Source organism: Gossypium raimondii, unplaced genomic scaffold, assembly GCF_025698545.1.
Source record: "Gossypium raimondii isolate GPD5lz unplaced genomic scaffold, ASM2569854v1 Contig00258, whole genome shotgun sequence".
Classification (NCBI taxonomy): Eukaryota; Viridiplantae; Streptophyta; class Magnoliopsida; order Malvales; family Malvaceae; genus Gossypium; species Gossypium raimondii.
Genome location: NW_026291358.1, coordinates 95,856 through 167,944, shown reverse-complemented (window position 1 = coordinate 167,944; position 72,089 = coordinate 95,856).

Below are 72,089 nucleotides of genomic sequence, written 5' to 3'. Positions count from 1 at the left end.
ACAAATTCATACAATCTCATAGCAACCCACACATTTCATTATTTCACAAATAACACCATGAATATTTTACATTTTATGATTAAATCCCTAATTGGCAAATTCATCAAAAATCACTTAACAAAAGTTGTTTTTCTAACAACAAGAGTTCATTTTCTACTATCAAACTTCACAAACAACATGTATTCATTCATGGAAAAACTTAAATCTTTTAACAACTTTACAAATTAGTCCATGGGCTAACTAGATTAAGTTACAACGACTCTAAAAACATAGAAATCATTAAAAATGGGATGAAAAAATGCTTACATGCACAAATAAAGGTTTGCCGAACCTGTAATCTCCTCCCATGGAGTTTTTAAGTCTAATTTTTGGAGGATAGATGCATTTAGGAAGATGAAAACTTGTTTTTCTTTATTTTACTTAGTTTATTTTATTAAATTACATTTTAAACCTTAATATAAAACCTTTAAAACAGTTAATAATGTGTCCATATATGTCCACTCACATTATGGATGGTTTATTACAACATAAACCTTCCAAAATTTTATAATCAAAGCTATTTAATCCCTTTATCTTATAGAACTCAAGTTTTGCACATATTGCAATTTACTCCTTTTTATCGAATTAAACATTCATGCGTAAAATTTTTAACGAAATTTTTATACGATACTACTAACATGCTATAGACATTAAAATACTAATATATTAAATGTTTTCTCGTCAAATTCGTGGTCCCAAAAGTATTGTTCCGATTTCACTAAAAATGGGCTGTTATAGTGATTTTTGTTCTATAAGTGATTTATTAAGTTCAAGTGGTAAGACCCTAAGGTCAAGTGGTTTTAGAAGATGAGGTATTAGGACATCATTTTTATAAATCGAAATGTAAATATTTTCATAAATATTTACAAAGTGTCATTAATGTAGTAGTAAAGTTTCGCTAAGAAATTTTAATGTTTCGATAGTTAATTATGCAAAAAGGAGTAAATCATAAAAGTTGAAAAAGTCAATTGCTATTAGTTTAAAGGTGTTAATTACTAAAATACATATAATTTGATGGTCTTAATGGGTAATTTAACCATACCTAAGATAGTGGGACAGTGGATGCTTTAATTTCTTTTAATTTTATATGTTTTATAAGTTATTTTATTATTAAAGTAATGAATAAAGGTTAAAATAGTAATAAAAATAAGAAAACATAAGTTTCTTCTTAATTTTGGCTTGTTCATCACCCAAATAAACCATAGGAAAAGCTTCAAGCTTCAGTTCTTCTTTGGATGATGCATGGTAAGCCGTTTTTATCCGTTTTTAATCATTTTTATATTTTTGATATCGTTGCAACTAGGTCTAGATAGCCTGTACCTTTGATTTTGAAACTGTTAAAGATTGTGAACGTTGCCATTGATGAATCTAGTGATTTTTTATGTTAAATAATTTTGATGAATTTTTTGATTAGGGACTAAATTGTTGAAATAATAAAAGTACAAGGATTTGATGCAAAATTGTTGTAAAAATGGGCTGAAATGGAGGCTATGAATATTTTGCTAGAGTGAAATTTCAATAAAATGGTTAATTTGTATGTTTTAGGCTTAAGGACTAAATTGAATAAAAGTAAAATGTTAAGGAAATTTTGTAAAAATATAAAATGACTAAATTGCATAAAATAAATTGTATATTTTCTAAATTAAAAATTGAATGAAATTATTAATTTAGATCAAGATTGAGTGGAAAATCGAGGAGAATGGAAAATTACCAAAATGCCCTTTATACTTTCTCATTTTTTCAATTTAGCAAGGTAAGTTCGTACGTTTAAATAGCATTTTAAATTGTTGTTTTAAATGCTATCACGTTATGTTATCATATCATGCCTTAACAGAAAAATCCAACAACGTATCAACGAGCATCGATTAATGAAAAGGGATGGTAAACCATCAAATATGAAAAGGGACGGTGATGACCATCGATTAATGAAAAAGAATGGTTTTGACCTTCAAATATGCAAAGCGATGGTGACGACCCTCGAATATGAAAAGGGATGGTGATGACCATCAAATATGAAAAGGGATAGTTTTGAGTATCGACTATGAAATGGGATGGTGATGACCATCAAATAAGAAAAGGGATGGTGATGACCATCAATTAATGAAAAGGGATGGTTTTGACCATCGAATATGAAAAGGGATCGTTTCAACCATCGTTTACCACACTTTGTGTAAGCTTTGGTAAGAGTTCGATGAAATTCACTTTGATATTATGGAAACGTATAAAGTGTGTATATTCATAATTATGGAAAGTATGAGTTCATATGAATTATGTTTATAAAATCTATCTTATCATGTGATGATATTGCTAAGTTATGTGTTTAATCACTAGCTTGTGGCTATGGTAAATGTTATGTTTATGTCTTATGTGTTATGCAAAGGAAATGGTAAGTGTTCAATATGAACCAAGACATGTATGTATGAAACTCATTAAAATGGTGATGCATGGAAAACATAATATGTTATGAAAAATGATAAATCCAATTGGATCATGCTCAGGTATAATGGTTATCTATGTTAAGTTCACATGAATTATGTTCAAGTTTGCTAACGTGTGTTGTTGATGTGCTTAGGCTTGTCCCAAGCTTATAATTGGATTATTTCATGCTTAGTCTTAATGAAATACTTCGAACCAGTAAGTGATCAATTGGTAATATGCTTATGTACATGAAAGGGTGGTATAAATTAGAGTATGTAATTTCTTATGAAATGGTTTATCGTGTAGTTGATTCCATAATAGCTATGTTTTAATGCACTAGTTGCTAGTCATGGTTGATATTATGCGTATATCTTGTGTGTTATGCATATGAAACGGGTGAAGAAAAGTAATGAAATGGTAAATTCATAATTGAAATGAAATTTTATGAAAAGGGAGTAATAAGTTTGAATTATGTACTATGGATGAATATACCTATATCATGGAGATATACACTAAGTCGGAATTGATATTGTTGTTTAGGCTTATGATAAGCATTGGGAATGGAATGAAAAGAAAGTAGATTGAAAAGTGTATAATCTTATAGAAAGGTTGATGATTATCTATTAAGTAGCATAAAATCCTATCATGTTATGAATGATAACTATATGCAATATTAATGAACTTACTCATTTGTGAGTTGATGATCATATCAATTTATGAATCTTAAAGCATTGGCATAGATTTATGTTTATTCTATAAATTTTATTATTGAACTGTTATATTAAGCTTAAAGTTTATACGAGCTTACTAAGAATACATTGCTTACATAGTTATTTTTCTTTTACCTTACAAATTATCAGAAGCTTGACCGGGTTGGAAGTGTAATACCCCTAACTCGAATTCATCTTTGGAATAGGGTTACGAAGCATTACCGAAGATTATGAATAAAACAGATAGAAATTTCAAACATTTAATAATATATCAATCAAAATCATACATAATGTACCTTATACAAGCCCTTGAGGCCCTACATATGTGTTAGAAACAAGTCGGGACTAAAACGAGAACTCAGAGAATTTTTTGGAAAGCATTGAAATTTTCAAAGCTGTAGGGGTTACACAGCAAAGAGACATGCTTGTGTCTTAGGCCATGTGGGCATTTGAAATAGGGACACACGGTCATGTCCCAGCCCGTGTCCTTACCCGTGTAACTCACTGACTTGGGTCACACGGCCAAGCCACACACCTGTGTGCTAGGTTATGTACCCTTTGAATTAGCCTCACACGCCCGTGTGTCCAGCCATGTACTAGGCCGTGTAACAACCTGACTTGCAATCCTATGAAAGTTATAGGGGACACACGGTTGTGTCACCTAGTCGTGTGTCACACATGGCTGAGACACATGCCCGTGTCTCTACACGTGTGGATGAAAATAGGCTATTTTACAAGCCATTTTTCTCACCCAATTTGGTACACACCTACAACCACAATTGCGTATGTTCGCAAGTTATATTAAGACATCCAAAACAAGCAAAATCAAGCCTTAATCATGTAGTATATTCATATACAACCAATATGCCCTTAAGCATCTCAAATTACAATATGCAAACATGTATAATCATGTACAACATTTAATCAAATAAGCTAATAATCTATCAAGCCATTTTGCATCATTTCATGCCACTTAGCCTACTTACCAAAACATACCAAAACTTCTTAAATGGTACCAATAAGCCATTCCAAACAACCATCAATATACATGTATGCTTTCCATAACAAAGCACCAAATCACACCAAATTATAAAACATATATCATAAGCATATTCAACTACCAATTTACCGTTCATCATCAACCATAAATCAAGCCACACATCAACCATATAAGGGAATTATACATAAAAAAAATGTGCCAAAACACAAGCCAAATAAGTGGCAAATCTCAACAAAACACATACAGGCTAACATTAGCCAAAATAACCTATGCATTCCATTATAACCAAAATTGAACAAACGAAAGTATTGAGTGAGAAGATGGATAGTGTGATATAGCTCCGACAAGCTTCCAACCCAAACGAGCTTCCAAATCACTATAAAACACGAAAAATATCATAGAGTAAGCATTTAAGCTTCGTAAGTTCCTATAATATAGAATTTAACTTACCATTTAATCACAATTAAGGTACGTAAACATATCATATCCGAACCAAATTGGCCAAAAGCCTAAACACATAACCACCAACATGTTAGCCATGTAAAGCATAAATAATATCCAATATTCGTGGATGAACTCAACAAATATTCAAATTTCATATACATGTATCATTCATTTCATATATCAATATATATCATGTAACATCATTTCCATGTATTTCATGTAATTACCTGTAATAGTTCATATTGAACTCATATAATCTTGTAACGGAATATTGCCTGTTGAACCATTTAGAATATCGTTGGATACACGGGTAGCACACACGAGGTGTACTGAACTGTAATCCGTCAATTTTTGTATATGTATGCTCATACGAGTTTTGAATCTGTATGCTCTTACGAGCTGTAATCGGTAAGCTCATACAAGTTGAGTAATGGTAAGCTCATGCGAGCTGAATAATGGTAAGCTCATACGAGTCGGTAAGCTCTCACGAGCTAAATTCGGTAACCCTAATGACATGTCATTTGTATCCTACGAATTCCTAAGGTTCAAACGGGGTTCGATAATCATCGTACATTGTCAGATATGCGATCGATATTTATACATGGAAATTATACAAATCACATATATATAATTCAATTAAAATATATAAATACTCAATTTAATTACTCAAACTTACCTCAACAAGTATTTGTAGATACGAAGGCAATTAATTTGAGACTTTCTCTCTGCCCCGATCTAACTCCCTACGAGGTCTAACTGGATCTATTCAGATAAATTGAATTCAATTTAATATATAATTCATTCAATTTAATCTAAAACATATTTTTGTAAAATTACCATTTTACCCCTATAGTTTTAATTTCTTTGCAATTTAGTTCCTAGGCTCGGAAAATGAAATTCATGCAATTTTTCCTTTACCCAAGACTAATCGATTTCTATGCATACTAATAGTAGCCCATATATTTCACAAATTTACAATTTTACCACACTATTTTTTATTTTTTAATTTAACCCCTAATTGATAATTTCATAAAAAATTCCTTTACAAAAGTTGTTTATCTAACAACAGCCATTCATTTTCTATCATAAAACTTCAAAAATAAAGCATATTCATCAATGGAAAACCCTAATAGTTTAACAATTTCACAAATTAGTCCCCAGGCTAGCTAGATTAAGCTACAACGATCCTAAAAATGTAAAAATCATTAAAAACGGACAAAAATTTCATACCTAATTGAGCTAGATAAGCTTGTTGAACCTAGGTCTCCAAAAATGACTTCTTCACTTGTGAAAATCGGTTGAAAGAGATGAAGAAAGATGATAGCATTTTTAATTTTATTTTAATTTATCATTTATTATTTAATTACTTAATTAACCTTTAAAATTATTAATATTTACACAAAATGCCAAGCCATTATCATCGATTAACATACTAATGGTCTAATTACCACATAAGGACCTCCAATTTCAAGTTCTATAGCTATTTAATACCTTTAGCTATTAGAACTCAATTTTTGCACTTTATATGGTAATACTATCATGCTATAGACCATAATAAAATAATTTTTTTTGACTTCAGATTTGTGGTCCCGAAACCACTATTTTAATTTCACTGAAAACGGGCTGTTACAAGAAGCTAGTAGGAGATCCATCACACTATCCATCGATTTTATTGGTAAATTTTGATGTTTTTGAGTCATGGTTATAATGGCATGTATAGGTGTTTGTGCTTGATGATATGACCATTATTTTTGGCTTGTAAATATGGTTTTATGATTGACGAAATTTTTGCATTTTTGGGCTTGATGGCTAATGTTGAAATGGTTTAGTGATGATATGTTTGGAATGGCAAAATTGGTATGCTTGTGAGTGATATTGGCATGAAATGTTGCTTTAAATTTTTGAAACTAATGTTGTTTTGATGCCTTGATGGTTGGTATTTATAAGATCAAATTGATGTATGATTTGTGGCCAAAGTGATAATTGTTGGCATGGTTGCAAAATTCTCACTGATGGCCTGTAAGGATATAGAATTTAAATCAAATGTATTTAGTTGAATTAGGACTATTTGGACATAAATTTGGTATGTACATATGTTGGTTGTTGGAACAATTTAGAAATGGCTAGATTGGTAAGATTTAAACTGTTTTGATGCATGTGAGAAGTGGTCTAAATGGTAAGGTCATTTTGATATGAGAACAAGCTAATGGATAAATGGTAAAATATGTACATGTTTAGGTATGTTTAATGTATGTGTTTGAGGTGCTTTTATGGCATATTGGTTGAATGGAATTTGGTCATTTGAAATTGGTCATTTTATGCATGGTTGAACATGTTTTGATACATTGGTTTTATGTGCAAATAGCTTCTAAAGATGTGCTTGAATTGAGTGAATAAAATGTCTTGAATTTAGCCTATTTCTTGTCCACATAGCCTAAGACATCAGCATGTGTCTCATCTATGTGAGACATATGGCCATGCCACACGACCGTGTGTCCCCTATGTAAAACCTCTAACACCTATCCGTCGCCGAAATAGAGTTGCAGAGCATTACCACAAAAATTTAACCCAAATCATTCATTTCCAACATTTCATAATCATTGCAAAATCCAATAAAACACATGTATAATGTCCCTTTTTCAAGCCCTCGAGACCTTAGAAACACTTTAAAAATGATTCGGGACGAAATCAGAAACATTCAAAACTTCATGGAAAAAGATAGAAAAATTCACACTACAAGGGTCACACGGCCATGTGACTCACACGGCTGTGTGCCAAGCCGTGTAACTTTCAAAATGCAACCAATAAAACCTATAAGGGATACACGACCATGTCGCATGGCCTCATGTGACACACGGCTGAGAGACATGCATGTGTCTTAGACCATGTGGACAGAAATAGGCCAAATTCAAGTCATTTCTTTCACCCAAATGAAGCACACCTAACTAGCCATTTTCACATATGACCAATGTATCAAAACCTGTTCAACCATGCATAAAATGACCAGTTTCCATTCAACCAATATGCCATAAAGGCACCTCAAACACATACATTAAACATACCTAAACATGGGCATATGTAACCATTTAGCAACTGACTTACCAAAAAGCACCACATTTGACACTTACCAGCCTTACCAATTTAGATCCATACCATAGCAAAATAATTTTAGCATTTGAACCACTTCTCTCATGTATCAAAACCATATAAATGACACTAAACTAGCCATTGCGAAAGGTTCCAACATCCAATATATATACAAACCAAATTTAGGTCCAAATAGTCATATTTCAACCAAACTGATGTGATCTTGGCCGCATCATGTAATGATACAATTCGACAACATCAGAATTGGCCCAAGCACGAGGGACCCAAGTGCAAAATGAATTTTTAACTTCTGTTTTTGTTAATTTGGTTGCTGGAAAAGTAAGGATGTTTATTCATTTTAGTTACTTTATTTTGAGTTTTAACTATGTCTTCATTTGAACATCACTAATATGTGACATTAATTATGTCTGAGTTTGAACATCATTAATATGTGTTTCAATTGTGTGTCTTAATTCTGACATTATTAATGTTTATCAAAGTTCATACACATTAAAGCATGTTTAATTTCTTCTCATAATATTGCATTAAAATGTGGTCTTAATATTGTACCAGGTTGTTCACATTGGTTGCTACTCGAAAGCTTCTATTTAAGCTAATGCATGCATCATTGAAGTTCAATGTATAGTATTTAAGGAGCTTCATGCACTAGGACGTTCATGCATGTGAAAGGTGCTGAACACAATCTTCCAAGCACCTATTCGTGAAAAGCCATGGCATCAAGTGTGTCCACACTTGACCAATCGGTTGGCTGCCAAGTTCACACCCAAGGGTCCATTAAACTTTTTTTTTCACACTTGAAGACTCTTCATGCGATACCAACAGTAATAATGACTTACATGCACATTCAGTTTTCAAAGAAGCATTAATTCATGTCTACATGTGTAACCGATTAGTGTACCAAGAATTAGCCTTCATTATGGGTTCATTGTGACTGATCGTATGGTACTCAAATACACGTCTCATCCAATACTTAAGGTAGAAGGAATCTTGGCACTCAATGGAGACGTATGAACTGTGGCAAGGAGAGGACTATGTGGTTGATCAATTACTTCATGCATGGGAGAATTCATGTACATTATTTAAGGGAGTCAAGCCTCATTAATTTTAGCCAATGTACCAGCACATACATGCATCGAAAGTAGGGGATGAATCAATTAGAAGCAAACTATCCATTCATGTGTTCAAGACACATTAGGCTTCAATTGAAGGAGATGTAAGCTCCATGCATCCATCATTTGGCCAAAGGGGGTTGAAGGGTAATTAAAGGTTGATTATTCATGAAACTTAAGGATTTCTTCATGGCTAGGCATGCATGCACGCACCAAGGGGGAAGAAAGTGACCATTCGGCTAATGCATGAATTTGCCAAATTCAAGAACTAGTTTTAATGTTTTAAGTGTGAACATTTTAATTGTTGTGTGAACAAATATATGCTGAATTTAAGTGGTCATTCTTAGTGCTTATATATATAGCTTGTAATACCACATTTGAAGGTTACTTGACTTTGATATTTTATGAAATATAACACTTTGTGAGTTGTTCACTCTCAATGTTCTTCGAGATTCAATTTGACTTATCTAGTTAGCTAGTGGCGCCAAACTTGTTTCTTTCATGAACTTATCACTTACCGAGTGTGGCGTTTATCCTATATACCAACTGGTTTCTATCTTGCTAGATAGTGGGTCACGGTTCTATCTAGCTATCCATCAGACCCTTAAAACTTTTAAGAATCGGGTCCTTAATCTCTATTACAGGTTCATTCTTGTTTTAAATCATTCCATCATTTTATATTTTTTATCATTCGTTGTTTTTAACTATCTTCTTCCTTTGAATTAGCCTATTTGTTAAATCGAAACGAAACTACTTAATTTATCGATTGAGAATTTAACGACTCAATTACACCATGTAAACAAGTTCGTATCATTTGGTATCAGAGCTAGTGAAATTAAGTAAGTTTATGTATTTTTCATACTCCCAAAATTAAAGAGAAGTTGTTTTAAAAAATAGATTTCGGGTATAAAAAAATCTGTGCAAAAATACAAAGTAATAAAAAATATACAAAAGTGGGAGTTCGAGTTTTGAGCTATATCAATCAAAAAGGAAAAGCTAGATTAAAAAAGTGTTTAATTTTCTGATCGAGACTTCATTTGATCTTAAAAATTGTTTTCCGGCCACATTCTTCAAAATTGTTTTCTTCCAAGCCTACCTATTTACCTAGCATCAATCCTTTTGTTTTAGCCCCTTAAAGCCGATCTACAAGCTTTCTAATAGGTCTAAGGTAATCTCTTAGAACTTCGAGAGGTGAACTTTAGCGGTAAAAGGCATAGAGTGGAGATTTCAATCATTAAGAGGTAAAAGCCTATATTCGAGTGTAAACACAAGTGGTGTGTTATCTTTAATTTTCTTTGTGAAAGATTTAAGTGAGGTTTGTGGTGAGGTTTTTTTTAAACATCATGTCAAGGAATCCTGAATGAAACATTACTGTTAATGGTGAGGTGCTAGTAATTAAGCAAAGCTTCAATCTTCAAAGCGTAGGGAATGAGCAGCAAAGGGAGAATATCTTCCATTCTCACTGCCATGTGCAAGGACAAGTATGTAGCCTCATCATTGACGGTGGGAGTTGCACCAATGTGGCTAGCACAATGATGGTGGAGAAGCTTGGCCTAACGACTACCTCCACACCCTTATAAGTTGTAATTGCTTAATGATGGTGGTGAACTCATGGTGACCAAACAAGTTATTGTTTCCTTTTCCGTAGGAAAATATAAAGATGAAGTCCTATGTGATGTGGTGCCTATGCATGTCAGAAACTTACTGCTTGGATGGCCTTGGCAATTTGACCAGAGGGTCATGCATGATGGCTACACTATCCGCTACACTTTTAAGCATCTTGGAAAGACGATGATTTTAGCCCCTTTAATTCTGAAACAAGTCTACAAAGATTAACTCAAGTTGAAGGCTTCTGTAGAGAGTGCGAGAATGAATGAGCGAGAAAAGAAACTTGAAAAAGAATTTGAGAATGAAAAAGAGGAAAAAGAGAGCGAAAGAAAAGACAATATGAAAAATGAGTGTTTCATTGAGATTAAGGAAATAAATGAAAGTGTGAATGAAACGAGTGTCGTTGTTGAAAAAGAAAGTGAAATGAAGAGTGAGAATGAGTTTTCAAAAATAGAAGAGAGTACTGAAAAAGAAAAAGAGACTAAAAAAGAAATGAGTGAAAAGGAAAGAGAGACTAAAACAGAAGATAATATTCAAACAAAGGTGAGGAATATTTTTGCTAACCCACATTCGAGTTTGCCTTTTGATTTCTCTTCATTTTAGGTTTATAAAATTTCATCCAAGAACGAGTTCCAACTTCATTACCTTACCGACGAGAGACGTTTCCAATTGATCAAAAAAGGTAAGTTAGGGAGTAAAATTATTCTTCAAACCTCCGAAGGTAAGCAAGGTAAGGAACTTCTTGAGAATCAATCCAGTTGTTATTCTTTGACTTTCACTGACAAGTTTGCCCATGTTGTTTATCCTAAAAAATTCTTTATAATGACTTGTTTCATTGTTATACATTGAATAGAGTTGCTGAATTTGTCTCGATTAGTGCCTTGAAATATTTATTTCATCATTTGTTTCATGCTGGTTCAAATAACATCAAGTTGTAAGATGATTTGGACGTCGATGACATTGTCCCAACTATATGTCATCAAAACTTGATTGTCATATGTGATAAAGAATTTTCTTGTAACAAACTTAATCTGTTTGATTTCGATTGCTACGTGAATTCTTTGAATTAAAGTGAGAAAATTTTGTGGTTATCTTTGTCTGTTCAAAGAAATTTTGAAAGCTTTAGTTTTTTGATCATACTCATGTGTTCAAACAAAATTTTCTATTGCAATCGAAAAAAGTGATCACAACCATGTGTTCCAACGTGGAACCAGTTTTCCTAAGTTATTGTTGAAAGAAGGTGAGCATCTTAGTTCTATTTTGTATAAACATATTGGCCACTTTCATTTCCTTTATGATTTATCATTATTCTCGAAAATAAAATATGTGAACTTTGATGATGTGCTAATTTAAAATCAACTTTTTGATTTCGGGGATTATTGTTCTACATTGCGGTTAAGAGAATTTAAGCATGTTTTGCATGTTTATAACTCTCAATTGCTTCATGTTCCTTCTATGTTGTCGGCCATGAAACTTTCGAGTCAGATTGAAATGGTAAGAGAAAACTTTGTTTTTGATCCCGGAGATTATTGTTCTATATTATTGTTCAAGGGGTTTGAGCTTGGGAATTTTGTTTTCCAAGATTATAACTTTCGAATTCTTTGTGATTCTGGTTTGTTACCGCTGGTGAAGTTTTTGTTTCATTCTGGAAAGGTAAGACCAATTTATAACTTCTATCTCGGCATTGGTTTATGCAATCCATTTTTGAATAGGATACCAAAAAGTTATTTTGTGCCTAAAAATTATAATGTCACTAATTTGTTTTATTTTTGTGTAGGTGAAAATTTGAAATGGCACCCTTCTAAAAAGGGAAGGCATGCAAAAAACCTTCCTTCTTTTCGAACCATTTATGATTCTGACGTTTTTGGAAGCAACTTTGTCAGGTTCATAAACAAAGGGATTCGCGAGCAAATGGCCTGATTTGAGGACAAATCATTTTCAAGAGGGAGGGTATGATGCGATCTCGACTGCATCATATAATGATACAATTCGACGCTGTCAGAATTGGTCCAAGCACGAGGGGCTCAGGTGCAAAATGAAGTTTTAACTTCAGTTTGTTAATTTGGTTGCTGGAAAAATAAAGTTCTTTATTCATTTTAGTTACTTTAGTTTGAGTTTTAATTATTTCTTCGTTTGAACATCACTAATATGTGACTTTAATTATGTCTGAGTTTGAACATCATTAATACGTGTTTTAATTGTGTATCTTAATTCTGACATTATTAATGTTTGTCAAAGTTCATACACATTAAAGCATGTTTAATTTCTTGTCATAATATTGCCTTTAAACATGGTCTTAATGTTGTAGCATGTTGTTCACAATGGTTACTGCTAGAAAGCTTCTATTCAAGCTAATGCATGCATCATTAAAGTTCAATGTATCGTATTTAAGGAGCTTCATGCACTAGAACGTTCATGCATGTGGAAGGTGCTGATCACAATCTTCCAAGCACCTATTCGTGAAGAGCCATGGCATCAAGTGTGTCCACACTTGACCAATCGGTTGGCTGCCAAGTTCACACCCAAGGGACCATTCAACTTTTGTTGTTCACACTTGATGACTCTTCATGCGACACCAACAGCAATAATGAGTTACATGCATATTCGGTTTTCAAAGAAGCATCAATTCATGTCTACATGTGTAACCGATTGGTGTACCAAGAATCAACCTTCATTGAGGGTTCATTGTGATCAATCGTATGGTACTCAAACACATGTCTCATGCAATACTTAAGGTGGAAGGAATCTTGGCACTCAATGGAGACCCATGAATTGTGGCAAGGAGAGAAGTATGTGGTTGATCAATTACTTCATGTATGAGAGAATTCATGTACAATATTTAAGGGAGTCAAGCCTCATGAATTCAGCCAATGTACCAGCACATACATTCATCGAAAGTAGGGGATGAATCAGTTAGAAGCAAACTGCCCATTAATATGTTCAAAATGCATTAAAGCTTCAATTAAAGGAGATGCAAGTTCCATGCATCCATCATTCAACCAAAGGGGGTTGAAGGGTAATTAAAGGTTGATTATTCATGGAACTTAAAGAATTCTTCATGGCTAAGCATGCATGCACGCACGAAGGGGGCAGAAAGTGACCATTCGGCTAGTGCATGAATTTGCCAAATTCAAGAACCGGTTTTAATGTTTTAAGTGTGAACCTTTTAATTATTGTGTAAACACATAGATGTCAAATTTAAGTGGTCACTCTTAATGCCTATATATATAGCTTGTAATAGGACATTTGAAGGTTACTTCACTTTGATATTTTATGAAATATAGCAGACTTTGTGAGTTGTTTACTCTCATTGTTCTTTGAGATTTAATTTGGCTTATCTAGTTAGCTAGTGGCGTCAAACTTGTTTCTTTCTTAAACTTACCACTCATTGAGTGTGGTCTTCATCCCATATACCGTCTGGTTCCTAACTTGCTAGATAGTGGGTCACGGTTCTATCCAGCTTTCCATCAGCCCCCTTAAAACTCATAAGAATCGGGTCCTTAATCTCTATTATGGGTTCATTCTTGTTTTTAAGTTCACTATACCATCATTCCGTCATTTTATCTTCATTATCATTCATTTTTTAACTATATTCTTCCTTTTAATTAGCCTATTTGTTAAACCGAAACGAAACTACTTAATTTATCGATCGAGCATTCAACGATTCAATTACACCTCGTAAGCAAGTTTGTATCACAAACATATTTGATTAAATTCTGTATCAAAACATGCCCTAAATGATCACTTTGCAAACATGCCAACACAAACCACTTTGGCCATAAAACCATGCATCAATTTGATCATATAACACCAACCATTAAGCATCAAAGTGCCAAAAGCATGCCAACCATCAAGGCATCAAAATAACTTAAGTTGCACAAATTCAAAGCAACATTACATGCCAATATCCTTAACTAAACATTAGACATAGTCCACCTATACATGCCATTAAAACCACTAGCAAAACATGAAAATCTTTCATGAACTAGGTATATTCATCCATGACATACGTAAACTTCTCACATACAAGTACATCTTTCAACTCATCATTCCCTTTTGTTTCATTAAATTTCTTTCAACTATGAACTTACCAATTTTATTAGCTTTTCATACCTGTTTCCTTTGTATAATACAATACAAAAGCATAACATCAACCATGACTACAACTAATGCATTTAACATAGCACTTTTGAAATCAACTACATGATAAACCATTTCATAAGAAATTACATACTTTTAATTTATACCACCTTTTCATGTACATAAGTATCTTACTAATCGAACACTTACCGTTTCAATCACAATAGAATCTCATACTAACAGTCAATTTAATCAACATTATACAGAATTCAGTTCATACGAACTTACCTAGCTAAATTGCAGAAATGTCACAGTATTGAGGCATTTTGGTAATTTTCCATTCTCCTCGATTTTCCAATTGATCTTGATATAAAATAATAATTTTATTCAATATATTAATTTAGATAGTAAAACAATATCTTTTATGCGTTTTAGTAATTTTTCACATTTTACAAAATTACCCCTAACATTTTACTATTATTCAATTTAGTCCCTAAGCATAAACATGCAAATTAACCATTTTATTGCAATTTCACACTAGTTGAGTATTCATAGCCTCCATTTCAGCCTATTTTTGCAACAATTTCACAAAAACCTTATACTTTTATTATTTTAACAATTTAGTCCCTAATCGATAAATTCATCAAAATCACTTAACAAAATACTTTTAATTAACAACTAATATTTCAAATTCATAATTTAACAACTAAAACCACATAGATTCATCAATGAAAACTTTCAAAATCTTTAACATTTTTTCAATCGAAGGTATGGGCTAGCTAGACCTAGTTGCAACGATATCAAAAACATAAAAATTATTAAAAACGAGGCTAAAATGAACTTAAATGCATTTTCAAAGACAAAGACGAGGCTTCGAAGCCTTCCATGGAGTTTTTTCTTCTTTCAATGTCAGTGACGAAGACATAAAATTGATGAGAAAACATTTTGGTTTATTTTATTTAATTAAATTATCAAATTACTATTTTGTTCATTTAATTAATCCAATTTTCATGCTTTTAGTTGCCCAAAACCATCCACTAAAATTTTTAAATGGTCTAATTACCATTTAAGCCCCTTTTCCTTTATTCAATAAACCATTTAACCACTCAAATCAAATATTGATCAAAACTATCGAAATGTTAAAATTGTTCAACAAAACATTAATACCACTTTAATGACACTCTGTAAATATTTTTATAGAAACGAGGTCCCGATACCTTATTTTCTAAAACCACTTGACCTTAGCGTCTTCCACTTGAACTTAATAAATCCCTTAAATAACATAAACTATCAAATAAAAAACCTTTTTAAATTCACATTTGACTCGTAAATATTAAATAATAATATTTATGAACTTACTCATTGGATTTGGTGGCCTTAAAACCATTGAAAAATTGGTTGTTACAACTCTTCCCCCTTACGAAAATTTTGTCCTCAAAATTTCTCACCTGATAAAAGTCATCACATCAGAAATTGCATCTTGATTTAGAACTTGTATTAGAACTCATATTAAAACTTGATACTATATCTGAACTTAACTAAGTAGCTATGATGTTCTCTTGTCATCACTTTATCATTAGTAGTATAACTACCGAGAAATTCCCAGTAATAGTCTGTAAAAACATAACCGAGAAACTAGGATTATAAAACTTTGACTGATGCTTTAACATGTTTTCATTTGTAACTTTCAACTTATATTTGTTTCCCTTTCATGGAAAGTATTAAGCAATATCATTGAACACAAGCGCAACAACTTCAACTATCGAGAAAATTTAAACCCATAATGACATTTCTTCATTACAATTGATCTAATATATATAATTATGTATCATGTCTTCTAGACTTTGAATCCCTAATTTTTCTATCCCTCTATTTATCATGAATCCGTAAAAAATTTTATTTTCGAATCGAGAAATAAGCTCGAATATAAAAAACTTACTTAACTTTTCAAATGAATAACCCGTTTTTGAATAACATAGTTAAGTCGATCTATCAATCGAATAATAACATTTCAGAATAATCCCTTCTTCTTGTTGTCAAAACAACTTAGACATACAATCTATCATAATTTCCTCAGAATACCAATCAAAGATCTTTATAAACTGCACTAACTCAAAAAAAAAAACATAACATACCGTTTTCAATCGTTGGCATAAATTGAGATTACCCGAGGAATGAGAACCAATATACAAGTTTAAGATCGATCTTTCACTGTCTATACTTTTACCATTACCTATCCCTTTCATGAAAGCTAGAAATGGATATATATAATAAAACTATTTTAATTAATAATATCGAAACTTTGAACTATACTGAAGCCATAACCAATAAATGAATTAAAAGGATAGTGCTATAATGAAATCGACGTTACAACCGTATAGATAAAACAATACCTCCAATATCAAGAGGGTACTCCAAAATAAAAGAGGAATACCGAACATAGTCCTAATAACAACTAGTGCAGTAATACAACCTTTATAATCTGAGATCTATATCACCTTGCTCCCATGATCAAACCAGGAATTATAACTGTAATAGGTGTAATTATCTCCGACCAATGAATATCCCTTATAGATGAACCATGTTTAATAGATTAAACTGTAGGAACAAGAAGAAAACCGAGAAAATGAAATCCAAGATATGGAGCTTTATAGAATTTCTGAAAATACAACCCATATTAAATGATAAAGAGATTAATGATACCCTAGAGAAAATCCAGAAGAAGAATATCGCTCATACACATTGGAATCAGTTTTGACAGAGATAACATAAATTGCGTATATAATTCAGATCATCAATCAGTGAAAGAAATAAAATAACATCATATGAGTCTTACCGTTGAATCTTCTACCAGACATAATAGAATAGAATGCCAAAGAAAGATAGAGTAATGCCGATCATAAATCAACCAGACTAACAATACTTCTGTCTAACATTTTGGTTAGCTAGAATTTTCCTATGATAAGAATCACATCTGAAAATGAACAATTGCATATACCTCTAAGGATAAAAGAACATATAGAATACCTAGAAGAGATCGTCATAAGCTATTGGACTATTACCGTTGCATTCAGATATCTTTACAATTAAAACATTATTCCACTAACTACTAAAGTTGTCGATGATCTCACAATATCCCGTTTCACTAAGGAAATCAATTCACACGAAATCTCGATTAACTCGTTCTTTAGATACCATACCTTAATAAGCCGATTACCCAAGAATAACTTCTTTAACAGTAATGTTGCGTATCCCGAATGATCTTCAATAAAATCTAATATCTCTTCTAGAAATCTCTTTACTTGCTAACCCATTCTCAGCTCTGACCGTATTATTATTCATTCAGCCACTGAACTCTTTAATTTTGTACTTCTGGGCTTATCAACATAAATCGTGTGAATTCCATTGTATAAGACTATGAGGGTGGGGGTGGAGATCGTAAAGCCTCTAGATCTAACTCTTATATATATAACATAAAATTCATCATTAGCATAATATTATAAACTTTTATTTTTAACTTTATGAGTTTCGACTCATCATAAGCAGCTTTTTACTTATATACCTGAATATCGCTTCCAACATTATCAGAATTAGCTCAGTTGGAAAATATCTCTGTCTATAGTTAAAACAACTCTCATCCGAGTCAGGAGTCATCACACTATTACAGGTTATATAATGGCATGTATTTATAGATTTAATACATTCTACGTTCGTTAGAGAACTGACTAAACTGTAGCTCTGATACCATTAAATATAACACCACTAACTCGTATTCGTCACTAAAATAGAGTTACGGAGCATTACCATAAAAACGTAACTCAAATAATTCATTTCCAACATTTCATAATCATTGCAAAATCCAATTAAACACATGCATAGCGTCCCTTTTTCGAGCCCTCGAGCCCTTAGAAACACTTTAGAAACGATTCGGGACTAAATAAAAAACATTCAAAACTTCATGGAAAAATATGGAAAAATTCACACTATAGGGGTCACACGGGCGTGTGACTCTCTGACTTGGTTCACATGGCCAAGTCACACGCCCGTGTGCTAGGCTGTGTAACTTTCAAAATGCAACCTATAAAACCTACAGGGGACACATGGCCATGTCTCATGTCACACGGTCGTGTGTCACACACGGCTGAGACACACGCCCGTGTCTTAGACCATGTGGACAAGAAATAGGCCAAATTCAAGCCATTTCCTTCACCCAAATCAAGCACACCTAACAAGCCATTTGCACATATGACCAAGGTATCAAAACATGTTCAACCATCCATAAAATGAGCAATTTTCATTCAACCAATATGTCATAAAGGCACCTTAAATACATACATTAAACATACCTAAACATGTGCATATTTAATCATTTAGCAACTAACTTGTTTCTATATCAAAACATACCACATTTGACACATTCCAAACTTACCAATTTAGATTCTTACCATAGCAAAATAATTTTACCTTTTGAACCATTTCTCTCATGTATCAAAACCATATAAATGACACTACACTAGCCATTACAAAAGGTTCCAACATCCACTATATATACAAACCAAATTTAGGTCCAAATGGTCATAATTCAACCAAACATATTTGATTATATTCTATATCAAAACATGCCCTAAATAATCACTTTGCAAACATGCCAACACATACCACTTTGGCCATAAAACCATGCACCAATTTGATCATATAACACCAACCATTAAACATCAAAGTGCCAAAAACATGCCAACCATCAAGGCATCAAAATAACTTAAGCTTCACAAATTCAAAGCAACATTACATGCCCATATCCTTAACTAAACATTAGACATAATCCACCTATACATGCCATTATAACCACTAACAAAACATTAAAATATAGTGATAAAAATGATGGATAGTGTGATGGATCTCCGACTAGCTTCCAACCTGATCGAGCTTCTGATAATTTGTAAAATGAAGTAAAAATAACTACGTAAGTAATTAATGCTTAGTAAGCTCGTATAAACATAAACATAGCATTCTATATCAATAATGAAAATTATAGGTTAAATATACACCTATACCAATGCCTCGATATTTATCGAACCATAAACATCAACCCACATTGGAATAAGCCTATCAACACCATATATATACTTATCATTCCTAGCATAGTACAATTTCATAAGACTTTGAACCCTTCCATTTACTTACTTTCCATTACATTTACTTACTTTAGCTTAAATAACAACATCAATTCATTAATTAGCATATTTGTTCATGAACTAGGTATATTCATCCATAATATACGTAAATTTCTCACATACAGGTACATCTTTCAACTCATCATTCCCTTTTGTTTCATCATATTTCATTTCAACTATGAACTTACCAATTTCATTACCTTTTCATACCCGTTTCCTTTGTATACTACAATACATAAGCATAACATCAACCATGACTACAAGCTAGTACATTTAACATAGCTCTTTTGAAATCAACTACATGATAAACCATTTCATAAGATATTACATACTTTTAATTTATACTACCTTTTCATGTGCGCAAGCATATTACTGATTGAACACTTATAGTTTGAATGTATTTCATTAATACTAAGCATGATATAATCCAATCATAAGCTTGGCACAAGCCTAAGCACATCAACAACACATGTTATCATACTTAAACATAATTCATGTGAACTTAACATAGATAACCACTATAGTTAAGCATGATCAACTTGGATTTATCATCCTTCATAACATATCATGTTTTCCATGTATCACCATTTCAATGAGTTTCATACATACATGTCTTGGTTCATATTGAACACTTACTATTTCATTTTCATAACATATAAAACATAAACATAGCATTTACCGTAGTCACAAGCTAGTGATTAAACACATAACTTAGCTATATCATTGTTGGAATGCCGACACCCCCACAGTGCAGCAAAAATTAATTCATCCCACGATCCAAACCATGGATTCATGTGTGAGGAACGAATCGGGGTGAAATAAAGGTTTCAAAATTACCGAATCTTTAAACTGAGTAGACAATGACACTTCGACAATGAGTATTCTGATCTACTATCGAACCAAGCCACCACCTTTGATGACTCCGGCCTCTACTTAATCCACCCAGTTGACAATAAACAGAATAAATCCCAAAAATTATTTTTGAGAAGACATTGCTTGACGGCTGCTAGACCCTTTTTTTAAGCAAAGGAAAAATAGGATTTTTAATTTTTTTAGGGTTTTTCAAAATACACTCTTTTTTTTAATCCTCTTATAATTGATTTTATATAATGAATCATAATTCATTAAATATTTATTCGAACATAATAATCAAACTTGAAATTAAATAAATATAACAATGTTTTAAACTGAAAATTATAATTACATTAATTATAATAATGATTTGATCAACTATATTTATTTGAATTTATATACTGAACCAAATTCATATATTAATAGAACTATGTTCTCATTATGTGTACAACAACCTTGTACATATAATATGTTCGATATTTGATTACCCAATTAAATTAATTATACAATTCATTTAATTCATGTGACAACCAAACACAATACCAACTATGTTTTATTCCGTTCATTTCAACCATAGGTTTGACTCGGTAGGTTTCTATAACATTAGCAGTAATACTAGAACGATTCTAATGTTACAAACAATGAGTGGCATCTAGCAATGCATCATTGCTACCTAAGTTACAAGAAATCATGATTCGACATAACCTTTTTACGATTAACCTTTCATGCATTAATCCTTAGGTCCTTTATCTCCGGGTTTGATACAGGTCATGGAATAGTCACACTTGACTAGTCCATCCCATGTTCCTTGATATCTTGAGTACACTATGATATACAAATAAGTATGACATCTCATATCAGCTTATTTGAGCATGGTCATGCATTTCTAGTCATACTCAGTGGCCCAAGATATTACTCCCATTATGTAGGAGGGACTTATCCTGTATTGATCAACCATATCCTTCTACATAGATCATGGTATATCCAACATCAGCCTTTATTGAACAACCAGTTACGGTGTACGTTTGACTGTATCAAAATATACAACTCACGATGTAGGGATAATGATGATCTTAAGTCAGAGGATCATAAACGTATTAATCACTATGAGTAATGTTGTGACAATTACATAATAATCCAAAAAACATACTCATAACAGTTCAGTACAATATGTTGTTGTCTAACATACATATTCATGCATTGATTTTGACACTCCATATCAATGACAACTCTTTATCATCAATCAACTACATGTTAGTCTTAATGCATTATTGTTGTCCTAGCCAACAATAATACTTGACTAAGAACCTTTTAAGAATAATCATATTACTCTTAGGACATTATTATAAAACAATTTATTTATACATACAAAAAAGAAACGAAAATAATAATGGTAACGCGTTATGTTAATAAACATGGTAAATCAAGTATGTTATTACAACCATCTCATGATTGATCTTTTGGGCATACTCTAACAATGTCCCACCTGCACTATGACCAATCACTCATTATCTAATACCAAGCGACTTAGTGTGACGATCATGCTTCTGCTGTGTCAGAGGCTTGGTCAGGGGATTAGCAATGTTATCTTCTGTAGGTACTCTGCATATCTCTACATCCCCTCGATCAATAATCTCTCGAATAAGATGGTAGCGCCTAAGTATATGTTTGGATTGCTGGTGAGATCTAGGTCTTTAGCTTGTGCAATGGCTCCATTGTTATCACATCGGAGTTCTATAGCATCAGATATGCTAGGCACAACCCCTAGTTCAGTAATGAACTTCTTGATCCAAACTGCTTCCTTTGCTACCTCACTGGTTGTAATATACTCAGCCTCTATTGTAGAATCGGCTACTGTACTTTGCTTTGAACTCTTCTAGCTTACAGTACCACCATTAAGGTAAAACACAAAACCTGATTGTGATCGAGAATCGTCCTTGTCCGTTTGGAAGCTGGCATCAGTGTAACCTTTTACACTTAACTCTTCCTCACCTCTATATATTAGGAACGTATCCTTAGTTATTCTTAAGTACTTAAGGATATTCTTGACTGTGGTCCTGTGACCTTCACCAAGATCTACTTGGTACCTGCTCGTCATACTTAAGGCATATGAGACATCTGGGCGGGTACATAACATGGCATACATGATAGATCCAATAGCAGAAACATATGAAATTTTACTCATGCTTTCTCTCTCTTGTGAGTTGAAGAACACATTTCCTTGAGAGTGAAATACCATGTCTCATAGGTAGGAATCCTCTCTTAGATTCTCCCATCTTGGACCTTTTCAAGACTTTATCTATGTATGTACTTTGGCTTAGACCTAGTAGTCGTCTTGATCTATCTCTATAGATCTTGACTCCTAAGATGTAAGTGGCTTCGCCCAAGTTTTTCATAGAAAAATAGCTTCCTAACCAAGTCTTAATAGATTGCAAGGTAGGTATGTCATTTCTTATGATAAGTATGTCATCCACATACAGTACCAAGAATGTTATAGTGCTCCCACTAACTTTCTTGTAAACACATGGCTCATCTTCATTTTTGATGAAAACAAACTCTTTGATTGCATAGTGAAAATAAAGATTCCAACTTCGAGAAGCTTGCTTTAATCCATAAATGGATCTTTGTAGCTTGCATATCTTTCTAGCATCCTTTGGAATGACAAAACCTTCAGGTTGTGTTATGTACACATCCTCTTCAAGTTTCCTGTTAAGGAAAGTTGTTTTGATGTCCATCTGCTATATCTCATACTCATGAAATGCAGCTATGGCGAGCAAGATCCTGATGGATTTGAACATAGCTACAGGAGAAAAGGTTTCATCATAGTCAACACCATAAACTTGGAGAAAACCTTTAGCGACTAATCACCCCTTGTATGTTCGTATATTACCATCCATGTTGGTTTTCTTTTGAAAACCCACTTGCACCCTATAGGTTTAACCCTTCGGTGGGTCAACCAAAGTTCATACTTGGTTTTCATCGTGGAATCAATTTGAGATCTCATGGCTTCAAGCCACTTTTCAGAGTTTTGGGCTCGTCACCACTTCTTGAAAAGTCCTAGGCTCATCTTGATCTATAAGAAGAACGTCACCATGCATTGTAATGAGAAATCCGTATCTCTCAGGTGCTTGGCATTCTCTTAAAGATCTATGCGGTGGTTGTGTTTCTACAGCAGTTACTTGTTCCTCAATTTCTTGTGGAATTTGCTATTGTTCTATCTCTGGTTCAGTGGTATTTTGTGATTCTCGAACTTCTTCAAGTTCAGTCTTTCTCCTGCTTCCTTTTTCTAGAAACAAATTCTCTCTCTAGGAAGACACCAGTCCGAGCAACAAATATTTTGTTCTCAGTGGGATTAAAGAAATAATATCCTTTTGTTTCTTTTGGATACCCTATAAAAATACATCTTTCAGATTTGGCTTCAAGCTTAGCAGATGTCTGACGTTTAACATAAGCTTCGCAGCCCCAAATTTTCATAAAAGACATACTGGAACATTTCCCAGTCCACATCTCATATGGCGTCTTTTGAACCATTTAGATGGGACACGATTTAATGTGAAAGCAGTTGTCTCAAGTACATGTCCCTAAAAGGAAGTCGATATATCAGCATGACTCATCATGGATCGAACCATGTCTAACAGAGTTCGATTTCTTCTCTCAAAAACTCCATTCCATTGAGGAGTACCAGGAGGAGTAAGTTGTGAGACAATCCCACATTCCTTCAAAAGATCATCAAACTCTAGGCTCAAATACTCTCCACCTCGATCAGGTTGAAGTGTCTTGATAGTTTTGCCTAGTTGATTTTGTACTTCATTTTTTAATTCCTTGAACTTTTTAAGGGACTCAGACTTGTGGCGCACAAGATAGACATACCCATATCTATTGAAATCATCAGTGAAAGTAATAAAGTAGTGAAATCCACCTCTAGCCTGTGTATTTATTGGTCCACATACATCAGAATTTATTAGGCCCAGTAAATCACTAGCTCGTTCACTTTTACCAGTAAAAGTAGATTTAGTCATTTTTCCCAATAAGCAAGATTCACATACTTCAAATTGTTCAAAAACAAATGAATCCAAGAGACCACCTTTATGAAGTTTGGATATGCGTTTGATTTGGGTTATTTATTTTTGATCTTTTTGTATTTATGTTGTAAATGGGATTCATTTGATCTAAAATATAAAGGCCATTAATCAATTGTATCGATCCATAGAAAACATTATTGAGATAAAAGGAACAACAATTATTCTTAATAATTATCTCAAAACCAATTTTGTCTAAACAAGAAATTGAAATAATGTTTTTAGTCAAACTGGGCACAAAATAACAATCCTCTAAACATAAATCAAGTCCACTAGGCAAAGATAAAGTACATGTTCCCACACTAATGCAACAACTTTTGCTCCATTTCCAACTCATGAGTCCACATCTCCTCTAGCCAAAGTCCTACTCCTTTGTAGTCCCCAGCATGTACAGAAGTAAAAATATGAGAACCACAACCAGTATCTAATACCCATGAAGTAGTAGTTGATAAATTAATATCAATAACATAAATACTTGAAGCAGACATTTCGCTTGTTTTGGCCTTCTTGACTTCCTCAAGATAGATAGGACAGTTTCGCTTCCAATGTCCAGTCACACTACAATGAAAACAGTTTCCTTCTTTAGACACCTACCTTTAGGTTTCAATGCAGCTTTTCCTTTTCGAGGCTTGGGCCTACCTTTGCTCTTGGGCTTTGTCTGAACTCTAGCCTTTCCCTTGCCCTTGTTATTACGGACCATCAGTATGGGCTTGGGTCCAACCTTTTTCATGTTACCTTCAGATTCAGTAACATCTTGAGCAATCAGATGTGAGTCTTGTCAATTTCATTCATATTGAAATTAAGGACAAACTAGCTGTAGCTATCCGGCAACGATTGCAAAATAAAATCAGTGGCCAACTCTTGGCTGAATGGAAACCCAAGCTTAGACAGGCTTTCAATATAGCCAATCATCTTAAGGATATGAGGTCCTACTGGGTTCCTTCAGCCAGCTTACATTGGAATAAGGCCTTAGAGATATCGAACCTCTCTTGTCGTGCTTGCCCCTAATAAACTTTTTTCAGGTGCTCGATCATTTCATAAGCAACCATGTCCTCATGTTGCTTCTGAAGCTCAGGATTGATAGTGGCAAGCATAAGACATCCAACGTCTACCATGTCATCAAGATGCTTCTTGTAAGCATGTCTATCAGCCCTCGACGCATTAGCGGGTGGTTCATTAGGAAACGATTGTTCAATGACATATAATTTTCGTTCTTGTTTAAGGACAATCCTCAAGTTACAGAACCGGTCAAGAAAATTCAAAGCATTCAATTTGTCCTTCTCAAGGACCGATCGCAATGAGAGTGTATTAGTGTTTGCAACTATAATATATCTACAACAATAAAATATATGTGTGTAAATTTACCAAGTTTATATCAATCATTAAAAGGACTTTATTAAAAGATATTCACACTATTTTATTATAAAATTAATAACCCTCATATATTAGTTTCGGAAAGACTTTCTCAAAAAGTATTTCAAGTGGGTTAAGGATCCATATTTCACCTCCTCTTAAGTCAGCTTTGGCTTTACTCCCAAGATTATGGTTATTTAGGTAAGCAAAACTTGCTAATTACATCATATGTAACTCCTAATGTTTGGTGAACAACTCTTGTTCTAATCATCTTATGACTTATCCAAATTACTTGCCTCTACGTTTCTAATCCTATTAGAGTAACCTAGTTAAGTCATTAACCAATTTTAACTAGGAATATCACTTGTTTATTCTTCGCGTTTAACCAAGATAAATACTAGTACTTCGCTTTAGCAAAACCTACACAAGATTGATCGAGGCCTTAACGAGGGCAAAATTGGAAGGCTATGTTAACTTAATATTTTATTTGAGGATTTTATTAAGGTTGTTCCATCTCACCAATTATGGTCTACTTTAGTCCATTTAGCCTTTTAATTGATCTCATCAATTAATAAGGTTCATTATTATCAAATTTTAATATATTTAAAATTTGGCATGCTTTAGACATCCATAACATCTCATACATGAATAAATAAAGCAATAAATAAATGCAATAGTTATAGCCCCTGCGGTAAGAGCAAGGAGTGAGGGGGCGAAGCCCGTGATAGACCAGAGGTGTGGGGCGAGCCCACAGTACAAATCATGCATACTCCAGTCTAAAGAAACCTCACGATTTGATAAATTTTATCAACAGAATCATGTTTTCAGGATTTTCATCCTTGAGGTTTCATGCCAGAACAACCCTAGTTCCACTAACCAGTTAACTCTTACTGGAAACTGTAAAAACCACCGTCGCACCATTACAGATTTGTTAACACTAAACAATAATAACATAAAACCGAATAGGCCACAACACCATGACTAACATTTAATCAATTATCGAAAGGAACGGTTATTAGGTTATGCTTAAACGATTTAAATAGTAAAAAACGTAATAAAATTCAAGCATGCATCTCATACAATTGCATCACCCAAGTATTTAAACCGGAGTCTATATCACATAAATGACTCTGATACCACTGTTGGAACGCCGGCACCCCCACAGCGCAGCAAAAATTAATTCATCCGGTGATCCAAACCATGGATCCATGTGCGAGGAACGAATCGGGGTGAAATAAAGGTTTCGAAATTACTGAATCTTTAAACTGAGTAGACAGTGACGCTTCGGCAACGAGTACTTTGATCTACTATCGAACCAAGCCGCAACCTTTAATGACTCCGGCCTCTACGTCATCCACCCACTTGACAATGAATAGAATAAATCCCTAAAACTATTTTTAAGAAGACTTTGCCTGACGACTACTAGACCCTTTTTTTAAGCAAACAAAAATAACATTTTTAATTTTTTTAGGGTTTTTCAAAACACACTCTTTTTTTAACCCTCTTATAATTGATATATATAATGAATCATAATTCATTAAATATTTATTCGAACATAATAATCATAATTGAAATTAAATAAATATAACAATGTTTTAAACCAAAATTATAATTACATTAATTATAATAATGATTTGATCAACTATATTTATTTGAATTAATATACGAACCAAATTCATATATTAATAGAACTATGTTCTCATTATGTGTACAAAACCTTGTACATATAATATGTTCGATATTTGATTACCCAATTAAATTAATTCTACAATTCATTTAATTCATGTGACAACCAAACACAATACCAACTATGTTTTATTCCGTTCATTTCAACCATAGATTTGACTCGGTTGGTTTCTGTAAAATTAGCAGTAATACTAGAACGATTCTAATGTTACAAACAATGAGTGGCATCTAGCAATGCATAATTACTACCTAAGTTACAAGAAATCATGATTCGACATAACGTTTTTACGATTAATCTTTCGTGCATTACTCCTTAAGTCCTTTATCTCGGGTTGGACACAAGTCATGGAATAGTCACACTTGTATAGTCGATCCCATGTTCTTTGATATCTTGAGTAGACTATGATAAACAAATACGTATGACATCTCATATCACTTATTTGAGCATGGCCATGCATTTCTAGTCTCACTCAATCAAGTGGCCTAAGATATTACTCCCTTTATGTAGGAGGGACTTATCCTATATCGATCAACCATATCCTTGTACATAGATCGTGGTATATCCAACATCAGCCTTTATAGAACAACCAGTTATGGTGTACGTTTGACTATATCAAAATATACAACTCACGATGTTGGGATAATGATGATCTCAAGTCAGAGGATCATATACATATTAATCACTATAAGTAATGTTGTGACAATTACATAATAATCCAAAAAACATACTCATAACAGGTCAGTCCAATATGTTGTTCTCTAACATACATATTCATGCATTGATTTTGACACTCCATATCAATGACAACTCTTTATCATCAATCAATTACATGTTAGTCTTAATGCATTATTGTTGTCCTAGCCAACAATAATACTTGACTAAGAATCTTTTAAGAATAATCATATTATTCTCGGGACATTATTGTAAAACAATTTATTTATATACACGTAAAAGAAACTGAAATAATAATTGTAACGCCTTATATTAATAAACATGATAAATCAAATATGTTATTACAACCATCTCATGATTGATCTTTTGGGTTATTACAACCATCTCATGATTGATCTTTTGGGCATACTCTAATAATAATTGCATGGTAAGATATGGTACATAAACATAGCATCACTTAAATCATACCTTTCATAATCATGAATATTCATACTTTGATCATTGATACATCATACCTTTCCATATTTTTTGTACTGAAATCAATTGGAACCCTTATCGATTCATCCTTTTTCATGCCCATTGAACCTATCAGAATAATATCAAATATGTGGGAAGCTCACACGAAGTGTGCTAAACATATAGTCGTAGCTCACACGAGTCAAAATGGGCTCGCTCACACAAGCTATTGGTCGAATGTAAGCTACACAATGTTACTCACACAAGTCGTCGAGTATCCGTAACTAATACCGGACCTCAACCATCGGTAGGACATTCATAACCATACACAAAACATGGAAACACAGGTATGCTCACACAAGCTATCGGTCAAAATGTTGCTACACGTCTTTGTTCACACAAGTCATCAAGTATCCACAAGACGTTCAAACTCACCACCCAGTAGGACATTCAAGACCAACACCCAAAACATAGTAACCCTAATGACATGTCATTTATATCCTATATATTCCTAAGGTTCAAACGGGCTCGATAGTTGTTATATCGTCGTTGAATTTCAATCGTTTTGTGACACTATAAATTACATAATAACACATATATATAATGTTTCAATCACAACAGAATCACATGCTAACATTCAATTTAATCAACATTGTATGTAATTAAGTTCATACGAACTTACAGGCTAAATTGCGAAATGTCAAAATGCAGGGCATTTTGGTAATTTTCTATTCTTCTTGATTTTCCACTCGATCTTGATCTAAATTAATAATTTTATTCAACCTATTAATTTAGAAAATAGAAAATGTAATTTATACAATTTAGTCATTTTACATTTTACAAAATTGCCCTAATATTTTACTTTTATTCAATTTAGTCCCTAGGCATAAAACATTCAAATTAACCATTTTATTGCAATTTCACACTAGCCAAAAATTCATAGCCTCTATTTCAGCCCATTTTTCAACAAATTGACAACAAATCCTTGTACTTTTATTATTTTAACAATTTAGTCCCTAATTGATAAATTCATCAAAATCACTTAACAAAATACTTTTAATTAACAACTAATATTTCAAATTCATCATTTAACAACTAAAATCACATAGATTCATCAAATGAAAACATTCACAATCTTTACATAGATTCATCAAATGAAAACATTCACAATCTTTAACGGTTTCAAAATTGAAGGTACGGGATAGTTGGACCTAGTAGCAACGATCTCAAAAACATAAAAATTATCAACAGCGGGGCTAAAATGGAATTACATGCATCTTCAAAGACAAAGCCGAAGCTTCAAAGCCTTCCATGGAGTTTTTTCTTCTTTCAATTTCAGTGAAGAAGACATGAAACTGATGATAAAACATTTTGGTTTTATTTTATTTAATTAAATTATCAAATTACTGTTTTGTTCATTTAACAATCATCCAATTTTCATGCTTTTTGACATGACCACACCCCATTGCTCAACAAGTCCTAGCTTCGATCCATTCGAGCTCCCAAAGGACCCATTACTCGAGCTCGATCTAAGCGCATTCAAGAAGCTATTTCACTTTCGTCTTCAACTTTGGAAGGAGAATCAGCTCATTGATGATGATGAAGCTCGAGCTAACACCTTGAAGAATCCTTGCACCTTAGTGCAAGCTGACTTTAGCTCACTTTCAGCTCCTCAGGTTCCATTCAGCTCCAATCAGTTCACTTGAGCTTAAATCACCTTGTTTAAGCTCAATTTAGATTATTTTCAGCTTGTTTCTTTTATCATTCACAATAACTAAGTATTAGCTTTATTTTATTAAGCTTGATACAGCTCATGACCGAATTCCCTAGCTCAAATCATTTTAATCATTAATTCACATCTTTTGAGCTAGCCGAATTTAATTTTTCGCTATGTCTTTATTTAAGTGTTTTTAATTTATTATTTACTATGTCTTGATGAATATTTAGTCTATTTCAGCCAAATATATCTTGAGCATTAATGTGTTTATGCTTCATGTAGGTTCAGCTGAATGTGGAGGTTCATTTAATGCAAGGTGCATGCATGGCTAGATTCATTGCAAGGAGGAATCATGCATGGTTATTTTCAATGAATTGTGGTTGATCTATTCGCATTCAAGGTGTTTATTCGACCAAGAGTTAGCTCTTAATTTAATTCTCAAAGTTGGCTAAATGTCTCTCCAAAGCTCCTTTATTTCGTTCACACTTGGTGTTCACAGCTAGTGGCTATTCGGTTGGAGTTGTTCACACACAAAAGGCTGTTCAAGGATCATCTTTAATGCTCATCAATATTCGCCCAAACACCACAACTTCAATGCCCATTATGCCTTTGGCCGAATCTAGACAAGGCTAATTGGCTTCCATTCATTCATCAGCATTCAAACTTATATTTGCTTAATCAAGAAGCTGACCATTGAAGCTCCATTTAGCCGAACATAGACATGGATATTAAGGAATATTTTTTCTAGATTATGTTAACTCATTTATAGCCGAATTTCTTAGTTCCTAAGCTTGTTTATTTTGTCTATTCGACTATCCTTAGTAGACTATAAATAGTTTACTCCTTTCTTGTAAAAACAAATATTGCCAAATTATTAATCGAACTTTTGTTCTTGTGAGGTTTATTCCTCTCTATTTCGTTTGAGTCTCGAATTGACTTATCTAGCTTGCTAACGGCGTCAACCCGAACTCTTCTTTGAACTTATCACCAACCTTGGTGTGGCATTCTCCCATTTTTTTATACCTTTGGTTCCTACTTCTTTATAAGTAACGGGTCAAGGTCCATCTTCTACCTTTCATTTATCCACGTTAAGCAATATAAGTTTTCGGGCAATTCTCCTTATAGTATTGAGTCAATCTTAAAGCTTGAGTTCACATACCGTTCCATCCTATCTATCTGCTATTTACTTTATTTTTCTATTAAACCGAACCTATCAAATATTAAGCCTAGCCTATCTTTGAATCCCTTTTATCTACTTTCGCTCATACTTAACTAAATTAATTCTTTATACACAATTTCGAACGAACTTCTCGTCGACGATCGGGCAACTTAAGTGAACTCGACTCAACCTATCGAGCCGGATCACGTCACTTTTAGTTTCCCAAAACCATCCACTAAATTTTTTAAATCTTCTAATTACCATTTAAGTCCCTTTTCCTTTATTTAATAAACCACTTAATCACTCAAATCAAATATTGATCAAATTTTACATCTTTTACGATTTAATCCTTTTAATTAATTAACTATTGAACGTTAAAATTTTTCATTTAATACCACTTTAATGACACTCCATAAATATTTATAAAAATATTTAAGGCTTAATTTATAGAAACGAGGTCCCGATACCTTATTTTCTAAAACCACTTGACCTTAGGCTCTTACCACTTGAACTTAATAAATCACTTAAACAACATAAATTATCAAATCAAAACCTTTTACAATCACATTTGACTCATAAATATTAAAAATAAAATCTATGAACTAACTAGTTGGATTTGGTGGCCTTAAAACCATTGAAAAATGGGTTGTTGCAACTCTTCCCCTTACGAAAATTTTGTCCTCAAAATTTCTCACGATAAAAGTCATCACATCGAAATTGCATCTTGATTTAGAACTTGTATTAGAACTCATATTAAAACTTGATACTATATCCTTAACTAAGTAGCTATGATGTTCTCTTGTCATCACTTTATCATTAGTAGTATAACTACCAAGAAATTCCTAGTAATAGTCTGTAAAAACATAACCGAGAAACTAGGATTATAAAACTTTGACTTATGCTTCTAACATGTTTTCATTTGTAACTTTCAACTTATATTTGTTTCCTTTCATGGAAAGTATTAAGCAATATCATTTAACACAAGCGCAACAACTTCAACTATCGAGAAAATTTAAACCCATAATGACATTTCTTCATTACAATTGATCTAATATATATAATTATGTATCATGTCTTCTAGACTTTGAATCACTAATTCTTACTATCCATCTATTTACCCATGAATCCATAAAATAATTATTTTGAATCAAGAAATAAGCTCGAATATAAACAACTTACCTAACTTTTCAAATGAATAACCCGTTTTTGAATAACATAGTTAAGTTGATTTGTCAATCGAATAATAACATCTCAAAATAATCCCTTCTTCTTGTTGTCAAAACAACTTAGACATACAATCTATAATAATTTCCTCGAATACCAATCAAAGATCTTTATAAACCGCACTAACTCAAAAAAAAACATAACATCCCATTTTCACTCATCGACATAAATCGAGAATACCTAAGGAATGAGAACCCATATACAAGTTTAAGCTCAATCTTTCCACCGCCTATACTTTTACCATTACCTATCCTTTTCATGAAAGCTAGAAATGGATATATATAATAAAACTATTTTAATTAATAATATCAAAACTTTGAACTATCTGAAGCCATAACCAATAAATGAATTAAAAGGATAGTGCTATAATGAAATCGGAAATACAACCATATAGATAAAACAATACCTCCAATATCAATAGGGTACTCCAAAATAAAAGAGGAATTGAACATAGTCCTAATAACAACTAGTGCGATAATACAACCTTTATAATCGAGATCTATATCACCTTGCTCCCATGATCAAACCAGGAATTATAACGGTAATAGGTGTAATTATCTCCGGTCAATGAATATCCCTTATAGATGAACCATGTTTAATAGATTAAACAATAAGAACAAGAAGAAAATTGAGAAAATGAAATCTAAGATATGGAGCTTTATAAAATTTCCAAGTGTACAACCCATATTAAATGATAAAGAGATTAATGATACCTAGAGAAAATCTAGAAGAAGAATATCGCTCATACACATTGGAATCAGTTTTGACAGAGATAACATAAATTGCGTATATAATTCAGATCATCAATCAGTGAAAGAAATAAAATAACATCATATGAGTCTTACCGTTGAATCTTCTACCAGACATAATAGAATAGAATGCCAAAGAAAGATAGAGTAATGCCGATCATAAATCAACCAGACTAACAATACTTCATCTAACATTTTGGTTAGCTAGAATTTTCCTATGATAAGAATCACATCGAAAATGAACAATTGCATATACCTCTAAGGATAAAGAACATATAGAATACCTAGAAGAGATCGTCATAAGCTATTGGACTATTACCGTTGCATTGAGATATCTTTACAATTAAAACATTATTCCACTAACTACTAAAGTTGTCGATGATCTCACAATATCCCGTTTCACTAAGGAAATCAATTCACACGAAATCTCGATTAACTCGTTCTTTAGATACCATACCTTAATAAGCCGATTACCCAAGAATAACTTCTTTAACAGTAATGTTGCGTATCCCGAATGATCTTCAATAAAATCTAATATCTCTTCTAGAAATCTCTTTACTTGCTAACCCATTCTCAGCTCTGACCGTATTATTATTCATTCAGCCACTGAACTCTTTAATTTTGTACTTCTGGGCTTATCAACATAAATCGTGTGAATTCCATTGTATAAGACTATGAGGGTGGGGGTGGAGATCGTAAAGCCTCTAGATCTAACTCTTATATATATAACATAAAATTCATCATTAGCATAATATTATAAACTTTTATTTTTAACTTTATGAGTTTCGACTCATCATAAGCGACTTTTACTTATATACACGAATATCGCTTCCAACATTATCGAATTAGCTCGGTTGGAAAATATCTCTCATCTATAGTTAAAACAACTCTCATCCGAGTCGAGTCATCACACTATTACAGGTTATATAATGGCATGTATTTATAGATTTAATACATTCTACGTTAGTTAGAAAACCGACTAAAGCTGTAGCTCGATACCATTAAATATAACACCACTAACTCAGTATTCGTCACTAAAATAGAGTTACGAAGCATTACCATAAAAGCGTAACTCAAATAATTCATTTCCAACATTTCATAATCATTGCAAAATCCAATTAAACACATGCATAGCGTCCCTTTTTGAGCCCTCGAGCCCTTAGAAACACTTTAGAAGCGATTAGGGACTAAATAAAAACATTCAAAACTTCATGGAAAAATATGGAAAAATTCACACTATAGGGGTCACACGGGCGTGTGACTCTCTGACTTGGTTCACATGGCCAAGTCACACGCCCGTGTGCTAGGCTGTGTAACTTTCAAAATGCAACCTATAAAACCTACAGGGGACACATGGCCATGTCTCATGTCACTGCAGTTGAGTGTGTCACACACTACCGAGACACTGCCTGTCTTAGACCATGTGGACAAGAAATAGGCCAAATTCAAGCCATTTCCTTCACCCAAATCAAGCACACCTAACAAGCCATTTGCACATATGACCAAGGTATCAAAACATGTTCAACCATCCATAAAATGAGCAATTTTCATTCAACCAATATGTCATAAAGGCACCTTAAATACATACATTAAACATACCTAAACATGTGCATATTTAATCATTTAGCAACTAACTTGTTTCTATATCAAAACATACCACATTTGACACATTCCAAACTTACCAATTTAGATTCTTACCATAGCAAAATAATTTTACCTTTTGAACCATTTCTCTCATGTATCAAAACCATATAAATGACACTACACTAGCCATTACAAAAGGTTCCAACATCCACTATATATACAAACCAAATTTAGGTCCAAATGGTCATAATTCAACCAAACATATTTGATTATATTCTATATCAAAACATGCCCTAAATAATCACTTTGCAAACATGCCAACACATACCACTTTGGCCATAAAACCATGCACCAATTTGATCATATAACACCAACCATTAAACATCAAAGTGCCAAAAACATGCCAACCATCAAGGCATCAAAATAACTTAAGCTTCACAAATTCAAAGCAACATTACATGCCCATATCCTTAACTAAACATTAGACATAATCCACCTATACATGCCATTATAACCACTAACAAAACATTAAAATATAGTGATAAAAATGATGGATAGTGTGATGGATCTCAAACTAACTTCCAACTTTGATCGAGCTTCGATAATTTGTAAAATGAAGTAAAAATAACTACGTAAGTAATTAATGCTTAGTAAGCTCGTATAAACATAAACATAGCATTCTATATCAATAATGAAAATTATAGGTTAAATATACACCTATACCAATGCCTCGATATTTATCGAACCATAAACATCAACCCACATTGGAATAAGCCTATCAACACCATATATATACTTATCATTCCTAGCATAGTACAATTTCATAAGACTTTGAACCCTTCCATTTACTTACTTTCCATTACATTTACTTACTTTAGCTTAAATAACAACATCAATTCATTAATTAGCATATTTGTTCATGAACTAGGTATATTCATCCATAATATCGTAAATTTCTCACATCTGGTACATCTTTCAACTCATCATTCCTTTTGTTTCATCATATTTCATTTCAACTATGAACTTACCAATTTCATTACCTTTTCATACCGTTTCCTTTGTATACTACAATACATAAGCATAACATCAACCATGACTACAAGCTAGTACATTTAACATAGCTCTTTTGAAATCAACTACATGATAAACCATTTCATAAGATATTACATACTTTTAATTTATACTACCTTTTCATATGCGCAAGCATATTACGATTGAACACTTATAGTTTGAATGTATTTCATTAATACTAAGCATGATATAATCCAATCATAAGCTTGGCACAAGCCTAAGCACATCAACAACACATGTTATCATACTTAAACATAATTCATGTGAACTTAACATAGATAACCACTATAGTTAAGCATGATCAACTTGGATTTATCATCCTTCATAACATATCATGTTTTCCATGTATCACCATTTCAATGAGTTTCATACATACATGTCTTGGTTCATATTGAACACTTACTATTTCATTTTCATAACATATAAAACATAAACATAGCATTTACTGTAGTCACAAGCTAGTGATTAAACACATAACTTAGCTATATCATTGTTGGAATCTGACACCCCACGGTCTGACAAAATTAATTCATCCCACGATCCAAACCATGGATTCATGTGTGAGAGCGAATCGGGGTGAAATAAAGGTTTCAAAATTACCGAATCTTTAAACCGAGTAGACAATGACACTTGACAATGAGTATTACGATCTACTATCGAACCAAGCCACCACCTTTGATGACTCGGCCTCTACTTAATCCACCAGTTGACAATAAAGAATAAATCCCAAAATTATTTTTGAGAAGACATTGCTTGACTATTGCTAGACCCTTTTTTAAGCAAAGGAAAAATAGGATTTTTAATTTTTTAGGGTTTTCAAAATACACTCTTTTTTAATCCTCTTATAATTGATTTTATATAATGAATCATAATTCATTAAATATTTATTCGAACATAATAATCAAACTTGAAATTAAATAAATATAACAATGTTTTAAACTGAAAATTATAATTACATTAATTATAATAATGATTTGATCAACTATATTTATTTGAATTTATATCTGAACCAAATTCATATATTAATAGAACTATGTTCTCATTATGTACAACAACCTTGTACATATAATATGTTCGATATTTGATTACCCAATTAAATTAATTATACAATTCATTTAATTCATGTGACAACCAAACACAATACCAACTATGTTTTATTCGTTCATTTCAACCATAGGTTTGACTCGGTAGGTTTCTATAACATTAGCGTAATACTAGAACGATTCTAATGTTACAAACAATGAGTGGCATCTAGCAATGCATCATTGCTACCTAAGTTACAAGAAATCATGATTCGACATAACCTTTTTACGATTAACCTTTCATGCATTAATCCTTAGGTCCTTTATCTCGGGTTTGATACGGTCATGGAATAGTCACACTTGACTAGTCCATCCCATGTTCCTTGATATCTTGAGTACACTATGATATACAAATAAGTATGACATCTCATATCGACTTATTTGAGCATGGTCATGCATTTCTAGTCATACTCGATGGCCCAAGATATTACTCCCATTATGTAGGAGGGACTTATCACGTATTGATCAACCATATCCTTCTACATAGATCATGGTATATCCAACATCGCCTTTATTGAACAACCGATTCGGTTATGCGTTTGATCAGTATCAAAATATACAACTCACGATGTAGGGATAATGATGATCTTAAGTCGGAGGATCATAAGCGTATTAATCACTATGAGTAATGTTGTGACAATTACATAATAATCCAAAAACATACTCATAATGATTCGATTACAATATGTTGTTGTCTAACATACATATTCATGCATTGATTTTGACACTCCATATCAATGACAACTCTTTATCATCAATCAACTACATGTTAGTCTTAATGCATTATTGTTGTCCTAGCCAACAATAATACTTGACTAAGAACCTTTTAAGAATAATCATATTACTCTTAGGACATTATTATAAAACAATTTATTTATACATACAAAAAAGAAACGAAAATAATAATGGTAGCGCGTTATGTTAATAAACATGGTAAATCAAGTATGTTATTACAACCATCTCATGATTGATCTTTTGGGCATACTCTAACAATGTCCCACCTTTATGACCAATCACTCATTATCTAATACCAAGCGACTTAGTGTGACGATCATGCTTCATTGTCGGAGGCTTGGTCAGGGGATTAGCAATGTTATCTTCTGTAGGTACTCTGCATATCTCTACATCCCCTCGATCAATAATCTCTCGAATAAGATGGTAGCGCCTAAGTATATGTTTGGATTGCTGGTGAGATCTAGGTCTTTAGCTTGTGCAATGGCTCCATTGTTATCACATCGGAGTTCTATAGCATCAGATATGCTAGGCACAACCCCTAGTTCAGTAATGAACTTCTTGATCCAAATTGCTTCCTTTGCTACCTCACTTGGTTGTAATATACTCAAATCTATTGTAGAATCGGCTACTGTACTTTGCTTTGAACTCTTCTAGCTTACAGTACCACCATTAAGGTAAAACACAAAACCTGATTGTGATCGAGAATCGTCCTTGTCCGTTTGGAAGCTGGCATCAGTGTAACCTTTTACACTTAACTCTTCCTCACCTCTATATATTAGGAACGTATCCTTAGTTATTCTTAAGTACTTAAGGATATTCTTGACTGTGGTCCTGTGACCTTCACCAAGATCTACTTGGTACCTGCTCGTCATACTTAAGGCATATGAGACATCTGGACGGGTACATAACATGGCATACATGATAGATCCAATAGCAGAAACATATGAAATTTTACTCATGCTTTCTCTCTCTTGTGAGTTGAAGAACACATTTCCTTCGAGAGTGAAATACCATGTCTCATAGGTAGGAATCCTCTCTTAGATTCTCCCATACTGGACCTTTTCAGTACTTTATCTATGTATGTACTTTGGCTTAGACCTAGTAGTCGTCTTGATCTATCTCTATAGATCTTGACTCCTAAGATGTAAGTGGCTTCGCCCAAGTTTTTCATAGAAAAATAGCTTCCTAACCAAGTCTTAATAGATTGCAAGGTAGGTATGTCATTTCTTATGATAAGTATGTCATCCACATACAGTACCAAGAATGTTATAGTGCTCCCACTAACTTTCTTGTAAACACATGGCTCATCTTCATTTTTGATGAAAACAAACTCTTTGATTGCATAGTGAAAATAAAGATTCCAACTTGAAGCTTGCTTTAATCCATAAATGGATCTTTGTAGCTTGCATATCTTTCTAGCATCCTTTGGAATGACAAAACCTTGAGTTGTGTTATGTACACATCCTCTTCAAGTTTCTGTTAAGGAAAGTTGTTTTGATATCCATCTGCTATATCTCATACTCATGAAATGCATTATGGCGAGCAAGATCCTGATGGATTTGAACATAGCTACAGGAGAAAAGGTTTCATCATAGTCAACACCATAAACTTGGAGAAAACCTTTAGCGACTAATCACCCCTTGTATGTTCGTATATTACCATCCATGTTGGTTTTCTTTTTGAAAACCCACTTGCACCCTATAGGTTTAACCCCTTCGGGTGGGTCAACCAAAGTTCATACTTGGTTTTCATACGTGGAATCAATTTGAGATCTCATGGCTTCAAGCCACTTTTCAGAGTTTTGGGCTCGTCACCACTTCTTGAAAAGTCCTAGGCTCATCTTGATCTATAAGAAGAACGTCACCATGCATTGTAATGAGAAATCCGTATCTCTCAGGTGCTTGGCATTCTCTTAAAGATCTATGCGGTGGTTGTGTTTCTACTGGCGATACTTGTTCCTCAATTTCTTGTGGAATTTGCTATTGTTCTATCTCCGGTTCAGTGGTATTTTGTGATTCTCGAACTTCTTCAAGTTCAGTCTTTCTCCTGCTTCCTTTTTCTAGAAACAAATTCTCTCTCTAGGAAGACACCGGTCAGAGCAACAAATATTTTGTTCTCGGTGGGATTAAAGAAATAATATCCTTTTGTTTCTTTTGGATACCTATAAAATACATCTTTGATTTGGCTTCAAGCTTAGCGGATGTCGGCGTTTAACATAAGCTTGACCCCAAATTTTCATAAAAGACATCTTGGAACATTTCCAGTCCACATCTCATATGGCGTCTTTTGAACCATTTAGATGGGACACGATTTAATGTGAAAGCGTTGTCTCAAGTACATGTCCCTAAAAGGAAGTCGATATATCAAGATGACTCATCATGGATCGAACCATGTCTAACGAGTTCGATTTCTTCTCTCAAAACTCCATTCCATTGAGGAGTACCGGGAGGAGTAAGTTGTGAGACAATCCCACATTCCTTCAAAAGATCATCAAACTCTAGGCTCAAATACTCTCCACCTCGATCGAGGTTGAAGTGTCTTGATAGTTTTGCCTAGTTGATTTTGTACTTCATTTTTAATTCCTTGAACTTTTAAGGGACTCGGACTTGTGGCGCACAAGATAGACATACCCATATCTATTGAAATCATCGATGAAAGTAATAAAGTAGTGAAATCCACCTCTAGCTGTGTATTTATTGGTCCACATACATCGAATTTATTAGGCCCAGTAAATCACTAGCTCGTTCACTTTTACCAGTAAAAGTAGATTTAGTCATTTTTCCCAATAAGCAAGATTCACATACTTCAAATTGTTCAAAACAAATGAATCCAAGAGACCACCTTTATGAAGTTTGGATATGCGTTTGATTTGGGTTATTTATTTTGATCTTTTGTATTTATGTTGTAAATGGGATTCATTTGATCTAAAATATAAAGGCCATTAATCAATTGTATCGATCCATAGAAAACATTATTGAGATAAAAGGAACAACAATTATTCTTAATAATTATCTCAAAACCAATTTTGTCTAAACAAGAAATTGAAATAATGTTTTTAGTCAAACTGGGCACAAAATAACAATCCTCTAAACATAAATCAAGTCCACTAGGCAAAGATAAAGTACATGTTCCCACAGCTAATGCAACAACTTTTGCTCCATTTCCAACTCGCAGGTCCACATCTCCTCTAGCCAAAGTCCTACTCCTTTGTAGTCCCTGTACAGAAGTAAAAATATGAGAACCACAACCAGTATCTAATACCCATGAAGTAGTAGTTGATAAATTAATATCAATAACATAAATACTTGAAGCAGACATTTCGCTTGTTTTGGCCTTCTTGACTTCCTCAAGATAGATAGGACAGTTTCGCTTCCAATGTCCAGTCACACTACAATGAAAACAGTTTCCTTCTTTAGACACCTACCTTTAGGTTTCAATGCAGCTTTTCCTTTTCCAGGCTTGGGCCTACCTTTGCTCTTGGGCTTTGTCTGAACTCTAGCCTTTCCCTTGCCCTTGTTATTACGGACCATCAGTATGGGCTTGGGTCCAACCTTTTTCATGTTACCTTCAGCAGTTCGTAACATACTGAGCAACTGTAGCAGAGTCTTGTCAATTTCATTCATATTGAAATTAAGGACAAACTAGCTGTAGCTATCCGGCAACGATTGCAAAATAAAATCGATGGCCAACTCTTGGTGAATGGAAACCCAAGCTTAGACAGGGCTTTCAATATAGCCAATCATCTTAAGGATATGAGGTCCTCTTGGGTTCCTTGACCGACTTACATTGGAATAAGGCCTTAGAGATATCGAACCTCTCTTGTCGTGCTTGCCCTAATAAACTTTTTCAGTGCTCGATCATTTCATAAGCAACCATGTCCTCATGTTGCTTCAAGCTCGAGATTGATAGTGGCAAGCATAAGACATCCAACGTCTACCATGTCATCAAGATGCTTCTTGTAAGCATGTCTATCAGCCCTCGACGCATTAGCGGGTGGTTCATTAGGAAACGATTGTTCAATGACATATAATTTTCGTTCTTGTTTAAGGACAATCCTCAAGTTACAGAACCGGTCAAGAAAATTCAAAGCATTCAATTTGTCCTTCTCAAGGACCGATCGCAATGAGAGTGTATTAGTGTTTGCAACTATAATATATCTACAACAATAAAATATATGTGTGTAAATTTACCAAGTTTATATCAATCATTAAAAGGACTTTATTAAAAGATATTCACACTATTTTATTATAAAATTAATAACCCTCATATATTAGTTTCGGAAAGACTTTCTCAAAAAGTATTTCAAGTGGGTTAAGGATCCATATTTCACCTCCTCTTAAGTCAGCTTTGGCTTTACTCCCAAGATTATGGTTATTTAGGTAAGCAAAACTTGCTAATTACATCATATGTAACTCCTAATGTTTGGTGAACAACTCTTGTTCTAATCATCTTATGACTTATCCAAATTACTTGCCTCTACGTTTCTAATCCTATTAGAGTAACCTAGTTAAGTCATTAACCAATTTTAACTAGGGAATATCACTTGTTTATTCTTCGCGTTTAACCAAGATAAATACTAGTACTTCGCTTTAGCAAAACCTACACAGTATTGATCGAGGCCTTAACGAGGGCAAAATTGGAAGGCTATGTTAACTTAATATTTTATTTGAGGGATTTTATTAAGGTTGTTCCATCTCACCAATTATGGTCTACTTTAGTCCATTTAGCCTTTTAATTGATCTCATCAATTAATAAGGTTCATTATTATCAAATTTTAATATATTTAAAATTTGGCATGCTTTAGACATCCATAACATCTCATACATGAATAAATAAAGCAATAAATAAATGCAATAGTTATAGCCCCTGCGGTAAGAGCAAGGAGTGAGGGGGCGAAGCCCCCGCGGTATAGACCAGAGGTGTGGGGGCAGAGCCCCGCGGTACAAACTGCATACTCCAGTCTAAAGAAACCTCACGATTTGATAAATTTTATCAACAGAATCATGTTTTCAGGATTTTCATCCTTGAGGTTTCATGCGTAACAACCTAGTTCCACTAACCGTTAACTCTTCTCGAAACCTGAAAACCACCGTCGCACCATTACGATTTGTTAACACTAAACAATAATAACATAAAACCGAATAGGCCACAACACCATGACTAACATTTAATCAATTATCGAAAGGAACGGTTATTAGGTTATGCTTAAGCGATTTAAATAGTAAAAACGTAATAAAATTCAAGCATGCATCTCATACAATTGCATCACCCAAGTATTTAAACCGAGTCTATATCACATAAATGACTCGATACCCTTGTTGGAACGCAAAGCACCCCACAGTAAGACAAAAATTAATTCATCCGGTGATCCAAACCATGGATCCATGTCGAGAACGAATCGGGTGAAATAAAGGTTTGAAATTATGAATCTTTAAAGCGAGTAGACGGTGGCGCTTGACACGAGTACTTTGATCTACTATCGAACCAAGCCGCAACCTTTAATGACTCCGGCCTCTACGTCATCCACCCACTTGACAATGAATAGAATAAATCCTAAAACTATTTTTAAGAAGACTTTGCTGACGACTACTAGACCCTTTTTTAAGCAAACAAAATAACATTTTAATTTTTTAGGGTTTTCAAAACACACTCTTTTTAACCCTCTTATAATTGATATATATAATGAATCATAATTCATTAAATATTTATTCGAACATAATAATCATAATTGAAATTAAATAAATATAACAATGTTTTAAACCAAAATTATAATTACATTAATTATAATAATGATTTGATCAACTATATTTATTTGAATTAATATACGAACCAAATTCATATATTAATAGAACTATGTTCTCATTATGTGTACAAAAACCTTGTACATATAATATGTTCGATATTTGATTACCCAATTAAATTAATTCTACAATTCATTTAATTCATGTGACAACCAAACACAATACCAACTATGTTTTATTCCGTTCATTTCAACCATAGATTTGACTCGGTTGGTTTCTGTAAAATTAGCAGTAATACTAGAACGATTCTAATGTTACAAACAATGAGTGGCATCTAGCAATGCATAATTACTACCTAAGTTACAAGAAATCATGATTCGACATAACGTTTTTACGATTAATCTTTCGTGCATTACTCCTTAAGTCCTTTATCTCTGGGTTGGACACAAGTCATGGAATAGTCACACTTGTATAGTCGATCCCATGTTCTTTGATATCTTGAGTAGACTATGATAAACAAATACGTATGACATCTCATATCAGCTTATTTGAGCATGGCCATGCATTTCTAGTCTCACTCAATCAAGTGGCCTAAGATATTACTCCCTTTATGTAGGAGGGACTTATCCTATATCGATCAACCATATCCTTGTACATAGATCGTGGTATATCCAACATCAGCCTTTATAGAACAACCAGTTATGGTGTACGTTTGACTATATCAAAATATACAACTCACGATGTTGGGATAATGATGATCTCAAGTCAGAGGATCATATACATATTAATCACTATAAGTAATGTTGTGACAATTACATAATAATCCAAAAACATACTCATAACAGTCAGGTCCAATATGTTGTTCTCTAACATACATATTCATGCATTGATTTTGACACTCCATATCAATGACAACTCTTTATCATCAATCAATTACATGTTAGTCTTAATGCATTATTGTTGTCCTAGCCAACAATAATACTTGACTAAGAATCTTTTAAGAATAATCATATTATTCTCGGGACATTATTGTAAAACAATTTATTTATATACACGAGAAAAGAAACTGAAATAATAATTGTAACGCCTTATATTAATAAACATGATAAATCAAATATGTTATTACAACCATCTCATGATTGATCTTTTGGGTTATTACAACCATCTCATGATTGATCTTTTGGGCATACTCTAATAATAATTGCATGGTAAGATATGGTACATAAACATAGCATCACTTAAATCATACCTTTCATAATCATGAATATTCATACTTTGATCATTGATACATCATACCTTTCCATATTTTTGTCTTTGAAATCAATTGGAACCCTTATCGATTCATCCTTTTTCATGCCCATTGAACCTATCAGAATAATATCAAATATGTGGGAAGCTCACACGAAGTGTGCTAAACATATAGTCGTAGCTCACACGAGCTGTAAAATGGGCCTGCTCACACAAGCTATTGGTCAGAATGTAAGCTACACAATGTTACTCACACAAGCTGTCGAGTATCCGTAACTAATACCAGACCTCAACCATCGGTAGGACATTCATAACCAGTACACAAAACATGGAAACCTGGGTATGCTCACACAAGCTATCGGTCAAAATGTTGCTACACGGTGCTGTTCACACAAGCTGTCAAGTATCCACAGCACGTTCCGAAACTCAGCCACCGGTAGGACATTCAAGACCAACACCCAAAACATAGTAACCCTAATGACATGTCATTTATATCCTATATATTCCTAAGGTTCAAACGGGGCTCGATAGTTGTTATACGTCGTTGAATTTCAATCGTTTTGTGACACTATAAATTACATAATAACACATATATATAATGTTTCAATCACAACAGAATCACATGCTAACATTCAATTTAATCAACATTGTACAGAATTAAGTTCATACGAACTTACCTGGCTAAATTGCAGAAATGTCAAAGTACAGGGGCATTTTGGTAATTTTCTATTCTTCTTGATTTTCCACTCGATCTTGATCTAAATTAATAATTTTATTCAACCTATTAATTTAGAAAATAGAAAAATGTAATTTATACAATTTAGTCATTTTTACATTTTTACAAAATTGCCCCTAATATTTTACTTTTATTCAATTTAGTCCCTAGGCATAAAACATTCAAATTAACCATTTTATTGCAATTTCACACTAGCCAAAATTCATAGCCTCTATTTCAGCCCATTTTTCAACAAATTGACAACAAATCCTTGTACTTTTATTATTTTAACAATTTAGTCCCTAATTGATAAATTCATCAAAATCACTTAACAAAATACTTTTAATTAACAACTAATATTTCAAATTCATCATTTAACAACTAAAATCACATAGATTCATCAAATGAAAACATTCACAATCTTTACATAGATTCATCAAATGAAAACATTCACAATCTTTAACGGTTTCAAAATTGAAGGTGCGGATAGTTGGACCTAGTAGCAACGATCTCAAAAACATAAAATTATCAACAATGGGCTAAATGGAATTACATGCATCTTCAAAGACAAAGCCGAAGCTTCAAAGCCTTCCATGGAGTTTTTTCTTCTTTCAATTTCAGTGAAGAAGACATGAAACTGATGATAAAACATTTTGGTTTTATTTTATTTAATTAAATTATCAAATTACTGTTTTGTTCATTTAACAATCATCCAATTTTCATGCTTTTTGACATGACCACACCCCATTGCTCAACAAGTCCTAGCTTCGATCCATTCGAGCTCCCAAAAGGACCCATTACTCGAGCTCGATCTAAGCGCATTCAAGAAGCTATTTCAGCTTTACGTCTTCAACTTTGGAAGGAGAATCAGCTCATTGATGATGATGAAGCTCGAGCTAACACCTTGAAGAATCCTTGCACCTTAGTGCAAGCTGACTTTAGCTCACTTTCAGCTCCTCAGGTTCCATTCAGCTCCAATCAGTTCACTTGAGCTTAAATCACCTTGTTTAAGCTCAATTTAGATTATTTTCAGCTTGTTTCTTTTATCATTCACAATAACTAAGTATTAGCTTTATTTTATTAAGCTTGATACAGCTCATGACCGAATTCCCTAGCTCAAATCATTTTAATCATTAATTCACATCTTTTGAGCTAGCCAATTTAATTTTTCGCTATGTCTTTATTTAAGTGTTTTAATTTATTATTTACTATGTCTTGATGAATATTTAGTCTATTTCAGCCAAATATATCTTGAGCATTAATGTGTTTATGCTTCATGTAGGTTCAGCTGAATGTGGAGGTTCATTTAATGCAAGGTGCATGCATGGCTAGATTCATTGCAAGGAGGAATCATGCATGGTTATTTTCAATGAATTGTGGTTGATCTATTCGCATTCGAAGGTGTTTATTCGGCCAAGAGTTAGCTCTTAATTTAATTCTCAAAGTTGGCTAAATGTCTCTCCAAAGCTCCTTTATTTCGTTCACACTTGGTGTTCACAGCTAGTGGCTATTCGGTTGGAGTTGTTCACACACAAAAGGCTGTTCAAGGATCATCTTTAATGCTCATCAATATTCGCCCAAACACCACAACTTCAATGCCCATTATGCCTTTGGCCGAATCTAGACAAGGCTAATTGGCTTCCATTCATTCATCAACATTCAAACTTATATTTGCTTAATCAAGAAGTGACCATTGAAGCTCCATTTAGCGAACATAGACATGGATATTAAGGAATATTTTTCTAGATTATGTTAACTCATTTATAGCCAATTTCTTAGTTCCTAAGCTTGTTTATTTTGTCTATTCGACTATCCTTAGTAGACTATAAATAGTTTACTCCTTTCTTGTAAAAACAAATATTGCCAAATTATTAATCGAACTTTTGTTCTTGTGAGGTTTATTCCTCTCTATTTCGTTTGAGTCTCGAATTGACTTATCTAGCTTGCTAACGGCGTCAACCCGAACTCTTCTTTGAACTTATCACCAACCTTGGTGTGGCATTCTCCCATTTTTTTATACCTTTGGTTCCTACTTCTTTATAAGTAACGGGTCAAGGTCCATCTTCTACCTTTCATTTATCCACGTTAAGCAATATAAGTTTTCGGGCAATTCTCCTTATAGTATTGAGTCAATCTTAAAGCTTGAGTTCACATACCGTTCCATCCTATCTATCTGCTATTTACTTTATTTTTCTATTAAACCGAACCTATCAAATATTAAGCCTAGCCTATCTTTGAATCCTTTTATCTACTTTCGCTCATACTTAACTAAATTAATTCTTTATACACAATTTGAATCGAACTTCTCGTCGACGATCGGGCAACTTAAGTGAACTCGACTCAACCTATCGAGCGGATCACGTCACTTTTAGTTTCCCAAAACCATCCACTAAATTTTTTAAATCTTCTAATTACCATTTAAGTCCCTTTTCCTTTATTTAATAAACCACTTAATCACTCAAATCAAATATTGATCAAATTTTACATCTTTTACGATTTAATCCTTTTAATTAATTAACTATTGAAACGTTAAAATTTTTCAACGAAACTTTAATACCACTTTAATGACACTCCATAAATATTTATAAAAATATTTAAGGCTTAATTTATAAACGAGGTCCCGATACTTCGTTTTCTAAAACCACTTAACCTTAGGCTCTTACCACTTGAACTTAATAAATCACTTAAACAACATAAATTATCAAATCAAAAACCTTTTTACAATCACATTTGACTCATAAATATTAAAAAATAAAATCTACGAACTAACTAGTTGGATTTGGTGGCCCTAAAACCACTGAAAAATGGGTTGTTGCAACTCTTCCCCCTTACGAAAATTTCGTCCTCGAAATTTTTCACCTGATAAAAGTTATCACATCAGAACTCATATTAAAACTTGATATTATTTTTTAACTTACCTTAGCAGCTATGATGTTCTCCTGTCATCACTATATCATTAGTAGTATAACTACCAAGAAATTCCTAGTAATCGTCTGTCGAAACATAACTGAGAAACCCAGATTATCAAACTTTGACTTATGTTTCTAATATGTTTGCATTTGTAAATTTCAACTGATATTTGCTTTCCTTTCATGGAAGCGTCAAGCAATATCATTTAACACAAGCGCAACAGCTTCAACTATCGAGATGACTTAAACACATTATGACATTTCCCGATTATAACTGGTCTGATAGATATAATTCTGTACCATGTCTTCTAGAATATGAATCACTAATTCTTACTATCCATCTATTTACCCATGAATCCATAAAATAATTATTTTTGAATCAAGAAATAAGCTCGAATATAAACAACTTACCTAACTTTTCAAATGAATAACCCGTTTCTGAATAACATAGTTAAGTTGATTTGTCAATCGAATAATAACATCTCAAAATAATCCCTTCTCCTTGTTGTCAAAACAACCCAGACATACAATCTATAATAAATCCCTTAGAATACCAATCAAAGATCTCTACAAACTGCACTAACTGAAAAAACATAACATCCCATTTTCACTCATCGACATAAATCGAGAATACCTAAGGAATGAGAACCCATATACAAGTTTAAGCTCAATCTTCCACCGCCTATACTTTTGTCGTTACCTATCCTTTTCATGAATGCTGGAAATGGGATATATAATAAAACTATTTCAATTAATAATATCAAAATTTTGAACCATACTGAAGCCCTAACCAATAGATGAATTATAAGTATAGTGCAATAATGAAATTGGAAATACAACCATATAGATAGAACAATACCTCAAATATCAATAAGGTACTCCAAAATAAAAGAGAAAAATTGAATCTAGTCCCAACAAAAACCAGTGCAGTAATACAACCTCTACAATTTGAGATCAATATCACTCTGCTCCCATGATCAAACTAGGAATTATAACGGTAATAGATGTAATTACCTCCGGTCAATGAATATCCCTTACAGATGAACTATGTTTAATAGATTAAACAATAAGAACACGAAGAAAATTGAGGTAATGAGATCTAAGATATGGAAATCTACAAAATTTCCAAGTGTACAACCCATTTTTAAAGATGAAGAGATTAATGATACCCTAGAGAAAATCTAGAAGAAGAATATCGCTCATACGTACTGGAATCAGTTGTGACAGAGGCAACATAAATTATCTACTTGCATTACAAAATGTCATAAAACAGAATAGCTCTAAAAGTATTAACGTTAGAAACATTTAATGCGGGTGCAATTCTAGTGCCTATGAACTGCATCCACATTTTTACTACCGGGAATATTATCGCTTGATTGAAGTTCGTTGGAAAATTTGTATCTGCTCTACCGTTCCAGGTACCTGTACATAGAGTTAAGTACTTAATGACATCCTCCATATTTATATCCTCAAAATTTTCTAAATTAGTGTTATTAAGGGAGTCTTTGCTTTAGTAAGGTACATCGTATAACTCACATATCTCTCTAGGGGTATTTGACACCTCTTCACCTCTCCCTATTACGGTATCCCAATTTTTCCTTTTTCATAATTCTAGGTCTCTGAAGGAAACATAAAATTCTTGTACTACCAAGAACACCGCAGTTTCCTTGGGAGTGATACAGAATTGCTCCCAACGATGGCACCTAGCTAGAGTCCAAATTTTGTTACACAAAACCATTGAGGGTTCGAACCCTTGCTCTTGGATGAAAGGTCTACCCTATGACTATAGAAAATATTTTTCAGCGTTTGGATTTAGAAATTTTGCAAGTCCAAAATTATTAGAGTTTCTTCAACTGTAGTTTCCTATTCTTCCTAGAAGGCATTTTTTACTATTCTAATTTTAAATAAACAAGGAACAATTTAGAAATACTCAATGGAATAGTTCAAATTACTTTGAGCCAATTACCAATGTCAGAAATTGATGATTATACAATTTGACCTCCTTACTTCTTCTTCGAATGCTTGATGGTTTTGCACTCAACTTGAGATTAGAATCAACCAAAGAGATTGGTGTATTTAGGATTTGGATTAAAAATAGGGGTTTGAGGATGGAGGAGATTAGAGAGTTTTTAGTAGTTAATAGAGGTTTAGAAGGTGATTGAAAGTGTTTGTAAGTTAAAACTAAAGATTTACAAGGTTAAAGTTTGGGTGAAATACGATTTATGCCTGCAGGTTGCTCAAATTGGTCGGGTTGACCCAGTAGAAAATTATAGCGATGTCAAGACATAGGGGTTCTCTGTCGCGACATCTATGTCAATCTACCATTTTCGTGACACCGAGGTTCGGTGTTGTGACACACTATGCAGTTTAAATTTTTTGGGAAACTATCTACTATGTCGTGACACAAAAGAGTGGTGTCATGACATCGAGATAATTTTCTTGGTTTCTTGCTGCTGCATGCTCTGTTGTGACACAAGGTTACCATGTTGCGACATCGTCTTAATTTTTCCCAAATCTTTTATCTTTAAGGTACCTAAGGTGCGTGTTAGCCCTATGTTTTTTATCTTCTTGGAGAATTGTTGTTACTTGGTCAGCGAAATACACAATTTTGTACAGTTAATTAAAGTTACATAGAAATGTCAGGTCTTACAGCTGGACTCGTCCATTAGCTCGGTTAGTATGCACTTGGGTGATTTTTGCAATTTGTTTCTGGTTGTATTGGTTCAACACCCATCGTGCCATTCTATTATTCTTTGTTTATCCCTCTCTCAGAACTTTTCTTTCTGGCCTGCACTAATCACTAACAACTCTTTCCCCAAATCATAACCATTAATCACTTGTAGAATTAAGGAACAATGCAACCATCCTAACTTTCATTGATAGTCATTATTTTGCAAAAGGTTCGGGGGCTGTTGTTCGTATTTGTTATGCGTGAATTTTTTAGATAAAATTTATAAGACCATGGTATTACAGGAATTTCCTTGAACGACTCAATTAGTGTGCCATTTCATACCAATTAACTTAGGTTCCGATTCTATAGGCCTTTGATTTTCTCTACGAGTATTATTATCGTTCTATTAGATGTTTCTTGTAGTAATAGAGTGCTTCGTGGCTCCTTCTATCGCACCCCAAAATTTGGCCTCGGAGTTTCAAGGGTAAAATGGGAATTTTAGCTCTACAGTGTTCAAGAATTTTGTAAGCATGGTAATCAGAAATGTTTTTGTCTATGGGTTTTAGAAAATGAAGTCAATTTTTGAAAATGGTGTTTAAAAGAACATTAATTTTGAAATAAGGATTGATTTGTAAAAGGATCTAAATTGTGAGTTTTTAAAAGGAAATTAAACCAAAAACTTTAAAACACCATATATTTCCCCCACCTAGTTTTATTTTCATGTTAGTTTTCTTCTCATTTGTTCTTGTGTGATCCTTTGCATCCCAAACTCCTATTCATCAAATTTTGATTCCCAAACTTAATTCTATTGATTTCTTTCATCCTCATAGCATTAAATCTCGATAGAAACCCAAGAAAAATACTTAAATCACCATAGATTTTGCCATCTCTCAAGCTTGTGGGCTTTCTAGGTTTTCAACCAAAAGCTCATTTTTCTTCCAACGAAGGTAGCCATTCATCTTTCTATTAGTTTTAAATGTTATTTAGTCTTTAAAACTAAGTTTTTAGCCATTAAATCACATGTTTTGAATAAAACTGAAAATTGGCTCGTTAATGGTGGATTTTGAGGTTTTTGATAAAAACATGGTTTCAAAGTGTTTTTCAATTAGTTTTGGTGTAATTAGAAGACTTCTAAACTTACTTTGAAGTTTCATTAAATATTTCTTGATTTTTAATGAATTTTTGTTAAAATTTCCATAAACATGTCAAAAATTTTGATACCATGAATTGAGTAGTTTCACATAGTTTAAAGGTTCAGAATTAGTCATAGGTGAAGAAATAGATGAATGGAATTCATCTTAGGAAAAAATATTAAGTATAGACTGAGATATTTGAATTTCAAGTTTACCTTGTCGAAGGTTTCAGTTTCTTGTGAACATAGCTTAGGCTTATGTTTTGATTGCTTGAGTTGAGTTATTAGCTAATTGTTGATTGTATTGTTGTGTGACTTATTGTGTTGAAGCTTCAGATTCATTAGGACCTTTTAAAAGTTAAAGAAAAGCAAGTTGAGCTTTCAACTTTTTAACAAAAGCGTAATTGGTAAGTGTTTAGAATCACTGCTTGTAGACACGATTCAATACATTAATTGGGAATTTAGAAGTAGCCTAAACCCCTAATCTAAATTATGAGTGTAATCTTTCTCATGCTCTTAATTTAATATGTGCTTTCTGATTATAAAATTGTGAACTAAGATGAGATGCTATATTATGTGATATGTTCTCATGATTACCATTGAGAAAGTGTAAATGTAAGGATGTTATACATGCTAGATGAAAATGATAAAGTTGTGTTATAATGTGATATTTTCTATGAATAAGTGCAATGAACTGTAAGTAATATGTGTGTTAATAATGGATATTTTGGCCTTGTGTTTTTTGAGACTGTTGGATATAGCTGGCATGCCATAGGATTGTGAGTACTCACCTATATGTGTTATGTGATTTGGGCATTGAGGCCCTGGGACATGTTGGAGAGATAAGGAATGTGAGCTAAGCTCCATTTAATAGGACATGTCTAGTGTGATGGAGAGTGTTAGCTATATGCTTCACTTTTGGAATATGTTCGACTCTATGAGTCATTTGGTGTGTTAGAGATCTGTGTACCCGATGTGCGGTGATAGAGCTCACTTTTATATTTCATAGCTCAGGTGTCAAATTATTTCTAAATATGATTATATGTAAAGTGATATATGTTTAAAAGTGAATGTGATTACTATGTAAATGAACTAGTAAATAATGCATGAGTAAGTGTAATATGACACTAGATTTGGAACTATTGAAATTATGCTATATGGTTGTTTCGTTAATGTTTGATGAATTTTTTGCATGGTAATTGTTCTAGGAATTCACTGAGCTTGTTAAGCACACCCTCTCCTTTTAAACCATTGCAGATTAGTAGCATTCCGGTGTGAGCGGTGTGGTTCGAAGGATTTAATCCAAACAAGATTATATTATTATCTCGTAGGTGTTATTTATTCGTTTATGTTTTGGGGAAATAAAGGCACTGATGTTTTGGTTATTTCCATAGCTCATTTATTCTTAGGAATTATGGATAATGTTCTCATTATTTTGTTTGCTTACTCAGACATGTATTCGATAATTGAACTTTAATTATGGTCATTTTGATATTTAGTTGATGAAATTAAATATGCATGTTGAATAAACTTTGTTTGGAATGGATTATATGTCTTAAACTATTGGGTTTTTGTGGTTTAAAGCACATGTACCGATATTAGAGTTTTAAAAATGATACCTCTGTGATTTTCAAATGTATAGGAAGTCAGAATCATAATTTGGTATCGATACCATATCACAAGTATCGATACTCGGGGTATAATTACTGGTACTTTTCGAAAGGTACCAATAATTTTGGAGATTTTGATTTTAAATGAAAAATAGAATGTTGTTTTCGTATAGATTTTCCAAGCAGTATCGATACCATTTGAGAGAAATATCGATACCTTTTATACAATATCGATACCTACGTGATTTGTTTCAAAAATTTTCTGTGGTTCTAAAGCATGTTTAACTCTCATTTTAAGTTTGCTTAATGAATAATTACTACGAAAGTTGAAATGGTGGATGTTTGCTTAATAACGAGACCATTGTAATGCATATGTTGTGTGACAGTGGTGTGACATCCTAATATTCGGGCATGGCGACCGGGCTAGGTATAGGGTGTTATACCTTCAGCCCCTATCTCCCTACTTATTAATGGTATTGTTTGGAGGATTTCTGCCATGCGGTCATAAGTTCTATTGATGTAGTTTTTTTATCTTTGTCAACATTCGAAAGACCCCTAAATCGTTAAACTTTTGGGATGTTTGATTAAGGATTAATGTCTTGCAAAAAGCATTCAAGTTGAGTATATCCCTCACAAGTGCAAGTTTATCCTCGTTTTTTTCTCTCAAATTCTTTAGACTTCGGGCATTCTTCCACTAGATTGGCAATGAATATCATTAGCTCCAGCTATTAGGATAGATCCATAACGTACTGATCTTGCACATTGTCTTCATCGAGGGAATCTAACATTGTTGGACAGGTGAGATCAACTCCTGATTGATTCTTGTATCCACTCACTGTCTCCTCAACCAGTTCTATAACTTCTTGGTAGGTTATTTCTTCTATTTTGTCTTGAAATTCTTCTATACTCAGGGTTAATCGGTTGTTCAAGAGCTCCCCTTCCTCATGAGTGTTACAATTAAATTCTCCTCACTGTTCGATCTTTGGTTTTGCTCGTACTGATACCCCTTAGTATTTGTATTGATGCTAATGTCATCATCTTGTAAGGGAGTGGGAATTTCTTCTCAAAATTGACTTAATTCAAGCATGAGTAATTGTTGGTTCTCTTCAATCTCTCATTCCTCATATATCCCTTCCACGTCAATGTCACTATCGTAATCTAGGTTCTCATCCAACCACATATAATCAAAGTTGTCCATTGTTTATGCTAGACCGACTTCTGTAGTCATTGCTATGGGCATCTTGAAGAGCAAAAACGTGTCAGTAATGTTAAAAAATCATAATATAACTAAAAATCGTAGCTACAATCTGAGTATTTCCTAATTATTCCTTTAATATGCAAAAATTAAAATTAATATAGTGGTATTGCCTCTCCGGCAATGACTCCAATAACTTGACCGCCTCCGGACGTACCAGCGTCCGGAGTAGAAATCCTACACAAAAGATGGGAAAAGTGGTATCTGCAAGTATATGTGTCTGGTTGCAATATAGTTACAATGGTGTAAGTAAGTATCCCGAGGATCATACCCAATGGAGGTATGCATCAAACTAATTTTAATATAAACATAAATATATATATAATTAGTACTTTAATTGAATTATAGTACAAAAAATTAAAATAAAGGTTTTTAATAAACTATTATAAAAATAAAAAGAAAGGAAATTAAAGAAAATTAAATATATGAAAAGAAAAGAAATCAAATAATCAAATTTATATGAAATCTAGGCATGGGTGGTTAGCTCACTTTAGTAGTCATAATAAACTATCGTCTCGGGCTTTCTTGTTCAAGTAACTAGTCAATATCCTACCAGGATCTTTCGATATGTCCACTGAAATATTGAGTCAGCAAGAACTACTTATCTTTTGACCTTACAGTCTAGACTAGTTCAAGGAAAAGGTGTTCACGGATAGGCCATACCAAATTTTGGTTATTTCTCACGTTGATGACTTCCTAAGTTTTTCAGGCCTAGGATTTAGATTCTTCCATTCCTACACAACTAATCCGTTAAGAAATCCCTACAAAATAGTAAATTATTCATACCTCCACTTGCTAATCCCTTACAGAAGGATTTGTTCCTCATGGATCTAATAAACGATATAAACATGAATGAAAGAATGAACATAAAGAACAATTCAACAATAGAGTTCAGAAGAAGCCTGATTTGTATTGGAATTTAAGCACAAAATTCTCATAGAGTTTGATAGTAATTCCAGAATTTGATTTCTCCACAAATGTAAATAACAAGAACAAAAATCTAAACCTAAGAAAAGAGAAAATCTAAAGACTAAATCTAAAGAGAAAATTATACAATATGAAATAGTGTCCATAACATGTGTTAGCTAAGCCTATTTGTAGACTCAAAGTGGCCATCACCCTCAACCCTATGTTAACTGACACTCTCGAGTTTAAAGTTTGATTGTGTAAACCAAAATGCCCTTGGCTAGTAATTATTTCCCGTACAGAGGCGATGCCATGACACAGCAAGTCTTGTGTTGCAACATCAAGGGCATTATGCCCAGCTTCAGAGTGTATTCAAGGGTATGTTGCGACATCTTTAGGCTGTGTCATGACATTAAAGGCAGTCTTGGAATTATTCTATTCTACTCTTTATGTTGCGACCTGGCATGCTCCGTGTTGCAACCTAGCAACCAGTATTGAATTAATACAACTTCTAATGGTCTCCTGCACACTCACAAAGTATAGTAGCTCACTCTTAGGCCTCATTCAACACCTAAGGTTAATAAAGGACTCAAATTACACATTTTTTTTAACTTAACTAAGACTTATGTAAATGTAATTAAAACTTAAATAAAATGGTCATGTTCAAGCTCCTAAAGTGCAAAAACTAGTTTAATTTGCCACACCGAATTATGGAAGATCTGGTAGTATGTAGTCCATTAGGGTTCTTTTTGGTTGTACCATAGGTGGATTTACTGGTAATTGCTGTGGTGGTGGTATATCTTGGATGTTAGTTTTATTAATTTCATCAAACAACGGGTTATCTGGGGGTAGATTGCCTGCAGCAGGTGGTTGATTTTGCATTTGCTATTGATGTTGTTACTGTCGACAATTCCTACGAATTAGTTTTTCTAGATCACTGGTTGGCTCTATAGGCGTTCCCCTAGTGCGAGTCATACTTTGAAACACAAAAAAATATAAGACATTAGGGAAAATAAAATAAAAAATCGTACCTATAATTTATAAATTTCCTAATTATTATATAAAAACGCAAAAATTAAAATTAATCAATTGACCTTGCCTCCCTGGCAATGGCACCAACAACTTGACCCCGTTCGAACGTACTAACGTCCAGAGTATGAATACTACAACTAAAGATGTGGAATTAAGGAGTTGTCCACAAGTTTACGGGTCAAGTTGTAATATAGTTTTTACAACGAAGTAGGTTAGTACTCTGAGGATTGTAGCTAATGGTGGTGAGTACTATATTAAAGTTAACCTAAATGAAAATAGAATTAATTAGTAAATTAAATAAATTATACTACGAGTAAACATAAACAAGAGATTTTTTTGTTTTTATACATAAAGAATAAAAATTGCATAAATAAAGTGAACTTCGAGTAATTAGAATCTAAACTCAATCAATTTTAAATATGTGTGATTAGCTCACTTTGGTGGTCATAACTAAGTCCTATTTCGGGTTTCTATTCAATCAACTTATTATTACCCTAATAGGATCTCTCGATCTTCCATTAAATTAATGAGTCGGCAAAAACTACTTATCTCTCAATGTCACAGTCTAGACTAGTTTAGGGCTAAGGTGTTTATAGATAGGCCATACCAATTTTGAGTTAATTCCCACGTAAATGAATTCTTAGTATCATCAAGCCCAGAATTTAAGTTCTTCCTCTATCAAACAGTTGTTCCGCTATGAAAACCCTATATAGCAAATAGTGAACAACACATTGACTCGTTAATCCCCCATAAGAAGATTAGTTCCACATGGAATCCATGAACATAAAAAACTTGCTGATAAATATGTGTATGAAAAATAAATCAGGAATAAGGTTTAGAGAATCCTAATTGTATTCAATTGATGAAGTGAGGAAATCCTCAATCGTTTGGCTGTGTTTACAAACCAAATTCTTCAAAGAATGCAAAATATAAAACCTAAAACCTAAAAGAATAGAAAACAAAAAACTAAATTACAAGTAAAACTTTGAATCTAAATAAATTTCTTTCAGAAAGTGTTTAATTGGTCTATTTATAGAGTTAGGGTTGGTTGTTGTCCTTAGCACTAGGTTTGATGACGTTTTTGTTTTAAGTTTCTTTGTGTAGACCAAAATGCCCTTTACTCATAATTCTTCTCGTACAGTGTCGATGTTGCAATACCCAATGCTTGTGTCACGACATCGAAGGCTGTATACTCTTGTTTAGGTTTGGCTTTAGGGGTGTGTTGCGACAACCTATGGTTATGTTGTTCCACCAAAGATAGTATTGGAATTCTTTTATTCTGCTACCTATGTTGCAATATTGGACTTCTTGTATTGCAACATAAGAACTAGCCTTGAGCTATTTTAACATTGAATGATGTCCTGCACACTCACTTAGCACATTAACTCACCCTTAGGCCCCATTTGGTGATACGAGTCACAAAGGCCCAATTCAAGCTCAAGAACGTGATGGGTTCAAATTACCACAAGGCCCAATAACGAAGTCAAAGGCCAGGAAAATGTGTATGAATCTGAATGAAATCATTCAAGACTTCATTAGCAAGGCCTTAGATGCGTATACAAAGGAAAAAGAAAATCAAGATTCACTTTCTTGTTTTCAAGAAAATCAAGAAACCGAATCTTGGTCCAATCTTGTTGTTTTGAGCAATTTCAAGAATCAATAAAATCAATATTTCAAATTTTGGAAATCTTGGCCCAAGAAACTGAATCTTGCAGCTAAGGCGCATTGGATCTCAGTTACGAGCATCAACGAACCAATTTTGGTAGAAAACGAATTACAAGCCCAAGTTCTTGAAGGCAAGGCCCAATAAGACATTCCAAGCCTAATCAAGAAATTTAAATTAGATTTAGTTGAAAATCAGGCCAAATTGTCAAAGTGGCCCAATTTGTAAAATTTTAAATACCTAGTTTTAATTTTTAAACTTTATGATTTAATTCCTATGTAAAAAAATTCAGCCCAAGCAGCCCATTAAAAGCCTTGGCCAAATTTCCCCTTGAAATTAGTAATTAGGTTTCTTTTAGATTTCCTAATAGGGTTAGGAAAATAGTTAAGAGGCTTATATTAAGGCTTGGCCGGCCACCCTTATGAAAAAAACATTGATTATACATTAAAGTCAGATTTTTTTTGAGTGAACATTCTCTTTGAGTTTCTCCAAGAATTTTCTCTTGAGTTTTCTTTAGAAGTAGTTTTAACAATCTTTTTGATTGTGGGAGCCATCTTCATCCTTCTTCTTCCCATTGTTCCACATTGGAGGGGAGATTAGAGCCGTTTGAAGGGAGTTGTGAAATCTTTATCGATTTCAAGGCTTCTTAGGTTTAATTTTCTTGCTGTTTATTTCTCTTTAAATTTTTCTGCTTGTGCCGATCTATTGATTAACTTGTTTTGATCTCTTTGTTGTGGTTCCAGCCATTATATTCTTCAAGAATTTGATCGGCACCTTCTTGGCAACAAGAAACATTCTTTAGTCATCCTTTTTAATTGATCTTGCCGTCCTATCATCCTAACTCTGATTCAGTTCGTTTTGCTGGACTTTGAATTTAATTTGCTATTTTTGGTGCTATTCTTTTCAGATTCGGCTATTTGGAGTCTCTCTTGAATTCAATTTCACGTTCTTGGCTTCCAAGAATAGTTATTCATAAGTGTTTTTGATTCTTGGATGATCCTTTATTGTTTGGGTATTTTCGTTTCAGATCTAATTGATTCTAAGTTTAATTTTCTGTTTCATTTTAGATTCAAGCATTTAGCGTGTTCATTGGAGTTTCCCGTGACTTGACAACTCGATCTTGGTTCACGCACGATCCTCTATCATTTGGCCCCTAAGGTCATAAAAAGACTTTAAATATAGTTTTTATTGAATTTAAAGCTAGAAAACTTAACTAAAAAAATAAAAGTGCTTTTATTTGAGCTCCTTAAGTGTGAAAACTAGTTTAATTTGCTACATTAAATTACGACAGATCACCAGACCTTAAATTTCCCTTTTTGGTACCTTACAAAAACAACCCCTTGTTGTGCCAATTGTTGTGGTGTGTGTCCCTTGAGTCACCATTAGGGGACAGTCATTTCTCTTCCTTTTTCTACCCTCTCCAGCAAGTTTAAATTCATTATTCTTTTATTTTCATCAACTTTTAATCTTAAATATCATAGGTGTGCTCGAATATATTCGTTTAGAAACTCAGATCTAGTAAAATGGAAAGCGTAAGTGTGGTTTATTGCGAGTAACTAGATAGTATTATTTTTGTTAAGAAGGAATGCAATGGCTGATTGTTCAAGAGTTTGTAATTGGATTTAAGTTACTAATTTTCAATTATGTTTTTGGTGTCGATACTGATTTGAACATCCCTGATCAGCAGTAAAGTCAGATTTCGTTCGTGCCCTCGTTTTACATAAAACAAATGTAAGTAACTTTGCCAAATTTGATCTAAAAATTAACTGGTGTAACACTAATTTGGCTGAACCCTTAGAATGGTGTTTAAAGGATGGTTTTAACAGTATTTTAACATGTTAAATGTTGTAACTTGGTTTTAGGAATATTTAAGGTCTAAATGTGATAGCGCAAACTTTGCGGACTTGCTATTTTAAGCTGTGGGTACTTTCCTTTGGTTTAAATATTCTAAAATTTGTGTAAAATATGTTTATATGGAAAATTTACTTTCGAGTTTTGGGGATGGCTAAATTGCCTAATTGTTAATAATGAGATGTGGATCTAAGTACGTACCCTATTTGAAAGCCCGATTGTTAAAGGCCTTGTTGGGACTAATTGTGATGTGTATGAGCTGAATGTGATGTATGACACTGTGATGTAACTAGTTGTTAGTATGTTTGGTATAAAAAACTTCTATTTGCTAAGCGTTGTTGAATGTATGTGAATTTTATGCGTGTATAGCCTGCTAAGTTTAAAGACACTGATTGTTGTGCATGTAAAATGCCGTGTATAATATTGAGCTTGTATACAATTAAAATTACATACCGTACGTGAAAATGACTGTATGGAAAGCATGTATGCATACCACTATTATTGAAAATGAAAATTATACAAGCCATATATTGACATTGACTATTGAATCGCATGTTAATCATGCCATTGTACTGAGATTGATAATGATAAGATAGTTTGCTCACTGACTGTATACCATTTTGCATCTGCATACGGTAGGTTAGTGTGGCTGACACAGGAGTCCCATGGAGTACTAATGGCAGGTTACATCGGCATTATTGTTGTTAGTGCACTGCACCTGTAACAACTCAAATTAGGACCAAATGGAATAGTGGTTCCAAAACCACAAATCTGAAGTAGAAAAACATATTTTGATTAAGTGGTATAGAATGATTTTGGAATCCCCTGTTCCAAATTTAGAAAATCATTAAAAATTGTACAAAAATAATTATAGTTTATAATTTATATTCTTAAAATTCTCAATGAGACTAGTTTGAAGAAGAATAAATGAGAACCTTATCAGAATTCTGTACAATGAGATATTTAGTTTTCAGTGAAACGGGGTTGGAACTGTCAAAAAGTGAAACAGAGGAAACTTTATAGAATAAACTGTACTACTTAGCTAAACTAAAAATTCTAAAAATTTTATGGTAAGAAGATAAGTGAGTCTAGTTTTAGGGAAAATTAATAGATCTTAATTTGGAGTTCCGTAGCTCTGGATAAAAATAATTTAGTGACTATGACTCGAATAAACAACTTGCTTGAACTTGAATAGATAGTGAATCTATGCGTAGTTATGATTATATTATTTATGGAAACATGCTAGAAATTTGTTTATTAATTACATACTTACTTACTAAGCTATATGCTTACTCTCCTCTATTTTCCCTTGTTTTATAATGTCACCAAGCTAGCTCGGGATTCGGAGATTGTCAGAGATCCATCTACACTATCAACTTTCTTTTGGTACTTCGAAAATATTATTTTGGAATTATGGCATGTATAAAGGACTTGGTCATTTTGTTATGTGTCATAATTGGTTCAACCCATGTTATTTGATAGTCCATTTTGTATAAGGCCATCGATGTTGGCGATTATTGGATGGGTTGTACGTGTTTTATAATAACATGTTGAGTTGATAAATTTGATATAAGTGTGTAAGCATTTTTTTTTAAAATAAAATAAAATAAAGGGTCTTGGTAAATAGCCTAACTTTCATCCACTTGGCCATGCACTTAAAGCGTGTGCCCCTATTTTTAGAATTTTTTTTCAAGGTTTTCAAAAGTTCTCGATTTAGTCCCGAATCACTTTCAAAGTATGTACGGGGTCTCGTAAACCCATATTAGGCACTTTATGATGAAATATACAAATTTTAATTTGGATGAAATTTCAAGTCTCGGTTTTGTATGATTGATTATGTTAAAGTCTAGTAACGCCTTGTACCTTGTCCTGATGTCTGACATGGGTAAAAAGTGTTACATTTAGTGGTATCAGAGCTATGATTTAGTTGATTCTTAGACTAACATAATGTGTGTGAAAGTCTATTTATACATGCCATAAAAATACTGTGATAGTGTGATGACTCCTCACAATTTAAATTGTGTTTTCATATAGTAAATGGATCCCGACCGAGCTGTAGCTGATAAAGTAGAGAGTAACGCACCAACTCCCACAAAAGGGACCGCGCCAGTTGAAAGTAAATCTGAAATGCATAGTCAGGGAGATGAGGATCGGGAATCCTTCCTCAATATGATGAATAATTGGTACACAGAATTTATTCAGGCGAATCTGAATGCCTAACCTCCTCCACCCTTTCCTATTCCCCAACCGGTCACCGTAGCTCCATAAGGTGTTGATTTAGTAAGATTGAGTAAGCCTCCAGTTGAGGGAATCCAAAAGCAATGGGCCAAAGAGTTTAGGGCCACTAACGATGATGATGCTGAGAGAGCTGATTTTTGGCTTGAGAACACAATTCGAGTTTTTGATGAAATGTCGTGTACTCCCGACGAATGTGTTAAATGTGCCATTTTTTTGTTGAAAAATGCAGCCTATCAATGGTGGAAAACTCTGATTTCTATTATTCCGAAAGAATGAATTACCTGGGATTTCTTTCAATCTGAATTTCGAAAGAAATATATCAGTCAGAGATTTAATGATTAGAAACGTAAAGAATTTCTAGAGCTAAAATAGGGCCGTATATCTGTTACGAAATATGAGCGTGAATTTGTTCGACTGAGCCAGTATGCACGAGAATGTGTATCAACTGAAGAAATAATATGCAAAAGATTTGAAGATGGTTTACGTGAAGATATCCGTCTGTTAGTCGGGATTCTAGAAATCAAAGAGTTTGTTGTGCTCGTTGATCGAGCATGTAAAGCTGAAGAACTCGAGAAGGAGAAAAGAAAAGCTGATTCAAAAGTTAGATATGCAAAAAAGAGACCCTCGAGTAAATCATTTTAGTCTACATCAAAGAAATTTCGAGATGACTTTAGTTGTTCAAAGGCTAATATGGGACATTTGAATAGAGATCGTTCTAGATCACATTCGAGCTTCAAAACCTAATCTACTTCAATGGCAAGTGTGGGTAATGTGGGGCATAATAAACCCAAGTGTCAGCAGTGTAGTAGGCGACATTTTGGAGAGTGCTGGATAATTAAATGAGCTTGTTTCAGGTGTGTTTCTCGAGAGCACTACATTAAAGATTGCCTTGAGAAGGTTGAAGAAGAAAAATTTCAGAGGGATAGACCGGGTAATACTGCCAGCAGAAGTAGACCACCGAGAAATACCATAAGCAAAGCTAACAGTAAAAGTGTGATAAAAGATTCAACTGTGAGACCAAAAACTAGAGCACTCGCTAGAGCTTATGCCATACGTGCTCATGAGGATGCATCATCTCTCGATGTGATTACTAGTACATTTTATCTTTATGGTATTGATGTTATTGCATTGATTGATCCCAGATCTACTCATTCTTATGTTTCTGTGAATTTAGTATCTAGTAAGAGTTTGCCTGTTGAACTTACTGAATTTGTGATTAAAGTGTCGAACCCTTTAGGCAAATATGTGTTAGTCGATAAGGTTTCCAAGAATTGTCCTTTGATGATTTGAGATCACTGTTTTCCGGCTAATCTAATGTTGTTGCCATTTGATGAGTTTGATGTTATTCTGGGTATGGATTGGTTCACATTGCATGATGCTAAAGTAAATTGTAGACAGAAAACTCTCGAGTAGAAATGTGAAGATGGTGGGATTTGTTTGGGTTGAAACAGATGAATCAAATAAATTGCCTATGGTGATTTCACACATGTCTGCTCAGAAATACATGAGAAAATAGTGTGAGCTTATCTTGCTTATGTGTTTAATACTGAAGCATCTGAGTCGAAACTAGAAGTAGTGTCGGTAGTCTACAAGTTTTTGGACGTATTTCCAGAAGAATTATCTAGGTTTCCTTTGATTAGAGAGATTGAGTTTGCTATTGATTTATTACCTAGGACTACACCGATCTTCGTTGCTCCATATAGAATGGCTCTGACCAAATTGAAAGAATTAAAAGCTCAGTTGCAAGAGTTGATAAATAAAGGATTTGTGAGGCCGAGTTTTTCTCCCTGGGGTGCTCCCGTATTATTTGTAAAGAAGAAGGACAAATCTATGAGACTTTGTATTGACTATCATCAACTCAACAAAGTGACTATAAAGAACAAATATCCGTTGTTGAGAATTGATGATTTATTTGACCAGTTAAAAGGGGCAACAATGTTTTCAAAGATCGATTTGAGATCTGGTTACTAATAATTGAGAATTAAAGAGTCAGATGTACCAAAAACTGCTTTCAGAACGAGGTATGGACATTATGAATTTCTTGTGATGCCTTTCTGTTTAACTAATGCTCCAACTATTTTTATGGACTTGATGAATCGAATTTTTCGACCACATTTGGATAAGTTTGTAGTTGTGTTTATAGATAACATCCTGATTGACTCCAGAGATGAGTCCGAGCATGCCGAACATTTAAGAACTGTGTTATAGATTGAGAGAAAAGAAACTATTTGCTAAGTTTAGTAAATGTGAATTCTGGCTTCGTGAGGTCGAATTTTTGGGACACATAGTTTCGGGTGATGGTATTCGGGTGGATCCCAGTAAAATTTCGGTAAGTGTTGATTACAAACTGTTGAAGAATGTATTTGAGGTTAAAAGCTTTTTGGGCTTAGCTTGCTATTATCGACGTTTTTTTGAGGGATTTTCGATGATTGCTACTTCTATGACTAAGTTGTTGCAAAAGAATGTAAATTTTGAGTTGACAAAAAAATGTCAGCAATGTTTCCAGAAGATTAAAGCACGATGGACAGAAGCACCGATTTTGGTACAACCTGAGTCAGGAAAAGATTTTGTGATATATAGTGATGCATCATTGAATGGTCAAGGGTGTGTGCTGATGCAAGATGGCAAGGTGATAGCTTATGCCTTGAGACAGCTAAAACCACACGAGAAAAATTATCCGACGCATGACTTGGAATTAGTTCCCGTCGTCTTTGCTTTGAAATTTTGGTGACATTATTTGTATGGTGAGAAATGTCGAATCTTTATCGATCACAACAATTTAAAGTATTTGATGAATCAAAAAGATTTAAATTTGCAAAAATGGAGGTGGCTTGAATTATTGAAAGATTATGAGTTAGTGATTGAGTATCATCCGGGGAAAGCGAATATAGTCGCAGATGGCTTGAGCAAAAAATCCTTGTATGCTTTGAGAGCTATGAGTATGAGTGTGACATTGTCTGATGATGGTTAGATATTGGCTGAGCCATGAATACAGATGGCACTTTACGAAGCATTATATGGTCGCAAGTGTAGAACTCCTTTGTATTGGACCGAGCTCAGTGAAAAACGGATTCACGGGGTTGATTTGGTGAAAGAAACTGTAGAAAAAGTGAAAGTAATTCGTTATTGTTTGAAAACTACTTCAGATCGACAAAAATCATACGCGGATTTGAAAAGAAAAGAGATCAAGTTTCAAGTTGGCGATAAAGTGTTTCTGAAAGTATCTCCGTGGAAGAAGATTTTGAGATTTGGTCGAAAAGGAAAGTTGAGTCCGCGTTTCATTAGCCCGTATGAGGTCATTGAAAGGATTGGACCCGTGGCTTATTGGTTAGCTTTGCCGGCAATGTTGGAAAGGATACATAATGTATTTCGTGTTAATGTTGCGACACTATCGTTCTGATCCTTCACATGTAAATTCTCCGACAAAGATTGAGATTCGACCGAATATGACTTATAATGAGGAACGGATAAGATTTTGGCTCGGGAAGTTAAATAGTTGAGAAATAAAAGTATAGCCTTAGTGAAAGTGTTGTGGCAAAGACATGTAGTAGAAAAGGCTACGTGGGAACCGGAGGAAGCCATGAGAAAATAGTACCAAAACCTCTTTTCAGGTACGATTTTCATGGACGAAAATCCCTAAAGGGGGAGTTATAACAACCCGATTTAGGGCCTAAACAGAATAGTTGTTTTGAAACCACAAATTTGAAGTAGAAAAAATTATTTTGATTAAGTTTTAATATTTACTGTGTGATTGAATGACTGTGTGAAATTTTCGCTATGAAATTCTATCGATTGGGTGTCCAATTTGATGATTAGGACTAAATTACAATAGATGAAAAATGTGTGTTCTAGTTCATAAAGGTACTTGTGAGTAATGGATTTTTAAAGTAGAGGTCCTTATATAGTAATTAGACCATTATACTTTAGTTTGGACAAAATACCCAAGGAAGGATAAAATACCATAGTTTTTAATGAAGGGCATTTTGGTCATTTGGTTATAAAAGAATTAAAAAGGGAAAATAAAGCCAAAATGTGCTCATATTTTCTTCCACCATAGCCGAACCTTTCATCTTCTCCATAGCTAGGGTTTTGGCCACTTTCAAGCTTGATTGTAAGTACATCATAGCCTCGTTTTTAATGTTTTTTACAATTTTGAAATCCTCGTAACTTGATCTAGCTATTTCTACCATTATTTTGAGCTAGTTTTTGTGTTTAAAAATTTACCCATGGATGACATGCATGTATTTTGATGTTTTATGGAAGAATACGAATGTTTGGAATGTGATAAAAAAACTTTTACTAAGTGATTCTTGATGAAATTGCATAAAAGGATTAGTTTGTAAAAAGTTGTAAAATGTGTGTAAGTGTGTGAATAAGTGAAAATTGTGGACTGCTATAGTTATGAAAATGCTTCGGCTAGGCCTAAAATGCAAGGGAATTGAGTAAAAATTATTTTACAAGCATAGGGGCAAAATTGTAATTTTGTGAAACTTTAGGGGAAAAATTGTAATTTTTGCCATAGACTGTTTTTGGGCTGATTTGAATAATGTGAGCATTGAATAAGTCAAACATGTTATTATAGATCAAGTTAGATGTGGAATCGACCTTGATCTGGAAACGAAAAGATTGTGGACTAAATTGCAAAATTACTATATTTTGCACCGAGGTAAGTTTGTATATGAATAATACACCGTTTTTATTTATGTTTTAACATTTTGATGAGATATGGTTGAGTATGGAATAATTTTTTAATGTGAATTATGAATTGTGGTTGAATATGGATGAGTTGGTAAAATCTTAAAAAGTGAGAATTCTCGGTTGAACCTTCGGAATAGAACAAATATCATTGAATATAAAGGTGGTTGCTATGTGCTGATTCCACCGGATATCATTGAAAATAAAGGTGGTTGCTATGTGCTGACTCCACCGAAAATCATTGATTATAAAGGTGGTTGCTATGTGCTTATTCCACCGAATATACTTGATTTTTAGGATGGTGCTATGTGCTGATCCACCGTGTAACTGTTATTATTTGAAGTGTTCATCAGGAAACTGACTAAGTGAAAATACATGTGATCACGTAATGATTAAGTGTGACCAAATAAGACTATGTGATGAACAATGTGCTCAATATTTAATCGACCCTTGGTACGATGAAATGAAGTAATGAAATTATGGAAGAGTAAATTAAACAACAAAATAGTTTCAGACAACAATAGTTGTGTGACTTTAAAAAATCTCCAGAAATGGTGTAAATTGAATTAGAAGCTAAATGAGATATGAAATTAAAACTGAATGAGTCTATTTTCATTAAAGGAAACAGAGTAAGCAAAAGAGTTATATATTTTGAGATATTTGAATTTTAGTGAGATAGGGATGTAATGATTTCAAAATCCCTATTCGACTTTGGAAAATTATTAAAATTTATAAAAATTAATTATGGTTTGTAATTTATATGATTAAACTTCTCAATGAGTCTATTTTCAAGAGGAATAAACAAGAACATTATCAGAATTCTGTATAATGAGATATTTAATTTTTAGTGAAGCGGGGTTAGAGCTGTTAAACAGTGAAACAGGGGAACTTTAAAGAATATTCTATACTATTTGGCTAAACCAAAAATTTTCGAAATTTTATGCTAAGAAGATAGGTGAGCCTAGTTTCAGGAAAAATTAGTAGAACTTAATTTGGAGTTCTGTAGCTCTAGATAAAAATAATTTAGTGACTATGACTTGAATAAACAACTTGCTTGAATTTGAATAAATAGTGAATCTATGTGTAGTTATGATTATATTATTTATGGAAACATGCTAGAAATTTGTTTATTAATTACATACTTACTTACTAAGCTATATTCTTACTCTTCTCTGTTTTCCCTTGTTTTATAGTGTCACCAAGCTAGCTCAGGATTTGAATATCGTCAGAGATCCATCTACACTATCAACTTTCTTTTGGTATTTCAAAAACATTATTTTGGAATTATGGCATGTATAAAGGACTTGGTCATTTTGTTATGTGTCATAATTGATTCAGCCCATGCTATTTAATAGTCCATTTTATATAAGGCCATCGATGTTGGCGATTATTGGATGGTTTGTACGTGTTTGATAATGTTATGTTGAGTTGATAAATTTGATATAAGTGTGTAAGCATTTAAAGAAAAAAAGAAAATAAAGAGGCTTGGTAAATAGCCTAACTTTCTTTCACATGGCCATGCACTTAGGGCGTGTGCCCCGGTTTTTAGAAAAAAAATTTCAAGGTTTTTAAAAGTTCTTGGTTTAGTCCCAAACCATTTTCAAAGTATGTACGGGGTCTCGTAAACCCATATTAGGGACTTTATGATAAAATATAAAATTTTTAATTTGGATGAAATTTCATGTCTCGATTTTCTATGATTGATTATGTTAAAGTCTGGCAGCGCCTCGTACCTTGTCCTGGCGTCTAACACGGGTAAAGGGTGTTACAGCACCAGAAGTACCGAGGAGATTGACAATTTAATGGCATTACTAGTTGCTTGTCTATGATATTGGTAGTGTGTCTAAATACTTATTGGCAGTATATTTGCACTATTGTACTGGTGGTTTTACAACATCGAGCTTGGCTCTCATTGTTTGGCGTTTGGTAGACAAGTTTTGGGGAACTTGTGTTGTTACACCCTTACCTTATCTCCGACGTAGGATAAGAATTATGGAGTGTTATTAATCCAAACAAAAATTTTAACATTAAATATCAACAAATAATTCAATCAAATTTAATTATCAATAATTACATTCCATTCATAACAAACATACTCATTTTGGGCTAAAACCAAGCTTTCGAGGCCGTGTAAATACATTAGAAACAATCAGGGATCAAATTGAGACAAATCAAAAATTCTAGGAAAAACATGCAAAATTTGAGAAGCAGGGGTCACACAGTTGTGTGACATAGCCCAGACTGTGTGGGCATTCAAAGTTGGGACACATGGTCGTGTCCTAGCGCATGTCTGTAACAGTGTAAGTCATTGACTTGAGACACACGGCTGTGTGACAGACCGTGTGCCTTTTGAAATAATCTAACATGGTCGTGTCGCGGCCATGTGTCAGCCCGTGTGAAAACTGCATCTATACTATTTTACAACATGTTCAAGGTAGATGCCCGTGTGTGTTGCCCATGTGTGACACACATCGGTGTGATAGACCACATCTCAAGCCATGTGTACCTAAATGTACTTTAAAACTGAAGTTTATCAAATCATGCTTACTTGGAAACCAAGCAACTCAATACCCAGCCATTCAACATATTCAAAACACAATTAAACACGCTCAAAACATGCCAAAAAAACCAACTTAAGTGCCTAACCTATGTACCCTCATTGGTACAACATTTTATATTTTTAATTGTACTAACAAAGCATCAATCATTCAAAATTCTCACTCATACCTAATTTCCATACTTAAATTAACATTTAGCTATATAAGCCACCAAGTTTTTAAACTAAAACACATACCAAGACATTAAGTTAAACTAACATACCAAAACATAGCCACAAACACAACCATTTGTACAAATAACGAGCACACCACAACTCTAAACCATACCATTCATCAACTATACATCAATTTATTCATTAAACATACTTGTTCCAACATTACCAAATGTACTCTAAGAAAACAACTAATCCCATTCAAAATAACATGTCTATCATCATTCACAAACTCATATATTAACCTATATATACACATGTCACTACCCAAATAAATCAGATGCAAAAACTAACAACTTAGATGGATAGTGTGAGCTTGATGGTTGATCCTTCCAAAAATTCAACAATGATTATCTACGAAACCACCCAATAAAAGAAAATCGTAAGCTTACTTACCTTAGCAAGAACATAGTATAACTTTTACTCTAAATTTAATTAAACTCGGTTTTTCATAATAAGTAAATACTCAAATTTATAGAAGCATAAATGGTGAACTTTTGAGACATTAAAACACATTCAGAGTTATCGTAGCACAAACAAGGGCACGTATGTGCATTCAGGGGTACCGAAGTACAACCAGGGGCACATATGTGCATTTAGGGGTACCATAGTACAATTAAAGGCACGTATGTGCGTTTAGGGGTATCAAAGTAAAATTAGGGGCACGTATGTCCATTTAGGGGTATCGTAGTAGAATTAGGACACGTATGTGCATTTAGGGGTACTGAAATATAATCAGGGGCACATATGTGCATTCAGGGGTACCGTAGTACAAACAGGGGTACGTATGTGTGTTCAAGTTCATACCATTCATTTCAAGTTCAAGAAACTCTAGTGATAATCAATTTTCAATTTCATGTGCATATCAAGAGATCAACTTAACAAGAAAAAAACAATATAAATTAAAAGTAAAACCCATTAAATAGCAAATAACTATGAAAAAAACTTACAATTCACTTCCGGTTAAGACGCATGGATTATTTCGTGATTTTCTCTTTTCCTCGGTTAATGACCTTTCACTAGTTTCTTGACCTATATCATAAATCAATCACACTCATGAGTTTTCACAATCACGAAAAATTCAATTCAATATGTAAAAACTCAACTTTTCTTTAATTACACATTTTCCCTAAACTTTCTCATTTATTACAATTTAGTCCTTATAGATAAAATTTCCAAATTAACAAAGTTTTACAATTTCTCCAGCTAACCAAATTTTGTTCTATTTTAGGACAGTCCACACTTATTCATTAATTAAAAATTTCCATGAAATTTTAAGTATTTAATCAATTTACTTCATTTACTAAAACAATCAAAAATTAACTAATAAACTAACCAAAGTTAAGAACTAACACTTTAATTCTATCATTTAACATTCAAATTAATAAGAATTCATCAATGGCAATGTCTCAAATCTTTAAAAATTCCTAAATAAAGGTTTGGGCTAGCTAGACCTAGTTGTAACAATCACAAAAACACAAAAATTACAAGAACTAGAATCAAAATAAGCTTACATGCAATGATCATAAGCTAACCGAACTTC